At 37.1% G+C, this 72,089-nt stretch overlaps 2 protein-coding genes and 1 long non-coding RNA gene across 3 annotated transcripts; all 3 read right to left on the bottom strand.

Annotated features, from left to right (window-relative positions):
* Nucleotides 1-23,663: 23,663 nt before the first annotated feature.
* On the bottom strand, nucleotides 23,664-24,579 carry LOC110867513 (metallothionein-like protein type 2). Its single transcript, XM_022116492.2, has 3 exons — nucleotides 24,424-24,579; nucleotides 24,238-24,303; nucleotides 23,664-23,997 (listed from the first exon to the last, which is right to left on the bottom strand). The coding sequence occupies exons 1-3, from the start codon at nucleotides 24,492-24,494 to the stop codon at nucleotides 23,913-23,915; spliced, it is 222 nt and encodes a 73-aa protein (XP_021972184.1). The 5' UTR covers nucleotides 24,495-24,579; the 3' UTR covers nucleotides 23,664-23,912.
* Nucleotides 24,580-44,517: 19,938 nt separating this feature from the next.
* LOC110896354 lies at nucleotides 44,518-47,154 on the bottom strand. Its single transcript, XM_035987858.1, has 5 exons — nucleotides 47,038-47,154; nucleotides 46,373-46,465; nucleotides 45,314-46,297; nucleotides 44,622-45,224; nucleotides 44,518-44,523 (listed from the first exon to the last, which is right to left on the bottom strand). The coding sequence occupies exons 1-5, from the start codon at nucleotides 47,152-47,154 to the stop codon at nucleotides 44,518-44,520; spliced, it is 1,803 nt and encodes a 600-aa protein (XP_035843751.1).
* A 307-nt stretch (nucleotides 47,155-47,461) lies between these two features.
* Nucleotides 47,462-48,856, bottom strand: LOC110936512. The gene is made up of 3 exons (XR_002590085.2): nucleotides 48,737-48,856; nucleotides 48,132-48,188; nucleotides 47,462-47,726 (listed from the first exon to the last, which is right to left on the bottom strand). It is a non-coding gene; the product is annotated as an uncharacterized LOC110936512 (long non-coding RNA).
* Between the last annotated feature and the right edge of the window lie 23,233 nt (nucleotides 48,857-72,089).

Raw genomic sequence — 72,089 nt, 5'->3', positions numbered from 1 at the left:
TCAAACCTAGTTCGTCTCCCTGGGGAGCACCTGTCCTGTTTGTTAAGAACAAGGACGGATCGATGCGTCTGTGCATCGATTATCACGAGCTTAATAAAGTCACGATAAAGAATAGATATCCCTTGCCGAGGATCGACGATTTGTTCGATCAGTTACAAGGGGCAAGTTATTTCTCAAAGATCGATTTGAGGTCAGGCTACCATCAACTGAAAGTCAGAGATGAAGACGTACATAAAACCGCATTTAGGACTCGTTACGGTCACTACGAGTTCCTGGTGATGCCTTTTGGGCTCACTAATGCACCGGCTGCGTTCATGGATCTCATTAATCGCGTCTGCAAGCCGTACTTGGACAAATTCGTCATCGTTTTCATCGACGACATTCTTATCTACTCGAAGAACCGAGCTGACCATGAGAAACACCTTCGTTGTATTCTCAAACTTCTACATCATGAGAAACTCTATGCCAAATTCTCTAAGTGCGAATTTTGGCTTCGAGAAGTCCAATTTCTAGGACACGTTGTCAGCGAGCGTGGTATCCAGGTGGATCCCGCTAAAGTAGAAGCCGTAATGAATTGGCAAGAGCCAAAGACGCCTACAGAGATTCATAGTTTCCTGGGCTTAGCAGGATATTACAGGCGATTCATTGAAAATTTTTCAAGGATTGCTGCGCCCTTAACTTCTTTGACCAAGAAGAAAGAAAAGTTCGTTTGTGGCCCTAAGCAGCAAGAGTCCTTTGATATTCTGAAGCAGAAGTTGAGCAACGCTCCTGTGCTCACATTACCTGAAGGTACCGAAGAGTTCGTAGTTTACTGCGACGCATCCCACACTGGCATAGGATGTGTGCTCATGCAGAAAGGCAAGGTTATTGCCTATGCTTCGAGACAGTTAAAGGTGCACGAGAAGAATTATACCACCCATGACTTGGAGCTGGGTGCCGTTGTGTTCGCACTAAAACTGTGGAGACATCACCTGTATGGTATCAAGTTTGTGATCTATTCGGATCATAAGAGCCTCCAACACCTATTTAATCAGAAGGAGCTAAACATGAGGCAACGCCGTTGGATGGAAACTTTAAATGATTATGATTGTGAAATCAGATATCATCCCGGCAAGGCGAATGTAGTCGCTGATGCTTTAAGTAGAAAGGAAAGGGTGAAACCCATCCGAATCAATGCCAAGAGCATTGAAGTGAAGAATAATTTAATTGAAAGATTGTTAGCTGCATAGAGAGAAGCAGTGTTGGAAGCTAACTATCCTAAAGAGAAACTAGGGGTAACTGAGGAGCAGTTAACTCTTAGCAAGGACGGAATTTTACGGTTGAATGGACGAATATGGGTTCCAATTTATGGAGGACTACGAGATGTTATCCTCTAGGAAGCCCATAGTTCCAAATATTCTGTCCATCCTAGAGCTGATAAGATGTATCAGGATCTAAAGGCAAATTATTGGTGGATAGGCTTGAAAAAGTCTGTAGCCGCTTATGTAGCAAAATGCTTAACTTGTGCGCAGGTCAAGGCTGAGCATCAAAAGCCATCTGGCTTGCTACAACAGTCTGAACTTCCCGAATGGAAGTGGGAATGTGTAACTATGGATTTTATTACCAAGTTACCCAAAACGAGGAAAGGAAATGACACAATATGGGTTATAGTCGATAGACTGACGAAGTCAGCTCATTTCTTACCCATCAAGGAGACTTATAGCTCCGACATGTTGGCCCAGTTATACGTTGATAAGATTGTAGCCTTGCATGGCATACCTGTGTCTATTATCTCTGACCGGGATACTAGATACACGTCGCATTTCTGGAAAAGTTTCCAGCAATCTTTGGGCACACGTTTGAATCTTAGTACGGCTTACCATCCTCAGACAGACGGTCAGAGTGAGCGTACTATTCAGACGTTGGAAGACATGCTACGTGCATGTGCTATCGATTTGGGTGGTAGTTGGGATAAGAACTTACCACTAATCGAATTCTCCTACAACAATAGCTACCATACCAGCATTAAGGCTGCGCCCTTCGAGGCATTATACGGTAGAAAGTGTAGATCGCCTGTTTGTTGGGCGGAAGTTGGAGATGTCCAATTATCAGGACCAGAGATAGTCTTCGAGACGACGGACAAGATTTTCCAGATTCGAGACCGTCTCAAAGCTGCCCGAGATAGGCAGAAGAGTTACGCAGATCCAAAGCGTAAAGATTTTCACTTCGAAGTAGGTGAAAAAGTGTTACTTAAAGTATCACCCTGGAAGAGGGTGATGTGTTTTGGCAAGAAAGGCAAACTAAGCCCGAGATACATAGGACCTTTCGAGGTTATCGAACGTGTCGGGTCCGTTGCCTATAAGCTAAATTTGCCAGAAGAGCTCAATGGAATTCACAATGTGTTCCACATCTGCAACCTAAAGAAGTGCTTCGCTGATGAATCACTGATAATACCACATACAGATGTGCATATAGATGAGAGCTTGAAATTTGTGGAAAAACCTTTGTCGATTGAAGATCGACAGGTAAAGAAGCTTCGAAGGAAGCATGTACCTATTGTTAAGGTCAAGTGGGATGCCCGGAGAGGTCCCGAATTCACGTGGGAGGTTGAATCTACGATGAAAGAAAAATACCCTTATTTGTTCCAGTAAATCTCGGGTCGAGATTTATTTTAAGGGGGTGAGGATGTAATACCTCGGAATTTTGTGTCCAATAAATAAATGACACGTGTCGCATACGACAAAATAATGTAAACCCGGATTTAACTAAGATATGCGGTAGGATTTTTCGAATATGTCGACATGTTAATTTTATACCTCTGAGCGCTTCGTCATTTTAAATCCCAAGACCCTAAGCAAAAATTTAATAAGCATCTAATATATCTTAATCCGGTAATTACTAATAATGATGGATGCCCAAGTTTACTAATATTGGATCCTAAGAAAATAATACAATTTAAATCTAGGTTCATGTATCCTACCCTTGATCAATCTCTTTACACTGCATAATGGGGTAGACATCTGATCAAGTATGGGTTAAAGGCAAGCCTCAGAATTTATATAATGCAAGTTGACCATTCAATCCTTGAAAGGTTATTTTTTGTTGCCACTGTTAAGCGCTTACGGACTGTAAGGGTCCTGCCTTACGGACCGTATAGGGGTGAAGGGGTAAAAATGTTTCCGCCATAGGCTTACGGACCGCAAGGGCCATGCCATACGGTCCGTAAGCGACGCCCAGCGACAGAAAGTTGGCTGTTGGCTGTTGTAAACGGTAAAACATTAATATGAGGATCTTTGAAAGATATGGGCGACCCCTAATCATCGCCTAGCACTATGGGACAGTTGTTGATCATCAAGGAGCCCTTGTAGACCTTTGTGTGATGATCTTAATGATCCTCATTGCCTATAAAAGGCCACATTGTGCAACAAGTATTCCTCACACCTTCATCTGCATTTGAGGACCACTTCTGGAGCTCAACTTCCTCTCAAGTGTTCCCTAATCAAGCTTAGGACTTCAGTAAGTGTTCTAATCCTTTCTAAATTGAGTTTATCTTAGTTATTTAGCTAAAAATCAAACCGTCGTAATTACGGTTTGACTTCGAGATTAGTCAACAATGGCTCAGTCATATCTCGAATTAAAAGTAGTTATAAGTTGGTATTTATGTGGGTAATAAACCCTTAAAAGGGTTCCCCCTGATCACCACTCTAACCAGGTCAAAAGTCGAGTCAAACGTGTACTTAAAAAGTCAGCAGAAAGCTTAAAATGCGATTTATGCAAGATTAACAATGTAGAACACTTATCACCTGTTTTATCATTAATATAACTTGGTAATTAGTGTAAGGACATGTCTAAACATGTTCAGCTCGACAATTTATTATAAGGACCCGGTTCGGAACCGAAAGTCACATAGTTTGACTTTCACTTAGACTTTCAGTTCTGACCCGCTATGGTATGTTTCAAAATACCGTAGAGCCTTATTTGGACCAGATTACATGCTAGTACAACCCTCTGTGGTTATACACCTCGGATCATGAGTTATCCAATTAATATGCATGATTCCGTTAAATGCCCATATGTTGACCATTATGCCCTTATTGCCTTAAAACATGATTTTTGGAAATGTAAAAGAGTAGAAACTTTAAAATTACTGATATATAAACGTGTATGCAAAGTTTTACATCAATTTAAATTGTAGATTAAGAGTTATGCTCATTATCGCAAAATGAATGCTTTATGTTAATAAAATGGCATAATTAGCGTATAGCCTAGTTAAGCCTACTTTTTGGTATCAAACTTAATACCCACTGATGTAATATATTATTTTGGGATTTTTAAATATTTTTAATTAATTTTAGACTGAGCATAACTAGTGGTCGTAGGCTTAATCCGGTAATTGTCGGTTTTGCCCTTACGGACCATAAAATGAGTTTTACATATCTAAACAACTTCAAACCTTTTGCTACTAATCACATATGATAAATAGATTATTTTAAGCTTTCTGGAAATATAAAAATATCAGATTTAAGTATCGAACCCGGAAATGGCCTTTAATCGCCTTACTAAGCGTTTTTAACGCAAAGTATGTCACAAAATTATATTGGACATACCCGGGTTGATACCTACTGATATAAGAGGCAAATTTCAATATTTTATCAGTAAGAAAAGGTTGATAAACTCAGACTCCAGTTTTGAGCTTTTCGGCTTATGTGAAATTACCAAAATACCCCTACGGGGCCTAGTTTGTGTTTAAACACGTTTCAGGCATAATGAAAGGCATCTTACTTATGTCCCAACATATTTGAGGCATAATTAACTTAGGAGACCTGTCTATAGCTCTCATGAATACCCGTCACGCTTATTACGCGTACGGTTCGGGTTATGTAACAAGTTTACATAAATTAGCCGAGACGGGTCAAACCTTAACGGTTTTATCTCAAAATCCAGAATGTGAATAATAAACCCATATTGAACAAGTCTTCAAACTTGTCGGGTCTAAATCACATTCTATCCGGTCTTCGCTTAATCGTGCGTACGAACCGTATCTTTGAAACTAGCCGGTCTAAGCTTAAGCTTAATTAAGGACCCGTTAGGATTCTAATAGGTTATTATAAAACCTTCGTTCCAGATTAGGAGGACCAGTAAAAGCTATCTGCAATTTATTCAATTAAGGAATTATACTTGCAAAGGTAAATACTTTTAACTTATTTTCCGTTATACGGGCTTGGGTTACGGTATTTAAAATACCGCTTGGTCGGGCAATTGACCCCAACTCATTAGCAGTTGGGTATTATCAATGTGACCCGTTTAAAAACTTGTTTTGTTGGCTTTACGCCTTTGGGGGCTTAATGACCATGTCCCGGATATCCTTGGCAGCATTTTACGAAATGGCCACGACCTTGACATCCGGGTGTAGGCGTACACCCGGCATTATGTCCATGACTATAAAAGTGTAGCCGTTGGTTACCCGCCACGGTTTTATGCTATGTGGTGTGTCTATTAAACTTTAACCCGGCACGACCCGGGCGACCGAACGCATAGTAACATGTAATTCTTTACAAGATTTGATTATAAATTATCCCAAGTTATAAAGAGTTTGTGCCTTGAGCATTTAAACCAATTTTATTAAACATTTTACAAAAGTGTCAGTTGAATGTATTTACCAGTGTAAACTGACGTATTTTCCCAAAAAGACTAAATGCAGGTACTATGCGTAATTGGCTAGGATTTCTCCTTAGCATCATTAGAAGACTCGCAAGCTTAAGATGCCTGAAGTCTGTTGAACAATACTTTTGTTATTATTATTGATCCCCTGTGGATTTTATTTCAACAATGGTGATACTTTGATACACACTAAATGTTGAAATATATTTATCTTTATGCTTCCCCTGTGCATTCATATAATTGTGTGGTTTGACTATATTGTTGCCAACTACGTCACGGTAATCCCCCACCGGGCCCACCGGTGAGACACGTGGAAATCGGGGTGTGACATTGGCGAATCTTCAAAAGTCCAAAAGACTTCAAAGATTTATCCAAAGACGAAAGTTTTTGAGAATCAATCTTGGGTGGTGAAACCAAAGTCGTCAGTTGAAGAGAAAAGGATGGAGAATGTTTTGAAATCTGAACCAAAAGTGTTTAAAGATGATGTTGATAAGTTGGAATTTTAACTTGATAAACTTCTTGAGGAGTTTCCACCGATTAAAAAGGATGATTTAAAATCAAAAGTCAAACCTGTGGTCCCAAATGTCATTTTTAGTATTCCGAAAGTTGAAGTGGATTGTGATCTTGTGTTTGGAAGTGTTCTGAATGTAAAGAAATCATGGGTGTCATTGTTTGAATAAATTGCTTTAATGGTTGCAGGGGCTGCCGAGATCGATAATCTCGAAGTGGATAATGGACAGCGGAGCTTCAAGGCACATGACCGGAATGCTAGCTTTGCTCTATGACGTCAAATCTATTAATGGAGGATATGTGGGATTTGCTGGGAATCAGGGTGGAAGGATAGTTGGTCAAGGAACTCTGACGAATGGAGTTATATCGTTTGATAAAGTGAACTACATAATAGAACTTGAAAACAATCTGCTGAGTATCTCACAGATTTGTGACAAGTCTTTTACCATACATTTCACTAAAAATGAATGTCTTGTCTTAAAACCTGGTTTTAAAATTCCTGAGGATATGGTGCTGTTGCGAGCTCCACGAGAAAATGACTTGTATAATCTTGATATGAGTGTCGCAACAACAACAGATCATCAGAAACAATGTTTTGTGTCAAAAACCAAAGCGACTGAAAAAGAGTCGAAAATGTGGCATCGAAAGATGGGCCACATTCATGTTAGGCAAGTGAACTTTCTTGTACACAACGATTTAGTTGAAGGTGTGAATCTTAAAAGTTTTTATTTAAATGATGATTGTGTAGAGTGCAAGAAAGAAAGCAGACAAAGAAGTCACACCCACAGAAGTTGCTGAATTCAATCAGAGTACCGCTCGAGAGACTCCACATGGATCTCTTTGGGCCGGTTAATGTGAAAAGTATCAGTGGAGACTTATACTGTCTAGTAGTCACTGATGACTTCACTAGATTTTCTTGGGTGATGTGCATGGAAAGGAAAGATCAAACTTTTGAGTCACTGATGATCCTATTCAAGAAGATGGAAATGCTGTATAAGCTGCCGATCAGGAGAATACGAAGTGACAATGGAATGGAGTTCAAGAATAATCGAATGCTCGAGTTCTGTAATGAAAAAGGGATTCTTCATGAATTCAGTGCACCATACACTCCACAACAGAACGGTGTAGCTGAAAGAAAGAATCGCACCTTGATTGAAACAGCTCGAACAATGCTTGCCGATTCCAAGTTGCCAATATTTTTCTGGAGTGAAGCGGTTGTATCAGCGTGTTACACACTAAACCGAGTCCTCACCGTGAAGAAATTCAATAAAACGTGTTTTGAACTTTTACATCGATATAAGCCGAATTTGAAGTTTTTAAAAGCGTTTGGATCTCCATGTACCTTTATAGATCCAGATGGCAAATTTGGTGCTAAATCTAATGAGGGTTTCTTTGTAGGTTATACGAGTCCGCTGAAAAGAGTGTTCGTACCATGCTTGGGGAAGGTAATTCAAGTTCAGCATGTAGATTGTCAGAAACATACAACATCACCACAACTTCCCGGACAAAGATTCTTGTTTGATTATGACAAACTCTGGGAGTCTTTCCAACTTTCGACTGAGCCAAGTATCGAGGAACTTATACTGTTATACCAACAACAACAATCTAGTTCACAAGATCAAGTGCCAAGACCGTTGGTAGTTTCTCAATCCGACGTGGGTACTAATGATCACGAGGCCGGTCCAAGTGGAACGACACAAGAAGACCCAGAAGAACCAGCTCCAACATTTGATAATTCTGATGACTCAGAATCGGAATCCGGTCCGACTTTTGACGAGGAACCATATGTTGCAACGACAGAAGCTGAGGATCACAACGGTGATCTAGACATCACGAACTTGCAATCGGAAGTTAATGTGCCTGACACTGCAATGCCAAGAACCTTGTCTTATCATCCTTCAGAGCAGATAATCGGTGATCTTCACAGTGGAGTAAAGACGAGGGATCAGATCAACATAGCACTTACATGCTTTTACTCATCTGTTGCTCCTTTACAGGAAGAATTCTCCCTTAAGTGTTTTATCTCGCAGATTGAACCCAGAACGTATAAGGAAGCTTTGACTGAAGACAGCTGGGTGAATGCTATGCAGGAAGAGCTGCAGCAGTTTGAGAAACTGGGTGTTTGGAGATTAGTAGACCTTCCTGAAAATCAAAAACTGATAAAGATAAAGTGGGTATTCAAGTGCAAAAGAGATGATAGAGGAGTCGTTTTTCGAAACAAAGCACGATTGGTAGTACAGGGATTCAGTCAGCAAGAAGGCATTGACTATGATGAGGTTTATGCGCCTGTTGCTAGACTTGAGGCTATTAGGATCTTCCTGGCGTTCGCATTGTGGAGAGAATTCAAAGTTTACCAACTTGATGTGAAATCTGCATTCCTGTATGGAAAAATCAAAGAAGAAGTGTATGTGGGACAACCGCCGGGTTTCACTGATCCACAACACAAGAACAAAGTCTATCTTCTGGATAAAGCGCTTTACGGACTTCACCAGGCCCCGAGAGCCTGGTACGAGACGCTTTCCCAACATCTGCTGGCCAACGAGTTCACCAGAGGGACAGTTGAGAGCACTCTGTTTACAAAGGAAGTTGCAGGCCATCTCTTAATCGTGCAAATCTACGTCGATGATATCATTTTTGGTTCGACAAATGACGACTTGTGTAAAGATTTTGAGAAGGTGATGAAAAGAAAGTTTGAGATGAGCTCGATGGGGGAGATGAAGTTCTTCTTAGGGCTGCAGGTAGAACAAATACTCGAAGGAATCTTCATTCATCAAACCAAATACGTGAACGATGTTCTGGAGAAGTTCAACATGGCTCAATCTAGTCCAGCATCAACCCCCTAGCTCAGAACCACGGTATTTGCCCAGATGAGAGTGGAGAAAAGGTGGAAGAGAACTTGTATCGGTCAATAATTGGATCCTTGATGTATCTTACTGCTTCCCGCCCGGACATCATGTATCCGATGTGTTTATGCGCTCGATATCAGTCAAGCCCACACCAGTCACACTTGACGATTGTGAAACGTATCTTACGGTATTTGAAAGACTGCCCAAGCATCGGCTTGTGGTATGCTAAGTCTGGCGATTTCTCTCTCACAGGTTTTGCTGATTCGGACTTTGGTAGCTGCAAGCAAAACGCTAAGTCCACCACTGCAGGCTGTCAGTTCTTCGGAACTCGACTAGTCACTTGGCAGTGCAAGAAACAAACCTCAGTAGCGCTCTCTACTTGCGAGGCTGAATACGTTTTGGCCTCGAGCTGTTGTCCTCAGATCCTTTGGATCCAACAGCAGATGCAAGACTTTGGTTTGCAGTTCTTGGACACGCCTATATTCGTGGACAATGAAGCAACGATTAACATAACGAAAAACCCAGTTCACCATTCCAAAAGAAAACATATAGAAATTCGACATCATTTCATCCGTGATTGTCACGAGAAGAAATTGATTCGAATCGAACATATTCACACCGATGAACAGAAGGCTGATTTTTACACCAAACCGTTTGATAAAAAGAGAATTAATTATCTTTTGAAATTAAATGGGATGAAAAATTTGTTTTCTGGGAGGGTGGTGGAATGTGAAGCCGAGGAAGACGGCGATCTGATGTGATCCACGTTGAGTTGTCAAAGTTTTTGTACAGTTTATTTTCTGCATTTGATAAAAACAAAAACACAAAAATATGTTTTTATTTTTAGGGGGAGAAAGTTTGCAAAAAATACAAAAACATGATAAAATTTCAAAATCCAAAAACATTAGAAAATCTGAAAAAATACAAAAACATTGAAAAACTGAAAAAGAGTTTGTGTAAAAAGGGGAAATGATAGTACATCAGCTAGACATATACAGTACGCTAAAGAATTGTATTGTAAAAATGTGTTAAACAGTCTTGCAAATGATGTGTCGATAGGTTTTTACACATTTAGTAGATTTGTTTGGGATATAAACAAAAAATAATAACTTACTTTTACATGGGGAATATCTCCAGGATATATAGGTAACCCCTGAAATCTCGTTTGAAAGGTCCTATTTCTGAAATACTAGGTCTTTGTACGTGATGATATCTGGGGTATTATACCTGGACTTCTGATTTTGCGGAAGCAATAGCCTAGTCCTCGTATAATACTCTGCACATGCTTTATTCGTAAAGCCTCCCCTTAGCATAAAAAATGATGAAACATTGCAAAATGCTAATCATGTGCTGGGGATCAGATGATCAAAGTCTATTTGCAGAACATGTCTGGATCATGAGGGTTGGGTAAGCAGAAGTTTGAAAAAGTGATGGGTAAATTGCTTAAAAGTTCAAAAGTTCATTAACTTGAACTTAAAATTGTTTCGGAAAATCAGCATCTTCATAATCTGGTCAGCCAAGGTCATTAACTTGGACTTGGCAGGCTAAATAGTTGAACAGGGTCATTAACTTGGACTTGGTTAACTGGGTGTGTCGGTAAATTTTGAAAAAGTTAAAAAATTAAAAAATTGAAAATTAATTTCGTTTGAAATATTAATTCCGTTTGAAATGGAATTCAGTTTGAAAGGTAATCCCGTTTGAATCATGTTAATTCCGCTTGAACAGAGTTTCCGTTAGAGAAGTTCAAGTCACTATGAAGAAAGAGATGAAGACCAGACTAAAGACTCCGGCAATATCCAAGGGGGAGTTTGTTGGTGCACGATGTCTATAGCCTATGTCTTAAGTCTAGGTCATAATGTATAGGGGTCTAAAGTGTCAAATATGTAAAAATTAGGGTTGTTTATGTAATTCCGCTTGAAATGGTAGTATGTAATTCCGCGCGGAATTACAATATGTAATTCCGTTTGAACTGTGTTATCATGTTTCAAGCGGAATTAGCTGGTCTATATATATGTGATGTTGTCTTCTCATTTGGCACGGAATTAGGTGTGCTGTCACGAAGTGCTGCTGAAATTCCACCGTTTAATCAAGTCTATTATTGAATGAGAAACTTGTTTTAAAGAGAAATACTCTGTTTTCTACTCAATTCTTACTGATTCTAAGCTGTTTGTTTGTTTCCGCCACTCAAACAGTTGTGTATTGCCTCTGATTGACTCATTTGGTCGGTAAAACAATCCTACACATATATACAATCACATTCTAATTAAATCATAGACCAATCAATCCTTAAAACAATTATCGGACCAAGAATGAAACCTACCATCCAGATATTCAAAAGAAAATATATAAAATTTGACAAATGAAATTCGGTCACCACAAAATGGCATATCTAGTTGGTTGACACGTATGCAAAATTACATCAGCTCTACTTCTCATTGTATGAAATTCGGTCACCACAAAATGAGTTGAAATGCTCGAGTCTAAAATTCTATGACAGCAAATAAATTCAACTGTAATTGCCTACTCTCAGTGTATAACAAAAATTCTGTACTTGAGTATTTGCTGAAACCTGAGATAAAAAGAATAATTATATAAATAACTCCTAATTTCATTACTAATCAACACAAGATATGAAAAAATAATTAAAATAACAGTACCTCGGTAACAACATCGCGTGCAGTGTCTGAAGACCATCATCATACTTCCTCTCAAATGTCATATATCTCACATTAACCCTAATCTCTCACACACACAACATCACGTGCAGTGTGTCTAATTGACCAACACCATTGTCAGAATGCCAGGCTCAGATTGTGCATAAACATGACAACACCATGGCTGCAAGTGAGGTTGCATGAACAACCACCATCCTATAACCTTGCCATGCCATGATGCTATCTTCATTCAATTTTTACTCAGATCTACTAAATCATCATAGCCTCATCTTTACCGTTGCTTGAAAAATGCACTTTGCATTCATTTTTATTCACAATCACAGTCAACACTAAATGATCCAGGTTGTAATCAATACATAAACAGAAACCAATGTAAATGCGGCTGCAAGTGTTTTATTATAAACTTTATCTACTTTTATATAAAAGGAGAAGTAAAGCAGATGTAAAAGGAGAAGTAAAGTTGATGTAATTTTACATACATGTCAATCAACCAGATATGCCATGTAGGTTTTGCTGATGTCATAAATAACAATTAAAATCTTAATATATTGTATTAACTTTTTTTCAAATCAAATAATATATAAAATGTATATTAGTGTGTTTTAGAGATATTGGAGGGAAATTTGAACTGCTTGGGGGAGTGATATGCAGCTGCAAGTGTTTTAGAGATATGCAGCTGCAAATGAAATTCGGTCACTACAAAATGGCATATCTAGTTGGTTGACACGTATGCAAACTTACATCAGCCTTACTTCTCCTTTTATGAAATTCGGTCACCACAAAATGAGTTGAAATACTCCAGTCTAAAATTCTATACTTGAGTAGTTTGCTGAAACCTGAGATAAAAAGAATAATTACATAAATAACTCCTAATAGCATTACTAATCAATACAAGACATGAAAAATAAATAAAATAACAGTACCTCGGTAGCAACATCACGTGGAGTTGGTCTAATTGACCAACACCATTGTCAGAATTTTGGCTCAGATTGTGCATAAAGATGACAACACCATGGCTGCAAGAGAGGTTGCATGAACAACTGCCATCCTACAACCTTGCCATGCCATGATGCTATCTTCATTCAATTTTTACTCAGATATACAAAATCATCATAGCCTCATCTTGAAAGGAAAAGAAAATTGCACTTTGCATTCATTTTTATTCACCATCACAGTCAACCCTAAATGATTCAGGGTGTAATGAATACATAAATAGAAACCTTGCTAAATGCAGCTGCAAGTTTTTTTTCTGGCCAAAAGCCCCTTCCTACCATAATCACCACCTAACGAAGGAAGATATAAATAAGCAAACTATTCATACAACTTGACATACAACTGGAAAATTATCATTCAGTTACAGTTAAAATAACTTAAGGAAACTGCAGAAATGTAATAATAAAACGAAAATAACTCTTCAAAACAGGTAATAAATTTAGCAAAGATACATGTAAATTACTAACAAAACAACTATCAATTACTGTCATTACCTCATGGTATCAAAATTTATTATTTATAATTTCCAAATTATAAATAATCTACAAATTGCAAACTTATATAAGTATTCTACAACAGTAAATGATTCATCCACATAATTCCTCATGTAATCAAATTGCAAATTCAAACATTAAACAACCATAAATTATGGTTTACTAAACTAATACTTATCATCAATTTGCAGTTCTCAGATACACATATATACAATCACATTCCAATTATCGGATCAAGAATGAGACATACCATCCAGATATCCAAAAGAAAATAGATAAAATTTGACAAATGATTGCAAAATGTCAGACCTGGCGTATATTCGGAGCGACGTTTGCTTCATCAGAAACACATCTAAGTTAAAGGAAAGTGTCCGGAACCCTAGCTTCCTACCAAAACACTCTGGGAGCACCGTCAACCCTAGATTTGTCAGAAATCACCATAATTTTAGTCTCAGGTGAGAAGCATCTCATCAACATCATTGAATGAACATGGATTACAGCCAACGGTACCTAGGACAGCCGCGAACGGCCGCCGGCAACGATGGTTTATATGTTGCAACAACAGGCCAGATCTCGCCATCGTAACCTCAGATGATAAAATCATCTTCATCGGTATGATCATCCAGCAAGATCAGATCCGTCCGAAACATATCTGATTTTCACATCTCCGGGTAGATTGAATTTGAAGATTTGAAGAGAAAAAAAAAAGAGATTAAAGAAGAAGAAGTTGAAGAGACGCAGGTTGTGTGTGTGAGAGATTAGGGTTAATGTGATATATATGACATTTGAGAGGAAGTATGATGATGGTCTTAAGAGACAATAAATGCAAATAACACTTCCCCAAGCAGTTCAAATTTCCCCCCAATATCTCTAAACACACTAATATATATGTTATATATTATTTGATTAGAAAAATAATTAATACAATATATTAACATTTTAATTGTTATTTATGACATCAGCAAAAGTTACATGCCATATCTGGTTGATTGACACATAAGCAAACTTACATCAGCCTTACTTCTCCTTTTATATATAAGTAGATATTAAGAGTAAAGTATAATTTCAGTCTCTGAGGTTTACACCCAATCACAGGTTCAGTCCCCATTTCAAAAAATTCAACACTTCTCTCTGACGTTGTCAAGTTAATTCAATTAAGCCCTTGTTCCAAACAACCGTTAGTATAATGTTACCATTTTTGTTAAAAAACTTTTATGTCCCTTAGGGACTGAAAGTTCAATTCGAAAAAGAGGCTCTTGTTTTATAAACCCTGCAACTTTAGAGCAACCACCATCATCTTCATCTTCAACATCCTCTTCAATGGTAGCCGCAAGTCCATGGAATAGTAATACTAGTGGTAGGTCCAATGCAGTATTATATTTGACCCGACTCATTTCCAGAAAAAAAAATTTACGTTAAAATGTAGACAATAATAAGTATAAAAACATATTATATTTGACCCAACTCGTATCCGGGAAAAATTTATGTTGTAATGTAAATCAATTTAAATTTATACCGACATGTACATATTTATAAAAACGTAAAATTTGATTACAAAGTTTTTAAAAAGTCAAGGGTTATAAGTGTTAATACTGAAAGTTGAGTGTTAAAAAATAAAAATAAAAGACAAAAAGTAAAAAAGAAAAACCAAAAATTGAAAACACTTTTCACAAAGTTTGGTAATTTTATTATAGTTAACTAGTATTAAGCTCCTCGCGTTGCGGAGGGGGTGCAAAACCAAGCCAAGTAACACCAATGTTATACCACTGTCAGCCAATACCAATACTGCAAAAGCTTGTAAAAACAAAATAATAAAAAAGGAAAAAATAAAATCGAACGAAAAGCAAGCGTAAAATCATTGAACCACATACACCCGTTGTGGCGTGTTAATGCAAAGAAATTAGTCAGAAACGTATAGCATAGGAAACATAACTAAACTGATCTAGACTTGCGACAAACATGTCAAACAAGAATAAATACACGCCTTGCGGCAGGCATGTCAAACGAAAAAAAATTGACAAAAAAACGTTGAATCCCACTCGCACATTGCGACGTGTTAACTCACAAAATTTAGAACGAAACGTAAAATAAAAAACTTGCGAAAGATGAAAATATGGGAAACCAACGTTGAAAGTAAAAAGTATTTGGGTTAAACTGCAAAAAATGAAAAGCTTTAGATTAAAAGTAAAAAAAAAAAATTAAAGAGCTTAAATTGTAAAAGATGAGAAGTTTTGGGTTAAAAGTAAAAAATCAATTTTTAAACCATTTAAGCATAGGGTACAACGCTACGAAGCACAAAAAAAATATAAATTAATAGTATGGAAATTAAAATTTCGGTTACATTTTTATACTTAATAAATCTGTTTTTTACTTTTTTCATAACGATAATATCACTAAATAATCAAAAATATAAAATAATACCTAATTACTTGTTCTTATAAATTTAATGTTCAAGCAACATATATCCGAATTTTTATTAGATAATAGATATATTTATATTAATTCAAAAGATATTAATAATTTATTAGATATTAGATATATTAATAATATTATTAATTAATATTTAATAAGTTGAAGTAGAAAATGCCATTGGAGTCTTTTATTAATATTTAGATTAAATTAGATTTAGATAGATAAATATATTATTATTAATTACTTATTTGTAGTTATATTTGATGATATAATATCAAGTTAAAAAAATATTTTTATTACGTTGCCTAAGACTGCGGACGCGGGAGGGGGGGGGGTGGGTTGACATGTGACACTTGTGGGCTTCATCAGTCCACACCCAAAATAGTGGAGTGTGGAGGGGGCATGGCTAGGTTCCGTGGGGTGCCATTTGGCACCTATTTTTCTTTTTCTTTTATTCATAGTATTTAATATATTAATTTTAAAAACACCAATTTAATTAATATTAAATAAATACAAAAAAATACATTACATCACAAAAAAAAATCAATCGTCTTCAATGTTGTCAAATCTAGGAAGTGTTCAAACATGTTGTACCAAACCAGCTCCAAGATTTGCATTTATTTGCCGTGACTCGATTAGATTTTGATTGTGCGTTCTCTTCGTTAGTAAAATTTAGTAAGAATTGGTTGATTTATATACAATAAAAGTTAAATATTTTTTTTTTATAAAATAGACATTGGCCAACGGCTAGCTCAACGGTCACATGAACTCAGCCAATCCCAGCCATTCACATCATCTCCCCAACCCGCCCCATGCCAGGCTTCATATCCACGTCAGTGGGGCAACGCCACTACCCACGCTGGCTCGGTGTGGCTAAAGCGACGTTACTTGGCTACCCACGCCCCCAACCCAAATTCATACCCCGCGGTCTTAGATCACATTACATTATAATATTATTATATTATGTCATCATATTATAATAAACAATATAATTACTTATATTCGTGAGTCTAAGCTTGATATCTCAAAATCAAAATGCTTATTAAGTTACTTTTATTCTTTTATATATACCATGAATATTGTTTAAAGTTTTTTAAGTATTTGTTTTGACTTTTTTATAAATATATATTTTTTATTAATTTAAACCCCCCCCCCCATATTATATTTGCATTTTATATACTTGAATTTAGGTGGCCCGAACACATAGTTTTAACTTCATTTTTATTGGTTAAGTTAAACATTTTTTATTTTACTCTTAAATCTACACATTTATTAACTAACTACGACTACTGGATTATTTTTTATTCTTACTCTTAAATCTACACATTTAGGCAAGATTTGCTAGATTTGTACCTTTTTGAGAACATGGTCGAAGACAGAACTTCGTGGAAACATAGGATTAAGGTTAAAGATTTTTAGGAGTTTGGCCTGATTTTTAGCTTAGGTTCCTGTCTTATGAGTTCATTTTTTTAGTTTCTATGAGGTGTGATAAAGTTTTTGTATATGTATATATATAGGTTTTCACCTATTCTCGGTGTCGTAGTTTTACTAACAAGCACTTACTTATTTATGTGTTTATTATTATTTTTATCTCTATCTTTTGTAGTAGTGGAGTGATTATATATGTTTTTTTAGAAGCTTATGTCTTGGTTATAGTTTTTGGAGCCGAGGGTCTCACTGGAAGCAGCCTCTGATAGAGGTAAGGCGTGCCTACATCCTACCCTCCCAGACCATATCAATAGCTTCGCTATAGTTGTGATGGTTGTTATTTTTTGGATGGCTAGATCACCGAGTTAGGCTTTTGGCCTTTGATCACCCAGGTCACGTGTATGAATCCCGCAGTTGGTATATTATTGCTAATTTGAACCAAAGACACAGTCCCCCCCCCCCCCTCCGCAAGATTCGATACTGAGACCTCCCAGGCAGGAACCCCACACAAGTAGGTAAACCTTCCCACCTCCTCCCAAACCAGTTGGTCTCGGAATCATTGGAAATGAATACTTCATAGCGAACTCAATTACTTGAACCCTATTTATCAACGTTTTTTGTTATAATTTCATTGTGAAACTAACTTGATAAATATTATTAACTGCTTTTTAAATCTTGAAGCATAAAAGTATTCACAATCGAACCTTCATATTTATTTAAGAGCATCCTTTATATTTTTTAAATTTTTTAAAGTGATTGTTAGTGGAGGAGAGAAAAAATGTTACTGTTAAGCATGAAGGGTCATTATTCACCCTCTATAACCTTTTAATATTTTTTGAAAGTGGTTATAAGCAGTGTTGTAAAAGTCGGATTACTCGGCCGAGTACTCGGCGAGTACTCGGTCCTCGGACCCCCTCCGAGGCGACTTCCTCCTAGGCGGTCTCAATTAGTCGGCCTCGGGATTACTCGGCCTAGTCGGCGCCTAGTCGGACGTAGTCGGCCTAGTCGGTCTAGGCGGTCAACGTGGTTTGTTGACTTTTAATCGGTCAAACTCGGTCAAAATCGGCATACTCGGCCTTGTACTCGGACTACTCGGCCTTGTACTCAGACTAGTCGGACTTGTATTCAGAATATTTGAACTTCAAACATGTTTCATTTTAAATTATACTCAGTTGACATGAATTATGCTTATTTTAACACATAAATAATATATAAAAATTAATTTTCTTTATATTTACCATGCCCGTGTACTCCCCAAGTACTCTCCGAGTACTCCGATTACTCCCAACTCCCCAGTCGGCCGACTAGGGACCGCCTAGCGACTTTTACAACACTGGTTATAAGTATACCAGAGAAAAAAAGGTAATAAAATAAAAGTATATAAAGGTATTATTTAATTGAAAAGGAAAAAAATAGTGTCTTTTAGTGTGATTATAAAGATGGAATAGAAAATCGATTGTAAGAGCATTCACATCCATTCCATCAAATCTACCCTATAATTACAGTAGAAACAACTATATTTTCTCTCCCATTTCAATTAAATAATATTTTTTATAATATTATTATTATATTTTCTCTTTCTTACACTCATAACCACTTTCAAAATATATTAAAAAATTATAGAAGGTAAACAATGTCCCTTCAAATATACAGATAAATAGTAATATTTTCTGTTTTTTCACTCATAACCACTTTTTTTATAATATAAAGATCACTCTCACATAAATTTAATGGAAGCCATGTGAATGCTAAAAATGCTTTAACGAACATAAAATTCATCGAGGCAACGAGTATGTCTCCAATTTGAAATTCCCTCGAAATTTATTTTTCAATGTTATCTTAATTCTCTTGAACCGTAAGGAACATAAAATTCATCGAGGCAGGGGCATGTTTCCAATTTGAAATTCCCTCGAAATCTATTTTTCAATGTTATCTTAATTCTTAGCAAGTCTGTGGGGACCAATTTGATGTAAGACGATCGTTTAAAACAACAAAAAAGAATATGTTATAAATATTTAAGAAGAGAGCCAAAATCTTATTTTAATTATATATTCGACGACCAATTATTATATTGAACTTCCAAGTTTTTTGATCTTTTGCTATAGCTTAAAAATTCCGACGACCTATTATTATTTTTAAGTTCCAAGTTTTTTGATTTTTTGCCAAAGCTTAAAAAATGAAGTTTAAACAACATATAACTTTTGATTAGGGCCGTAAAAGAACTGAACGAACATAAACAAGGACATGTGTTCAGAACTGTTCATAAACACTTATTGAACGAGATTTTTTGTTCGTGTACGTTCATTCAGGAAGTGAACAAGTTCGTTATTTAACTTCAAGTAATGAACACCAACGAACCTGCATGAACACAAACAAACGTTTTGAAAACAATCGAACACAAACGAATGTTCATGAACACCAACAAGCGTTTTGTGACCAAAAATGAACACAAACGAACATATAATAAATATACAAGATTAGGATCAAATACAAAGGGTAAAATAAGTAAGAAGGGTAAGAAGCATTATGGTCCATTGATCTTGGATTTGGAGGGTTGGGATTAGTTTTAGGAAAAAGAATATAATAGAAGGACATAAAAATGATCCTACATTTATGAACTTTCTCTCTCCACATGAAAGACACATGACAATTCCCCATCAATCCAAAACGTCCTTAAATTTTTATACGACATTCTTTTTAAAAGAAAATTTCATCATAATAACAAGCGTTTTTTATCTTTAATATGAGTATGATATTGTCATATAAAAATAAAATAAAAAGAATTCATTTTAACTGGGTTTTTTTATTGTGTTAAATGTTCTGCTCATTGTGTCTTTCACCTGTGTTTTGGTCATTAAGTTTTTACGAGGGTTTCTATACATTGTATTATTATCAAAACTTATTACACAATGTTAATTTGGATTCTATCCATTGCGTTTTTTATAAGAACCTATAACACATTGTATGACATAATGAAGATGGTATTATATCTAAGTTTTCTATACATTGTGTTATTTACATCGTGTTATAAGTTCAGGTCATTGTGTTTAATCTGCTATCTATTTTGTTTTAATCTGTTGTTCATTGTGTTTTTAATCTATTGTCCATTGTTCAGGTCATTGTGTTTAATCTGCTATCCATTGTGTTTTAATCTGTTGTTCATTGTGTTTTTAATCTATTGTCCATTGTGTTTTAGTCTGTTGCCCATTGTGTCTTTTATCTGTCTTTAGCAATTGTGTCTTTTATCTGCTATCATCAATTGTGTTTTTAGTTTACTTTCCATTGCAATTTTTAGTTTGATACTCATTGTGTTATATGTTATGTCAATTGTGTTATACGTTATGTCCATTGTGTTTTAGTCTGTTGTCTAATGTGTCTTTTACCTGTTGTCATCGATTGTGTTTTTAGTCTACTTTACATTGTGTTTTACGTCATATCCGTTGTTTAATACGCAATTGGGTTTTCGATTTTTTTTTGAAAAGTATAAGAATATGGTACTTGTATTAAAGATAAAAAGACGCTCGATTTTTTTTAGACAAATGATGTATAAAAAAGTTACGGATTTTTAAAGAATGGGGGGGGGAGTAGCATGTGCATATTTTTTTCTCTTGTGGACAAAATTACTCTTCCCACTTGATTCTTCCATGGACACTTGTCAGTGACTTCTTACACTTCTTATTTTTAAACCACTTTGTATTATACATCAACTCGTAATATACCATACCCTAATATTTATTAGTAGGAATTTCGAAGTATATAACAATTAAAAACCTTTGTGAATTATCAAGCATAAACGGACATAAACGAACACGTTTACAAATATAAATGAATGAATAGGATCTTTGTTCATGTTTGTTTGTTTAACTAAATAAACAAAATTTTTTGTTCTGTTTTTTTATTAAATGAATGAACACAAACAAACTTTTTACCAAACACTTCACGAAATATTTACAGAACGTGAAGTTATTTGCAGCACTACTTTTGAATTTTGATGCTTATTGAATGAACAAGTCATGCATCCATATAAATTACAACTGTAGATACGATATACAAGTAGTCGAAGCATGTGTGTAGTGGGTGTGTGCTTTAGAGCACCAATGATAGAAAAGTAATCGAATGAATAGTTTCAAACCAATCATTTACTGAATACACTTGTTTTTAGGTTAATGTAACACATAATATTTAGGGTATATTACAGTTTTCATCCTTTATTTTTGTATCAGATTGCAATGGATGACCTTTAACTTCAATAATTACAGTCACAATCCTTTATTTGTAAAACACATTACACCCTACGTCCTTTAGCACTAACCTAGTTAAAATTTTCAGTCAAGTATGTTATGTGCCTTGCACATGTGGGTAAGGTGGTAATTTTACTCAATTTATTTAATAAATAAAACAAAAAAATTCTAAAATTAAATTAAAAAATATATATACCAGTGAACTCTCTCTCTCATGATCCCCCTCTCTCTCTCTCGACTCTCTTCTCTTTCTCTCTCTCTATTCCCTATCTCTCTTTAGGTTTTCTCCACCACCACCATCCTCATCCGACCTCCACTACTGCTGCTGGGAATCACCATAATCTTCTTAACCACCACCTCCCCAACCTCTGGTGACCACGAGAACCACCACCATCTTCACAACCACTACCATCGAAAACCACATCATCTTCGCAACCACCGCCGCTAGAAAGCCCAAAACCTAACCACTAGAAACCTAATCATATAACCCCCTAATCTTTCCTGTCTCCACTCTCCTTCCACAAATTCGTACCTAGATCTGTAAAATCGCAACCATGGTAACTGTTAGTGTGTTTCAAATCAAGTAGATCGTAGATGTTGTGACAAGATTCAAAGGAAGACGAAGATAGAAGAAGATGTTCATTCTGATTCAATTTAGGGTTCCGGTAAGTGATGGGAATAGTTCTGAGATCTTGGGATTTGTCAAGTGGTGTTAAGCTGTGCTTTCAGATCGGGTGGGGATTGTTGTGGCTTGCTTATTGTGGGTTCAGATCGGGTGGGGATTGTTATGGTTTGTTGGTGATGGTAAAGTTCTTGCAAGTACAAAACAACAGTGTATGTTGCAGTTTAAAGTTAGCCGATTCGGCTTGTGTCAACACTACCTGTTCACGGGTCGTCATTGAACAACAAGCAGGATTTGCGAGGGATGGTGCTTCGCTGGAGATGGTTGGATTTGGTGCTGGTGAGTGTCACAATGGTGGTGGCGGATTTGGTGGTGGTTAAATACACTTTAGATATATTAGCAAAATTACCACCTTACCCTCATGTGCAAGGCATATGACATACTTAACTGAAAATTTTAACTAGGTTAGTACTAAAGGACGTAAGGTGTAATGGGTTTCACAAATAAAGAATTGTGACTGTAATTTATTGAAGTTAAAGTCCATCCATTGCAATCCGATACGAACATGAAGGACGAAAACTGTAATTCACCCTAATATTTATATATAAATGTTGAATGAAATATTTTTTAGTTCACAAGTGAAAATATAAAGATAATAGAGAAGGTTAAAGTAAGAGCATTCACATTGAAATCTTCATGTTCATCTATAAATTTAATCTAAAAGACATATTTTGCTATAAATTTTGTATACTTTTCAAAAACATCACACATCCAATTCTTTATTTCTAAGAGCATTCACATTGGAGATTCCATCTATATCTATATATTTAAATCAAAAAGTAGTTTTTTCTCTAAATTTTTATTAATTTCTAAAAATCTCTCACATCTAACCGTCTACCTCTATCTTACTCACATTAACATATTTTATTATTATTTTATCTTTCCTACACACTCATAAAAAAATATAGAGAGTTAAATATAATTCTCTAAATATAGATGTGTATTTTAGTCTCTTTAAATTGTTCTCTATTATAGAGGTTCCAATGTATTAGCATTTTTATTGTTTCTTCTACTTTTTCCTCTATATTATATAGAATGCCCATATATAAAGGCTTCAATGTGAATGCTTTAACTCTATATCACTCACAACACTTGTTTTATTATTATTTTCTCTTTCCTACACACTCACAAAAAAAATATAAAAAGTTGCATATAAACCTCTAAATATAAAGGTGTACTTTACTATTCTATAAAATTTTCTTTACAACAGAGAATCCAATGTAGTGTTGTTTTAGTTGTTCTCTCTATATTTCTCTTTACATTATATAGAAAGTATGAATATAGAGGTTCCAATGTGAATGCTGTAGCTTAAATAATTGGAGTTATCTTTTTTTTTTTTTTTTAAACGGTAAGGAATAACGTGCCAACCACTGTGACACCAAGGTTTATTGATTTATGTTAGGTTAGGATTGGGTCATTGCGGTCGATATTATTGATTTATGTTAGGTTAGGATTGGGTCATTGCGATCGATATAAATATGTCTAGTGTTGGTTCGTTGGTGACTTGGTGTATCGAGACAAGTTTTATTGTGAGTTTATAATAAAGAAAAGAGTCGTGGTGGAGAGTTTATCACAAACTCGGTTGTTCTTGTTCTCGTTTATTTGTGTGTGTTTAATCTATTTGGGCCAACAAAATTAAATGCGTAGTTTCTTCAACTAGTATGGCTTTAAGATTTCTAGAATAAAATTTTTAACAAAAATAAAATACATTGAGAATTTTTTTTAACAAAAACAAAAATACATTAAGAAAAATAATATAGTTTTTTAGGCATATCATACAACTTCTTCAGTCATTCTTTCACACATACATAACATCCAATTCCAAACTTTTAATAAATACCCAAACAAGTTGATTTAAATAACGTTTGACTGTTACACAATACAAGGAAACCGCAATAGAAATCCAAATAACACACGCAAAGGTTTCTTTATTTATTACATGAAAACAAAACATCCGTTCTTGTTTGGGTCATGCAGGCTTGATTTCATCTTCAGCAGTTGCAAGGATCGCACTTGCAGCTACTTCCGCACTTGCACGCGTTTCCGCTCTCGGCAGCCTCGGTTTCCTCAGCAAAACTGCAGTTTTTATAAACTTAAAATCATTTTATGACCCCATAATAGGGTTTATTAATTTATATATCAGAGATAAAGACGGAACCAAAATTTTTTAGTCAAAGGGTCGTTAGAAAGTTCAATGAACTTGTTTATTTAGATTTTACAAGAAAAAAAATAGAGACGCTATTGAGTCCTGACCCTCCCTTAGTTCCGTCCCATGACACATGATATATATGTATTTAAAACAATAGAAGTACGTACGTCATCCTGGGTGCAACACCGTCAACAATGATAGTGGTGGTGGTGGTCGACATCTCGACGTTGCAGCTGTCGTGACAAATCACAAAAATGGTTAGGAGGTTAAAAATTACTAAAAATATAAAAATAAGTAACGAATTAAATATTTATATATAAAGAACCAAGAATAAAAAAAAGAATTGAAATTACGAGTTGCAGTTGCAGCTGCTGCCGCATGAGCAGCTTGAGCCGCAGTTGCACTTTCCACTTGAGCAAGACATGTTGATTCGAAGGTTTTGAGATTGGTTTGGGTACTAGAAAGATTGTTGTTAAAAGCTTGGTGATTTTCTTGTATGATAATTGGGTGTTATTTATAGAGCAATAAATATATCATCACCATACACGTGTATGGTTTTGATATCACATGCGTATGTTCATAACTAATTGTTATATTCCACACGGTTCCCCAATCACCATCACTTCTTGAGTTATTGGTTGAAGAGTTAATAGCCAAAATGGTCTCTGAAATTTGCTCACTTTTGCCACTTTAATCCAAAATCTAAAATTTTTAAATCTGGGTCCCTGAGGTTTGTATTTTGTTGCCATTTTAGTCCAAATTTCAAAAACCCCCTTTTTTGACTGTTACAACCAGCTTATTTTGTCCTTTTTGCAGGAGTATTTTGGTCCTTTTTATGAGTTATCATAACTTACCCAGATCAAGAACCCAGATATCTCTCTCAAAGAATACAGATTTCACAATCACCAATTTTTGCCATCGCCATTGTTCACCACCACCACCGTTCCATCAACCATCACCATTTCTGTCATTTTCACCACCACCACCGTTCCATCAACCACCACCATTTCTGTCATTTTCACCACCACCACCGTTCACTATTCACTGTTCACCATCACCACCATCCTCCACCGTTCACCATTCACCACCATCACCACCGTTCACGGTTCACCATCACCACCATCCTCCACCGTTCACCATCACCACCCAAATCTGAAAACCCATATCCAAAAACCCTTAACCTCAAACAAAAAACACAAAACAATATACAAATTGCAGATCATACCACAATCTTCAATAGGCGAAGATGAGCGGGGGTCGGAGCTTTCTTGGGGTGGAGAAAGGGTGGGCGGTCGGAGTTATTCTTGAGCGGGGAAGGGGCGGCAGCCGTAAGGGTTCCTGGGCGGAGAAGGGGGCAAAAGGCTGAGTTGTTCTTGAGCGGAGAAGGGGGTGGTGGCGGAGGGTCTCATATACGTCTTTGATTGATTAGGGTTTTAGGAGGTTTCAAGTGGTGCAGATTCCGTGGCTAGAAACGAAGTCGCCGAAGGTGGTGGTGGTGGTGGTCCACCGGAGGAGATGGTGTGTAGAAAACCCTAGCCGCGATTTTCGGCGACGACGACTAGGGTTTCGGTGGGAACCGGTGGTGGTTTTAGAGAGAAGACAGATGTGTGGTTTTAGAGAGAAGACAGATGTATGAATAATTGTGAAGATGATGATGATTCAGTTGTTTATGATTTGTGTGGGGTTCTTGATCTGGGTTGCAACAGTAAAAAAAATGACAAAAGGACCAAAATACCCCTGCACAAAAGGACAAAATAGGCTGGTTGTAACAGTCAAAAAAGGGGGTTTTTGAAATTTGGACTAAAATGGCAACAAAATGCAAACCTTAGGGACCCAGATTTAAAAAATTTGGATTTTGGACTAAAGTGGCAAAAGTGAGCAAACCTCAGGGACCATTTTGGCTATTAACTCTTGGTTGAATTTCATGTATGTTATCAACTTTCTCAAAATAAACGAACCACTCTATCATACCCTTTTTTTATCGCAACATTTTATTACACCAATATTTTCCCTTATTTAAACCTAAAACCTCACTTCTAAAAGGCATGTGCATTTCCTAAGTGAGCTAGGTCCACACTCTATCATACTTGATCACGAAACTAGAAACTTTTTAACGATGCAAAGGAGTTAAGTAGAGATTTTACTAGCTAACTTGGTCGAGTTTCTCTTATTTCAAGGTCTATATCCTATATTCTACCTCGCTCATAAGAATAGTTTCATAAACAACTATAAACTCGAAACTTAAACTCATTTTACTATCTATTTGGTATTATTATTATTATTATTATTATTATTATTATTATTATTATTATTATTATTTTAACAGTAGTGGAGTAATTATATCAACCAAAATTAACAAAAAGCTAGAACAAAACGTATAAGAAAGACTACTATCTATTACTTACCAAAGACTATTTAGCCCAACGGTATATTGGTGTGTTAAATGTTGTCCGCTTCCTTAGGGGTCACGAGTTTAAGTCGTGTTGTGGATTGGAGTAGAATTACGAGTAATGTAGATGAGTGCGTGAGCTGTCGTTTAAGAAAAGTAATTAGTTATTTTTCATTTGTTTAGTTATTTTTTTTATGTCTTTATTTCATTATTTTGATATATAGTTATAAGTATACATAACATAATATTTATTTTTTTTCTTCATGTTTCTAAACTAGTAAGATTACCCGTGCTACGCTGCGGAATTTCGGTCGATATCTAATGTGGTGTAGTATAGCAATCCAAGGAAATATGCTCAAAAGCATATCTACACATGTTTTACATCCACAAAAAAACATAAAAATAAATTTATATTTGATAGCGGTACGGGCTGATTTTAAATTACTTGTAAAAGGAACCATAAACGCTATCTTAAATACAACTTTAATGAAAATTTACGTCTAAATGTAAACCAACTTGAAATTATACCGACATGTGCATAAAAATAAGCACATAAGAATAGATTATTATTTAAGTTAATTAAAGAATGGTACGGCGCATTGCGGCGGTGTCGAAACGTAAAGTGACTCGAATTTAGACCGTCTAATCAAAACGTATTTTATTTGAACCGAGTCGTTTCCGAACAAAATTTACTTAAAAACGTAGATCAATTGAAAACATACATAAAAATAAGTACAAAAACGTATTATATTTGACCGGACTCATTTCTAGAAGAAAAAAAATTACGTTAAAACGTAGATAAAATAAGTATAATAACATATTATATATGACCCAACTCGTTTCCGGGAAAAATTTATGTCGAAACGTAAATCAATTTAGATTATTACCAACATGTACATAAACATAAACACGTAAAACTCGATTACAAGTTTTTAAAAAGTTAAGGGTTATAAGTGTCAATACTAAAAGTTGAGGGTTAAAAATATAAAAAAGTCAAAAAGTTAAAAAGGAAAACCAAAAACTGAAAAACACTTCTCACAAAGTTTGATAATTTTATTATAGTTAACTAGTATTAACACCCCCGCGTTGCGGCGGGGGTGTAAAACCATGCTAAGTAGCATCAATATCATACCATTGTTAGCGACTACCAACACTGAAAGAGCTCGTAAAAACAAAATAATAAAAAAGGAAAAAATAAAACCGAACGAAAAACAAACGTAAAATCGTTAAACCACACACACCCGTTATGGTGTGTAAATTCAAAGAAATTAGTCAGAAACATAAAACATAGAAAACATAACTAAGCCGATCTAGAGTTGCGACGAACATGTCAAACGAGAATAAATACACACCTTGCGGCGGACATGTCAAATGAGAAAAAAATAGACGAAAAACCGTTGAACCCCACTCGCACATTGCGACTTGTTAACTCACAAAATTTAGAACGAAACGTAAAACAAAAAACTTGCGAAAGATGAAAATATGGGAGACCAACGTTGAAAGTAAAAAAGTATTTGGGTTAAATTGCAAAAAAAAATGAGAAGGTTTAGATTAAAAGTAAAAAAAAAAAAAAAATCAAAGAGGTTAAATTGTAAAAGATGAGAAGTTTTGGGTTAGAAGTGAAAAAATAATTATTTTAAAACCTTAAGCATAGGGTACAACACTACGAAGCACAAAAAATTTATAAATTAATAGTATGAAAATTAAATTTCGGTTACATTTTTATACTTAATAAATCTGTTTTTTTATTTTTTTTTGTATTTTACGATAATATCATTAAATAATAAAAATATAAGATAATACCTAATTACTTGTTCTTATAACTTTAATGTTCAAGTAACACATATCCGAATTTTTATTAGATATTAGATATATTTATATTAATTCAAAAGATATTAATAATTTATTAGATATTGAATATATTAATAATATTATTAATTAATATTTAATAAATTAAAGGAGAAAATATCATTAGAGTATTTTATTATTATTTAGATTTAGATAGATAAATATATTATTATTAATTGCTTATTTGTAGTTATCCGAGATGATATAATATAGTGTTAAAAAGATATTTATATTACGCTCCTTTAGATCACATTACATTATAATATTATTATATTATGTCATCATCTTCCTATACTAATAAAATGAAAATCTTTTTGTATACGTGTCACTCCCTGGTGTCTTCTCCCTTTTAATAATAGTATTACATATTAATTTTATACACAAAATATAATATAATATTAATTAATATAGTTAGAGATAAACATCTAAATTCAAATTTAATTAATAATTATTTATAACAAATATAAATGTATCAAATAATATAATAAATATAATATTATTTAATATAGTTAGAGATCAAATGTATAATTTCAAATTTAGTTAATAGTAAATTACTTTTTGAGTCCCTATGTTTTAGTGGTTTTAACCACTTGAATCCAAAATCACAATGTTTAACACCTTGAGTCTCTAACCGCTCATTTACACCCTCTGTAAAAAATTCAAAAAACCTTTTGTGAGGTTGAGTTCTCTAAGTTCTCACAACTTGTAGAAGTTTTCAATTTACCCTAACCATATATATTTGTTAAGATAAAATATATTATTTGGATATAAACAATAATTACTAATAAAGTATCAAATCACATGTACAAGTAACGAAAATATAACTGTTATTTTGTTTTACTAATTTATCTAAATAAGTCATTTAATTAATAAGGGTTATATACAAGTTTATAATTTATACTTTCGTCATTCAACCCGTGTAATACACGGGGTTGTAAGCTAGTATTATAATAAACAATATAATTCCTTATATTCGTGAGTCTAATCAGCTTGATATCTCAAAATCAAAATGCTTATTAAATTACTTTTATTATTATTTTATATATATTAATTTAAAGCCCATGAATGAATATTGATTAAAGTTTTTTAAGTATTTGTTTTGATTTTTTTATAAATATATAATTTTTATTAATCTAAACCCCCATTATTATATTTGCATTTTATATACATGAAATTTATGTGGCCCGAACACATAGTTTTAACTTCATTTTTATTGGTTAAGTCACACATTTTTTAGTCTAACTCTTTAATCTACACAATTATTAATTATGAGACCTGGGTTACTTAACTCATGGAAATGAACACTTCATAGTGAACTCAATTACTCGAACCCTATTTATCAGCGTTTTTTTTTATATAATTTCTTTGTGAAACTAACTTGATAAATATTATTAACTGCTTTTTAAATTTTTTTTTTAAAGGTGAACTTCTAATGGTGACCATTTTCATATCCGCACGTTGCGGACCCTCGCCAAGTTTGTGCCCAGATAGCAGGGCCAACACTGAGGTTATCAGACTTGGGTCGAAGGCTTTCGTCCGAAAACCGTTCTGCCTCCACACGAGTTGCCTCGTTGGAGTAACAGCCGGATGAAAACCGGGTGACGCTCAGGATCAAACCCTACTTGGTGGGTTTTTCACCATCATTGCGCACAAATGTCCCACCCTCACCACCACCGGCGATCGAACCTTCATATTTATGTAAGTGCATCCTTTATATTTTTAAAGTGGTTGTTAGTGGAGGAGAGAAAAAATGTTACTGTTCATCAGTAAATTTAAAGGGTCATTATTTTTTAATATTTTTGAAAGTGATTATGAGTGTACGAAAGAAAAAAAGGTAATAAAAATAAAAGTATAAAAATGTATTATTTAATTGAAAAGAAGAAAAAAATAGTGTCTTCTAGTGTGATTATAAAGATGGAGTAGAAAATAGATTGTAAGACCACCCGTAGTGGTTGCAAATTTGGGCGTTTTTGGGGCTTAATGATGCCCAATATCGCCCCATTGCCACTACCCATGGACGTGATTGGCTTTTTTTTTGTTTGGGCGTTTTATAAATCACGCCAGGTGGGGAAATCTTGTCCAATCACATGTAAGCTTACATTATTTGGCCAATAGGATTTTTTAAATGTTTTTTTTTATTTTATTTTATTACAAACATAATGCCCCACAATCCCCACATCCCCACTACACCCATTTTAAAAAACGCTCAATAATGTCCCATTGCTGACTGGGCTGCTACATGACGCAAAACGCCCAAGGGTGAATATTGCCTACTATGCATGGTCTAAGAGCATTCACATCCATTCAATCAAATCTACCCTAAAATTACAGTAGAAACAACTATATTTTCCCTCTTATTTCAATTAAAAAATATTTTTTTTATAACTTTGTTATCACATTTTCTCTTTCGTACACTCACAACCACTTTCAAAATATATTAAAAAATTATAGAAGATAAACAATGTTCTCTCAAATATAAAGATGAGTAGTAACATTTTCTTTTTTTCACTCACGACCACTTTTTATAATATAACGAATACCCTCAAGCCTCATATAAATTTAATAGAAGCCATGTGAATGCTTTAACGAACATAAAATTCATCGAGGCAAGGAGCATGTCTCCAATTTGAAATTCCCTCGAAATTTATTTTCAGTGTTATCTTAATTCTCTTGAACCGTAAGGAACATAAAATTCATCGAGGCAAGGGACAAGTTTCCAATTTGAAATTCCCTCGAAATTTATTTTTCAATGTTATCTTAATTCTTAGGATGTTTGTGGGACCATATTGATGTAAGACGATCGTTTAAAACAACAAAAAGAAATATGTTATAAATATTTAAGAAAGCAGCCAAAATCTTATTTTAATTATATATCCGACGACCAATTATTATATTAAACTTCCAAGTTTTTTGATCTTTTGCTATAGCTTAAAAAATCCGACGACCTATTATTATTTTGAACTTCCAAGTTTTTTGATTTTTGATATAGCTTAAAAAATGAAGTTTAAACAACATATAACTTTAGATTAGGGCTGCAAAAGAACTTAACAAACATAAAGAAGGACATGTGTTCAGAACTGTTAATAAACACTTATTGAACGAGATTTTTTGTTCGTGTACGTTCATTCAGGAAGTGAACGAGTTCGTTTTTAACTTTAAGTAAATAACACAAACGAACCTGCATGAACACAAATAAACATTTATGAAAACAATCGAACACAAATGAATGTTCACGAACACCAACAAGCGTTTTGTGACAAAAAATGAACACAAACGAACATATAATAAATTCTGAATAAATCAACATCTCTCATAAAAAAACATTGCGTAGATAAGTATTATGTAATATACAGGATTAGGATCAAATACAAAGGGTAAAATAAGTAAGAAGTATTATAGTCCATTGATCATGGATTTGGAGGGTTGAGATTAGTTTTAGGGAAAAGAATATAATGGAATGGCATAAAAATGATCCTATATTTATGAACTTTCTTTGTCCACATGCAAGACACATGACAATTCCCCATCAATTTAAAACGTCCTTAAATTTTTATACGACATTCTTTTTAAAATAAAATTTCATCATAATAACAAGCGTTTTTTTATCTTTAATATGAGTATGATATTGTCATATAAAAAAAAATCATTTTAACTGGATATTTTTTATTGTGTTAAATGTTCTGCTCATTGTGTCTTTCAGCTGGGTTTTGGTCATTAAGTTTTTACCAGGGTTTCTATACACTGTATTATTATCAAAACTTATAACACAATGTTAATTTGGATTCTATCCATTGCGTTTCTTATAAGAACCTATAACTCATTGTATGACATAATGAAGATGTTATTATATCTGAGTTTTCTATACATTGTGTTATAAGTTCAGGTCACTGTGTTTAATCTGCTATCCATTGTGTTTTAATCTGTTGTTCATTGTATTTTTAATCTATTGTCCATTGTGTCTTTTATCTGCCGTCAGCAATTGTTTCTTTCATCTGCTATCATCAATTGTGTTTTTAGTTTACTTTCCATTGCAATTTTTAGTTTGATACTCATTGTGTTATATGTTATGTCTAATGTGTTATACGTTATGTCCATTGTGTTTTAGTCTGTTGTCTAATGTGTCTTTTACCTATTGTCATCGATTGTGTTTTTTGTCCACTTTACATTGTGTTTTACGTCATATCCATTGTTTAATACACAACTGGGTTTTTCGATTTTTTTTAAAAGTATAAGAATATGGTACTTGTATTAAAGATAAAAAGAGGCTCGATTTTTTTAAAAACAAACGACGTATAAAAAAGTTACGGATGTTTTAAAAAATTAGGGGGGGGGGGATAGCATGTGACTTGCATGTGCATATTCTTTTTCCTCTTGTGGACAAAATTACTCTTCCCACTTGATTCTTCCTGTCACACCCCTTTCTGCGGCGGAAGCACGAGGTGTGATCATGAAAGGTTCTCATTGCATACGAAAGGTAAACATACTACATGCTCGTAAAAATAACTTCAAAAACCAAACATTTCATAATTTGAAAACATAAGTTAGCGTTTACATCGCAAGATAATTTAAAACATTGTCTTATAAAGTTTACAACTTTATTTAAAGATAAACATAAGCGACATCCACAAGCATGAGTAAAGCCACGCGCACATCCACTTTTAGTTACCTGAAATACATGTGAGTTTTGGAAAAACGTCAACATAATGTTGGTGTGAATTCATGCAGTTCTTGTATTAAACGTTTGTATACTTTGTATGAAAAACATGGTATGTATTTCATAAAAATCAAGTAATTCTGGATCTCATGTAAGTCATGTATATCTGTATCTTGTACAACACAAGTAATCTTGTGTGTATTAGGGTTGTTAATGGGTTGCAAGGCCATTAACATGTAACACGACATAGGAAGCAACCAAACCTTAGGCATTTTCTAGTTGGCATATTCTGAGACACAAAAGCACTGCTTGGTACTCGTTCTCACCAAGAGTGAAGCTGCCCGACACACGTTAGATCTAACCTTTTGTTCTACGGTCTAGGTATATTGTTGATTAATGGTGCTTATAGTACCCTATTCGTGACACGATTTCTCGTATCATGTATCATTTCTCGCATCATTTCTTGGTACTAGTTTTCACCAAGATTGCTTCTTGTTTTTTAACACATCATACCATTTTGTAAACATTGAAATATTTGTAACATGTATTTCACCACCGAAGTTATAAAACTGAAAACAGTTAAAAGAAAAGGGGGAGCATGAACTCACAACTTTGCGTTCCTTGCGTCGTAAACTTCACCGGATTTGCTTATAAGGTGTCGATACTTAAACGTGTTTTATTATCGTCAGTCACTAGACTTGTATCGTACAAGCACAAGTCACTATCTTTTGTATTTGTATTGTTGTGTTAAAAATATTTTATATTTTTAACTATGTATCTTACTTATATTATTTTCTCAAAAATTAATATAAGTATCTTGTATTTTGCACTTCGCACTCGAATTATGTATCTTGTATACTGTATGTGTATTTTTGTATTTTCACTTCTTACGAGTATTTAGTGTATTTTCAAGTCCTAATACACTATTACATATAACACATACTACATACACTTAGCACAAATGTTGTGATCAATAAATATATATATCTTTCTAAAAAAATATACATACTTATTATCAATTTTATTCTTGAAGAAATCATCATTTCCTTACTTGAAGTTTACAAAAATTAGGGAAACCTTGGTAAATGTTTTCAGGCACATTTTTAGACAACAAGTTTCTCAAAAACTTATATTTTTCTAAGTGTCAAAATTCTATAGAAATTTTGACAGGGTTTCCCCTAAAAATGGAGGTTTCCCATGTTTTCAAAACATGTGTTTATTTTCTTTTAAAATCATCATCAACACCAACAATTAGTTTTACACAATTTTTACATCACCAAGAGCAAAGATATATACGTTACACACTAATTATGAACTTGATGTATCCCGAAAACGCGTAGTAACTTGGTAAAGCCCTTAGTGGACTTAGTTACCTTCCGAAGCGTATTTAGTTCTTTAAAAATCATTCTCATAAAATACTTTAGTGTTTACAACTTGTAAATAATTTTCACAAAAATTATCCCCTTTGAACTCTTCTTGTAAATAAAACATTCTCATACTTGTTTCATTTCTAAAAATAGCGTAAGTGTTTGTAATAGTCAGGATTTTCCAAAAACTGCTTTTCTAACTTAGTTGCTTACAAAAATCCCTTGTAACTCTCGGATTTACAAACTCAGCAACTTACTAGTAAAATTTTATTTTGTGAAAAATTATTTTCATCAAGTTCATGTCTAACTAGAAAGTGGTTATTTTGTGTATCACATAACCATTTTCTTTTTCTTGTTAAATCATGTCTCCTAATATTATTTAACAAGATTGTATGGTGATTAACATCACATAACCAAAAATTAATAATAAACCAACAATATACCCATTACAACATCAAACTAGTAGCATTTTTCATCTTCAAGTAAACTTTTAATGTAAGATTTCATGTAAAGTTTCATGTTCATCTTTTAGTGTTCTTGTTTCTTTAGTGATTTTGAACATACTAACATACTACAACTTTTGATCACAAAAACAAGATGAACAAGGGTGTACAAGTAACTTACTACTAGCACAAGGCTAGGGTAGGATCTAATGATGAAGATGATGAGAAAAAGATGAAGAACAAGCAAGAACAAAGCTCCTTTGAAGCTCCACAAGATGCAAGCTCCTATAACCCTTCTTCTACACTTGAATGAGACTTGAAAATGGAAGTTTGTGGTGGTGGAATGGTGGTGATGGTGGCGGTTTGGGGTGAGCCGAAAGAGAGAGAGAGAGTGAGTGAAGTGAGGGTGTAAGATTGTGAATGATGGTTGTGATCTTGGCCATGCTTCTTATAGATATGATCATATATTATGGCAACTCCAACAAGTAAACAATCTACTAAAATAATAAGATGTAATCTTGCACAAGATATGGAACATGGTGGATGATTTTGTGGGTCCATATGGACCGAATTCGGTTTGGGGGGGGGGGGTTAAGGTAAAGATTTTGCAACTAGATTGTAATGGATAGTTAGATTTCAAGGTATAAGCTTGCACATGATATTTATTTGACATTTAGTGGGTGTTAGGGTGTTCGGGGATCACGACTAGCCAAGAAATAAATAAACAATGTGTTTGGCAAAAATTTAGTGTCCCGGGTAATGTCCGGTTGTTCGGTTTGATACCGTTTCGTTAAAGTGTTTGACTAGTCCGTAAAGTGTCTTTTATATATATTTTTGCAACACAATTAATTCTCGGCAGCTAGGAAAGCATACAGGATTATTCTGCCATATTTTTGCATCCTACTAGTATGTTGCAATGCTGAATTTATTAATAAATGCAGAATTTTGCACTTAAAGTGCATTTCGGGTGCTTTTTAGTGCGTATTTTAGCTTCCGTAAAGTCTATATGTTAACCCTTGTATATACTTCTTGGGTTTTAATGTATTCTTGACGTTGGACCTACACCTAGGCCTCAGTTCTAATGTCTGACTGCTTTCATGTAGGATCGTGCGACTGACCCGAATGAGTCGTTCAGAGGAGTTTTACTCTGTTTCAGGTGCGGAAAACAAGAAACAGAGGTAGAAACAGCTAAATCTTCACTTAAATCACTGATATATTGATCTGACGTTGATTAGATTCAAACCTCACACCGGCATCACTTCGGTATGGAATACAAGGCTCTGTTACTGATTTCGCTCTAAAGTGCACTATTTATAGTGCTTCTGATTTCGCTCATAAGCATCACATGACAGTAGGAGCGAAATCAGATCTTTGTGATTTCGCTCGAAACTGTTTCGGGCGAAATCAGACATATAACACCTAGGAGCGAAATTAGCATTCTATCACCCTAAACATTCCTATTTTCTCGTAAAACGTGCCCTGCTCTATTCAATGTAATCTAAGACTCGATACAAGACGAAGTTGACAGATGCATGCACTAACAGACTCCCCCTCAGATGTTGACGAGTCGCACGTGTCGAGTCTTGACAGACTTCAGCCTTGATCAGTCTCTGGGCTTCACTCTCTCTTCTCTTTCACATTGTCTTCAGACTCCCCCTTGCGATATGCTGGCAGTCCTCTAGTTCTTCAGTATTATCTGCTTCAGGATCGTTGTCTGTCTTTCACAAGTATATGATCGTTATCCTGGCTCAAACTTTGTTCATAGAATCGAAACTTGGCACATGCTCTATCCACAGAGTCCTCGGGTATCTGAAACTGGCTCTCAAAAGCTTCTCAGACTCGAATGACCTGGCTCTTTAGAAGATTGTTCCAAGATCGAAACTCGGCTCTAGTTCTGCTCAGGATTGATAACCCAGCTCATATTAACTTGCATAAACTCTACCTCACAGTAAGTTTCTCATGATTCAACTATAGAGATATGCACCAATACTGACTCTCCCTCAGATCAAACAAAAATTTTTGATGAACCAATTGAAAGATTAGATTTTGAATTTTTAGTTTCAAAGTACACACTCCCCCTCAAATTTTGATCATCATGTTTAGCACTCGGAATTTTGAAAATCAGCTTTTCAATATCAGTTGTCGAAAATCTTTTTAAATTTTTAAAAATTAATGCTAAAACACACCGAAAATCTTTTTGGATTTTGAAAAGGAGAAATAAAATGCTGTAAAGAAATATTTACAGACAATATTTTTGTGAGTTTGTGTAAGAGGATCATATCAGTTTATGAGACGAGTCATCAGCACCGTTAAGCTTGATTACATTTTAAGTTCTAAACAATTCACCTATATTGTTAGTATATTGATCCACTTAAATTTTCACACAAAGTTCAAATGCTTCGAGATACGATATTAATGTCTTAATGACTTAAACCTATTTGTGTGTCCCACTACTTGAATATACTCCCGTATCCAGATCCCAATATTCAGTCTTACAGGTGAGTATACCACAGATGATATTTGTAAAGGGGTTAAATTGCGAGGGCCGTGAGAGCTCAGGTCGATACTTCCGTATACGCAAAGAGATGACGGCTTCGACTTTTAGTGTGTCCCCTTTAGAGGATCTTTTGTTACAACAGCAATGACTATCAATTTTATTGTTTCATCAATTTGCTGAGGGCGAGCTTATATTTCAAAGCATTTGCGGAAAGCATTATCCGAGGACTAGGTCAGTATTTCAATACAACAGAAGTCCCGGGATAATACCCCAGATATCACTGAGCATAAAGGCCTAGTATCTCATAATAAGGGACCTTTCAAACAAGATTTCAGGGGTTACCTATATATCCAAGAAGTTGTTACCCACAGAATAAGCAAGTTTGAATTTTTAGGTTTATATCTCGTCACAATTTACTAAATGTGCAAAAACCTACTGACACATCCGCAGTGAGATTGTTTATCACATTTTTACATTCCAATTCTTTAGCATGTTGTGACAGTCTACTGATGTACTATCATTTCCTCTTTTTCACAACGAAACTCGATTTTTTATTTTATAATGTTTTTGGCTTTTTCAAATTTTCTAATGTTTTTGGATTTTCTGAAATTTTCTACTCCCCCTAAAATGCAAACACGTTAAAGAAAAAACTGAAAACACAACTAGACACTTGACCCAATTGTAAAATAAAACTACACAGAAAGTTGACAACTGATATCGAATCGCATCGAATCGTCATCCACTAGGCATAAACAATCAGAACTCCCCCTTTCAACAAACTATTTTCTCATTTAGATTTCAAAACACTTAAGTTTGTTTTAATCAAAATGATTTTTCCGGAAAATAAGTTTGTTTTTACCAATTGTAGGACAGCTTGAAAATTAGGGGTATGGTTCATCATATTGTTCATCAAATTAATGTCCCTGAATTACCATATGCCAGTATGCACCCTCTGTACCAATTGTACAAATACCATCACCAATTTCCAGTGTAGGAATAGAACATCTACACTAGATCATTTACCAATTGTAAGAACAAAATGCCGATTCCTGCTTCTCACTAACCAACCTGGAAGCTCCGGCGTAGTCCTTGAATCTGTAAAATTTCAACAATTTGTCAAACTAGGTTAAAGGATATTTTACAAGAATGATGCCGATTCCTGATCCACGATTACAAACTTGGGATCTCCGGCAAAGTCAGATGTTCAAGGGAAAAGAATTTCCACCCAAGTCTGACCAACCTTGGGTGTTGTTAGCTCTTTCAGTTCTTGTTTTGTTGGGTTAAATGTTGCCTTTTTAGTCGCGTAAAAATCTTTAACCCCTTTTACTTTCCCTTTAAGCATTTTCCCAAAAATTTTCTTAACATTCCCATTGAATGTTTTCTCGACATCAAACTCATTTTCTCAGAATAAAACTGACTCGAGATTTCAACTTTACCAATTTTCTGTTTTACCTCTTCAAACTTCAGTGATGGAAATTCATCATCACTTACTAAAAACACAGAATTTACCTCTTTTAACTCACTTTGTGGCTCCTCTGGCTTTGTGGAACCAGAATCATCGCCGACTTTCTCATCAACCCTTTTAACAACCCATATTTGGTTGTCTTTGGCTTTCTTTTTGTAAACATTCTTTTAGAACACTCACCAACCTCATAAATTGAGTTTTCAAAAATTTAAAATTTTTCGGTTAGTGATTCAACATCAACAATTTTTTCTTTTAGTTTCTCAGAAACTCCCTGTTTTGTCTTGGCATTTTTCGGACAGTTATATGCAATGTGACCAACTTCATTGCATTTGTAACAGGTTCGAGTCTCTCTTGGATGAAACACTCCAGTTCCATTCCTTTTCTTCTCAGCAAGAAACTCCTGGTTAGATTGTTTCCAGAACGGTTTCTTCTGTTCATCTTCTGAACTACCACCTGAAACAAATTCTGTTTTCGTTTTAGAATTTTTCTCATTTTTAGAATATTCTGGTGGAATAAAACCAAGACCTTTCTTTTTGAGATTACCGTTTTGGTTTGGTTTCTTTTGAAAACCAGAACCAAAAATGTAACCCTTTTTCTTGTTTAATCTTTGTTACACTCTTGAAGTGTAAGGTTTAGGTTTTACATTAAGATTTTCATCTTTTATTTTAGAAATATTAATTTCTGTTAGTTTGAAAACCTTTTTTATCAATTCAGTTTTGACACCTCTTATTGGAAACTCTTTGTTGTAATATAATTTGTCAGAATCATTCAAAGTATAAACTACTTCGAATGTTTCATCATTCAAATTTGATTTGGATATCAAAAACTCTTTACTATAAGCTCTTTTGACCGACGACTTTGGACCATTGACTGACGAACTTGACCCTCCAGATTCAGACTTTGACTCAGACTCCTCATCAGTATCTAACACCTGATCGACCACCTTTTTTATTAACTCAGACTCATGATCAGTGTCAGACGAGGTGAACGTGATGTCAATGTTTTCTGGTAATTCATCAGTAGTATCGGTTTTTAGCTTTATATTGACTGCCTTTTCAAGTTGCTCCTTGTTTGGTTTTCTTGGAGAATACCCTTCCCAGATCGGAGGCGGACACTTGTTATAGCTAACAGTCGGTTTCTTACCACTATCTTTCTTCTTTGACTTCTCGTCTTGAAAAGCTTCCATACCTGCAACAGTTGGATAAATTCGATCAATGAGATAATCAGAACTAGAATAGCTTTGTAATAAACGTCTAATTCTCTCATTCTCAATCTTCTCCGTCTCCAACTCTTGCTTCCATTTTGCACTTTCTTCGATGTAGAAGTTGATAGCTTTCTGCTTCGACATCATAACAGCATTCATCATTGTTAGTGCTTGTTCTCTTTCAAAGTTTGTCTTTAGAAGACCAGTTACAGTTTTGTTCAAGACATCATGAAACACCCACTTTTTACTTTTGACAATAACATAAGGCTCATACAAAGGTTTGGAAAAATTTTGACATGACCCATTCGAAAAGTGAACATTTTCCTGCTTTTTAACGAAACCATTCAAGATACATTCTATGACACTATTCAAAAGATGCTAAATACAAAAAACATACACAATTTACCTAGAATATTAAATCCAAACTATTCAAAATAAAGTTTAACTTCAAACTACTACCATCATCCTAATAACTAGTTTAACATTTACTACACAAAAGGACGTTTCGACCCATTCAAAAGAAACAACTTGAACCGGAAGCGTATAAAGGTCAACGTTGTGTGTGTATGTTTGGTCCGAGCGCGCCGCAATTAATCATGTGATTTACCTATCATTCATAACAACAACACATGTTAGTTCATAATACATAACACTTTACTTTAATAACATTATCACTTCCATTCGGAAACATTCATCATACCACTTCCCGATTCATTTGTAATGCACCGCTACATTCCATATCTCTCGATATACTTGCATCAATTGACCCATATAAACAAGTCAATTATACACATTCCAATCAACCATTCTACTTGTCCCTTTTTAACCCATTTAGACGGGTCACTCCATATTCACTATCACATCATAGTATCCTTAAAAAAATTTCCCAATATAAAGTTCATTACTTTTAGTCAATCATGAATCATAATGTAAACTTACACCTAATTCATAGCACTAACCAATCTCATACATAATTCTACAAATAGAGTACATAAAGTTTACATGAACTTACCGCGATCTTGAGATGCTTGTGCCTTCGAGTGACTTGCGCCTTCTTCCTTCTTTGTGCCTATATTTCATAATCTCATACTTTAGCATTCTTAAACATTACTTTCACAATCCTTATTGTAACAATCCTTATTGTACGTTATGGCGTTTACTAATCACATACATCATTATCATAAGAAAATTGCATCATTTTAATAAGTATACATGCAAAAGCCATAACTAAACTCACTTGGGCATTTTGTCAAAGACCTTGTGTGCGTATCACTAGTTTAGCATAATGTACAAGCCTTTTAAGCACAACTTCCATAGTTCACTCTTTGAGTAACCAAAAACATCCCTAACTTAGAAATTATCATCCTAATTATGATCACATAATTCTAAATCAATTACATCTAACCTTTTCACTAACATTCATCAAATTAACATATAGAGCTTCACAATTTCTTGATCATCTTTTATCACATGAATGGGTTTTACCCTAATATATCATCATAGAGAAATTAAAGCATGATTTCAACTCTTACAAGTTCATATCACCTTGCATTCATGTTTGATTTCATAAAGCATCACAAATTTCACATATCAAATTAATTTAACATCACCAAATCATGAAATTCGACTTACTTGATGTTAATTTCACTTAGGGATGAACATTTCTAACTCATGCATTGATAAACCTTCAATTTTCCCCTTTCAATTTGAGAGATTTGTGATGTTAGGGTTTTGACTCCCTTGGCTCCCTCCTCTCTCTCGATCGCACACACTGCCAGACCAAACTGGCTTCCTTTTTTTTATCTAATTTTATTCTATATTTACATATTTAGCCCCTAACTTTTATGGTATGTTCACATTAGTGATTTTCACACTAACTTTGTTACTTTTCTTTAGTTAACTTTATTCCCATACAAAGGGTTTTTAACTTACCATTATTTATAAGACTTTCATAATGGTAAAAATTTATATTTACCATTCTTTGTCATTAAATCCTCACTATTAGTTTATTATATTAAGACATACGAAAACTGGGGTGTTACAAGTCCACCCCCTTATAAAAGGTTTCGTCCCCGAAACCTGACTACGTACCAAATAATTCCGGGTAGTGCTTTTGCATGTCATCCTCCGCTTCCCAGGTGAGATCCGATCCCTTCCGATGTTGCCATTGAACCAACACTTGTCGAACAGATTTGTTTCGGAGGTGCTTCACTTTAAAATCCTTGATTGCGACGGGCCTTTCAACATAATTTAACTTCTTATCCACTTCAATGTCATCCATAGGCACGTATGCCGTCTCATCCGCAAGGCACTTTCGCAACTAAGACACATGAAAGGTGTTATGAATCCCATCCAGCACGGGTGGTAATTCTAACTGATATGCCACCGCCCCGACCCGGGCGAGTATTTTGAATGGCCCGATGAATCGAGGGCCTAACTTCCCGTGTTTACGGAAACGGATTATTCCTTTCCATGGGGAGACCTTTAGTAATACATGATCTCCCACTTGAAATTCAATTGGCCGCATTCGTCGATCCGCATAAGACTTTTGTCTATCTTGCGCTGCTTTTATTCTTGATTTAACCATATCTATCTTTTCGTTCGTCTTGGCCACTACTTCTTTTGACGCGATTTCTCGTTGACCCACTTCCCCCAACAAACCGGGGTCCTACACTTCCTTCCATAAAGCATTTCGTAGGGGGCCATTTTTATGCTGTTATGATAGCTATTATTATACGAGAATTCTACCAAAGGTAGATGATCATCCCAGCTTCCTCCGAAATCCATAACATACGCCCTTAACATATCAACTAATGTTTGAATAGTTCGTTCTGACTGACCATCGGTTTGTGGATGGTAGGCGGTGCTGATGTGTAATTGGGTCCCCAATTCATCATGAAACTTCCTCCAATAACGAGATGTGAACCGGGTGTCCCGATCGGATACTATAGACACCGGAACCCCATGTCGGGATATGATCTCCTTCATGTAGACTTCCGCCATCTTTTCTGAATTATAATTTTCCCGAATAGGTAGGAAATGTGCACTTTTGGTCAGTCGGTCAACGACCACCCATATTGCATCGTGCCCTTTTCTTGTCTTTGGAAGCTTAGTCACCAAGTCCATCGTTAAATGTTCCCATTTCCACACCGGGATCTCCAAGGGTTGTAACTTTCCATACGGCTTTTGGTGTTCGGCCTTTACTTGGGAACACGTCAAACACTTAGCAACATACTTGACAATGTCCCTTTTCATCCCCGGCCACCAATAATTCATCCTTAAGTCTCGATACATCTTTGTAGCCCCCGGATGAACGGAGTATCGAGACTTGTGAGCCTCATTCAACAGCAATTCCTTCACACCACAATGCCGAGGTATCCAGATTCGGTTATACCTCGTTTTCATTCCATTTGCATTCTCTCCCAATTCATGAATAAACCCTTTCGTTCTTTCTTTCTTTGGGTCAACAACATTTAAAGATTTCGTTTGAGCCTCTCGAATTTCATCAAGGAGTTTAGGAATGACTACCATCTTCATGGATTTTACCCGAATCGGGGGTGGGTACTCCTTTCGACTAAGTGCGTCCGCCACTACATTAGCCTTCCCCGGATGGTAATGAATGTCACAATCGTAATCCTTAATGAGTTCCAACCATCTTCGTTGCCTCATATTAAGATCTTTCTGCTCGAAAAAAATATTTGAGGCTTTTATGATCCGAGAAGATTGTACATTTCACCCCATAAAGGTAGTGCCTCCATATTTTCAAGGCGAATACGACCGCCGCCAGTTCAAGATCATGAGTCGGATAATTGCCTTCATGTTGCTTGAGTTGTCTCGAAGCATAAGCAACGACTTTACCCCTTTGCATTAACACACAACCTAAACCTTGGCGAGAGGCGTCTGTATACACCACCAAATCATCCGTTCCATCCGGTAATGCCAATACTGGGGACTTTGAGAGCTTCTCCTTCAAGGTCTGGAACGCTCTTTCTTGTTCTTCGCCCCATATAAACTTTTCGCTCTTCTTTGTTAACTTCGTCATGGGCGAGGCTATCTTGGAGAAATCTTGGATGAACCTCCTGTAGTACCCAGCCAGGCCCAGAAAACTTTTTATTTCACTTGGATTCTTCGGGGGTACCCAGTTCATTACCGCTTCCACTTTGGATGGGTCCACATGGACACCCTCCGCATCAATTATATGACCCAAAAACTGTACCTCTCTAAGCCAAAAGGCACACTTTGAGAACTTTGCATATAACTTTTCCTTGCGAAGTGTGTCCAATACATTACGCAGGTGGGAAGCATGTTCTACTTCACTTCGGGAGTATATTAGTATGTCGTCAATGAAAACGATTACATACTTATCAAGCATAGGTCGGCACACCCGATTCATCAAATCCATAAACGCAGCTGGCGCGTTTGTTAACCCAAAAGACATTACTAAGAACTCGTAATGTCCGTATCGTGTTCGAAACGCAGTCTTCGGCACATCTTCTTCCCGCACACGCAATTGATGATATCCCGACCGCAAATCGATTTTCGAAAACCAACTTGCCCCTTGAAGCTAGTCAAATAGGTCATCAATTCTGGGCAAGGGATAACGATTCTTCACCGTTAACTTGTTCAACTCTCGATAGTCGATGCACATTTACATCGAACCATCTTTCTTCTTTACGAATAATACAGGCGCTCCCCATGGTGAAACACTTGGTTTAATGAAACCCTTGTCGAGCAACTCTTGAAGTTGCGTCATCAATTCTTTCATTTCGGTCGGGGCCAGCCGATAAGGGGCTTTAGCTACCGGCTTTGCACCCGGGTTAAGCTCTATTTTGAATTCTACTTCTCGTTCAGGCGGAAGCCCTGGTAGGTCTTCCGGAAACACATCCGGATAATCATTCACCACGTTCACATCTTCAAGCTTTGGGACACCTCGATTAGTGTCAATCACATAAGATAGATAAGCTCTACCCCCGTTCCTCACATGTTTGACAGCTTTGATTATAGAACACAATTTCGACTTGATGACTCTATCTCCTTGAACGCTTACCCGTTTCCCCCCCGGGGTTACTACATGAATGACTTTCCTTTCACATTGAATTTCAGCGTAGTTTTGGGCAAGCCAATCCATTCCTACAACTACTTTAAATTCCCCCATGTACATCGGGACAAGATCTATACTAAATTCCTCATCTTCGATTAAGATCTTACAGTTTCTACAAATATCATGTAACAAATAGCTTTTACTATCAGCAACTTCCACTTCTAAGGGTACTATCATTTTTTCAAGCTTAAAAGATGGATGAACTAACAATTCATTAGAAATAAACGATCTACTAGCCCCGGAATCAAATAATACATTCATAGGCATAGAATTACCAAGAATATACCTGAGACCACATCCGGGCTAGTCTTAGCTTCATCTGAGGTTAACTGGAACATCCTCCCACGAGCCTTGGAAGACTCATCCTTCTTTCCATCTTTCTTTGCCCCTTGTTGGAGTTTCGGACATTCCGCTTTAATGTGCCCCGTTTCATTGCAATTATAACACGCCTTTGGGTTTTCGGGGCACCTATAAAACGGATGTCCCTCTCGTCCACATTTGTAACACCCCTTCTTTCCCGACAAACATTCACCCGAATGATGCTTCCCACACGTCTTGCAAGTCGGAATTTCACTACTTGTTTTCCCCTTTTTGCTTTGGTCTTGATATCTTGCCTTTTTCGATGGACTAGCGTTGGTAGGCTTCTCCGCTACCCTTTTCTCTCCCCGTTCAACCTGTATTTTTATCTCAATTTCTCTATCTCTTGCCCATTCAATTAATTCATTTAACGTCGCACACTTGGAGGGATTTACAAATTCCCGATATTCAGCCTTTAACATAGCATGGTAACGTATAATCCTTTGCCTCTCAGTCCCCGCTATCTCCTCACAGAACTTCACCCTCTCAAGGAACTTGTTCGTTATCTCGTCAATCGTTTCATTCTTTTGTCTGAGACGTAAGAAGTCTTCCTGAATCTTATCAATTGCGGATTGTGGGCTGTAATATTTCCGAAATGACTCCTTGAATTCTTGCCATATTAACGACTGTACTTTATCATCCCCCAACTCCTTCGAGTATGCGTCCCACCAATCTTTTGCTTGAAGTTGTAGAAGGCCCGTGGCAAACATTACTTGATCTTCCACTTCACATCTACTTCGTGTAAACACGACTTCGGTACTTGAAATCCACCTTTGGCAAGCTATCGGATCAACTTCCCCTTTGTATGGTAAGGGATTACATGCCATGAACTCTTTGTACGTGCATCTCCGATTGCTTTTCTTCACTTGCAATTCACTAATCATTTCTTTCAATTCTTCCACCTTAGATGTTACCAAAGTATTAACTATCTCCAATACTTATCCTTCGACTTCTTGAGCTAGTCGGGGTACACTAGCCTCTATCGCTTTCTTTACTTCTTCCACAATCATAGTTCTTATTTCATTTCGGCGTGCTTCATCGTCATCATTCACATTCACCATATCAGCCATCTATATAAAACATGCATTACATTCATTAGATTTTATTTCATAATTCCCATTATCATGATTTAACATCATTGTATCATGACACATTTCTTTCATTGTTCATATTTCACATCTTATCGTCTATGACGACCGTCTCATATCATATCGACCGATATCTTTAAATCCTAACAAATTTTTCTTCTCAACATTCGCATGTACTTTCCCTCGAGTCTAAATCACCTAACACATTTAATTTCATGCATTCTTATTGTATATCAAGCTATCCTTGTGACTTGATAAGAATTACTAGGGTTTGAGGGCTTAAATTAAAGTTTTCGTTACTATCTGAGGTCACCGTAAGCTTTGGTTACCCTTTCGTAGCTTACGGTACAAAGAAAAGAAAAATTTATATCTGGGCGCCACCGTAAGCTACGGTGGCCACCGTAGCTTACGGTGGAAGAAAAAAGGTTACGGTAGTAACCTGCTGATTTACGGCAGAAATTTGCAGTCGCACGGTCGTGCGTCCAGTTGCACGACCGTTCATAACCTAAAACGTTGGGAGCTCTGGCAGTGCACAAGCCAGTGCACTGTCTTACTTGGAAGCGCACGTCCGTGCGACCAGTGCACGACCGTGCACCGTGCCCAGTGTTGTTGGCTGAATTATTCCCTCTTTGATACGTTCTAACCCCAAACTGAAACGATTCATTCCACATTTTTCCACAACATACCATAACATTCTATAACATTCCGTAACTAATTATTCATACTACAAAAAGAAAATTTTCAACTTTTAAAATACTTACTTGCTTTGCGCCGTGAAACGAACACACACTTCCTCACGAGCTTTCAGTTTGATTTCAAGCACTTGATGCTTAAATCCCTCAAACCTAGGCTCTAATACCAACTTGAAACGCCGACTTTTTACTTTTGACAATAACATAAGGCTCATACAAAGGTTTGGAAAAATTTTGACATGACCCATTCGAAAAGTGAACATTTTCCTGCTTTTTAACGAAACCATTCAAGATACATTCTATGACACTATTCAAAAGATGCTAAATAAAAAAAAACATACACAATTTACCTAGAATATTAAATCCAAACTATTCAAAATAAAGTTTAACTTCAAACTACTACCATCATCCTAATAACTAGTTTAACATTTACTACACAAAAGGACGTTTCGACCCATTCAAAAGAAACAACTTGAACCGGAAGCGTATAAAGGTCAACGTTGTGTGTGTATGTTCGGTCCGAGCGCGCCGCAATTAATCATGTGATTTACCTATCATTCATAACAACAACACATGTTAGTTCATAATACATAACACTTTACTTTAATAACATTATCACTTCCATTCGGAAACATTCATCATACCACTTCCCGATTCATTTGTAATGAACCGCTACATTCCATATCTCTCGATATACTTGCATCAATTGACCCATATAAACAAGTCAATTATACACATTCCAATCAACCATTCTACTTGTCCCTTTTTAACCCATTTAGACGGGTCACTCCATATTCACTATCACATCATAGTATCCTTAAAAAAATTTCCCAATATAAAGTTCATTACTTTTAGTCAATCATGAATCATAATGTAAACTTACACCTAATTCATAGCACTAACCAATCTCATACATAATTCTACAAATAGAGTACATAAAGTTTACATGAACTTACCGCGATCTTGAGATGCTTGTGCCTTCGAGTGACTTGCGCCTTCTTCCTTCTTTGTGCCTATATTTCATAATCTCATACTTTAGCATTCTTAAACATTACTTTCACAATCCTTATTGTACGTTATGGCGTTTACTAATCACATACATCATTATCATAAGAAAATTGCATCATTTTAATAAGTATACATGCAAAAGCCATAACTAAACTCACTTGGGCATTTTGTCAAACACCTTGTGTGCGTATCACTAGTTTAGCATAATGTACAAGCATTTTAAGCACAACTTCCATAGTTCACTCTTTGAGTAACCAAAAACATCCCTAACTCAGAAATTATCATCCTAATTATGATCACATAATTCTAAATCAATTACATCTAACCTTTTCACTAACATTCATCAAATTAACATATAGAGCTTCACAATTTCTTGATCATCTTTTATCACATGAATGGGTTTTACCCTAATCTATCATCATAGAGAAATTAAAGCATGATTTCAACTCTTACAAGTTCATATCACCTTGCATTCATGTTTGATTTCATAAAGCATCACAAATTTCACATATCAAATTAATTTAACATCACCAAATCATGAAATTCGACTTACTTGATGTTAATTTCACTTAGGGATGAACATTTCTAACTCATGCATTGATAAACCTTCAATTTTCCCCTTTCAATTTGAGAGATTTGTGATGTTAGGGTTTTGACTCCCTTGGCTCCCTCCTCTCTCTCGATCGCACACACTGCCAGACCAAACTGGCTTCCTTTTTTTTATCTAATTTTATTCTATATTTACACATTTAGCCCCTAACTTTTATGGTATGTTCACATTAATGATTTTCACACTAACTTTGTTACTTTTCTTTAGTTAACTTTATTCCCATACAAAGGGTTTTTAACTTACCATTATTTATAAGACTTTCATAATGGTAAAAATTTATATTTACCATTCTTTGTCATTAAATCCTCACTATTAGTTTATTATATTAAGACATACGAAAACTGGGGTGTTACAAGTCCACCCCCCTTATAAAAGGTTTCGTCCCCGAAACCTGACTACGTACCAAATAATTCCGGGTAGTGCTTTTGCATGTCATCCTCCGCTTCCCAGGTGAGATCCGATCCCTTCCGATGTTGCCATTGAACCAACACTTGTCGAACAGATTTGTTTCGGAGGTGGTTCACTTTAAAATCCTTGATTGCGACGGGCCTTTCAACATAATTTAACTTCTTATCCACTTCAATGTCATCCATAGGCACGTATGCCGTCTCATCCGCAAGGCACTTTCGCAACTGAGACACATGAAAGGTGTTATGAATCCCATCCAGCGCGGGTGGTAATTCTAACTGATATGCCACCGCCCCGACCCGGGCGAGTATTTTGAATGGCCCGATGAATCGAGGGCCTAACTTCCCGCGTTTACGGAAACGGATTATTCCTTTCCATGGGGAGACCTTTAGTAATACATGATCTCCCACTTGAAATTCAATTGGCCGCATTCGTCGATCCGCATAAGACTTTTGTCTATCTTGCGCTGCTTTTATTCTTGATTTAACCATATCTATCTTTTCGTTCGTCTTGGCCACTACTTCTTTTGACGCGATTTCTCGTTGACCCACTTCCCCCCAACAAACCGGGGTCCTACACTTCCTTCCATAAAGCATTTCGTAGGGGGCCATTTTTATGCTGTTATGATAGCTATTATTATACGAGAATTCTACCAAAGGTAGATGATCATCCCAGCTTCCTCCGAAATCCATAACATACGCCCTTAACATATCAACTAATGTTTGAATAGTTCGTTCTGACTGACCATCGGTTTGTGGATGGTAGGCGGTGCTGATGTGTAATTGGGTCCCCAATTCATCATGAAACTTCCTCCAATAACGAGATGTGAACTGGGTGTCCCGATCGGATACTATAGACACCGGAACCCCATGTCGGGATATGATCTCGTTCATGTAGACTTCCGCCATCTTTTCTGAATTATAATTTTCCCGAATAGGTAGGAAATGTGCACTTTTGGTCAGTCGGTCAACGACCACCCATATTGCATCGTGCCCTTTTCTTGTCTTTGGAAGCTTAGTCACCAAGTCCATCGTTACATGTTCCCATTTCCACACCGGGATCTCCAAGGGTTGTAACTTTCCATACGGCTTTTGGTGTTCGGCCTTTACTTGGGAACACGTCAAACACTTAGCAACATACTTGACAATGTCCCTTTTCATCCCCGGCCACCAATAATTCATCCTTAAGTCTCGATACATCTTTGTAGCCCCCGGATGAACGGAGTATCGAGACTTGTGAGCCTCATTCAACAGCAATTCCTTCACACCACAATGCCGAGGTATCCAGATTCGGTTATACCTCGTTTTCATTCCATTTGCATTCTCTCCCAATTCATGAATAAACCCTTTCGTTCTTTCTTTCTTTGGGTCAACAACATTTAAAGATTTCGTTTGAGCCTCTCAAATTTCATCAAGGAGTTTAGGAGTGACTACCATCTTCATGGATTTTACCCGAATCGGGGGTGGGTACTCCTTTCGACTAAGTGCGTCCGCCACTACATTAGCCTTCCCCGGATGGTAATGAATGTCACAATCGTAATCCTTAATGAGTTCCAACCATCTTCGTTGCCTCATATTAAGATCTTTCTGCTCGAAAAAAATATTTGAGGCTTTTATGATCCGAGAAGATTGTACATTTCACCCCATAAAGGTAGTGCCTCCATATTTTCAAGGCGAATACGACCGCCGCCAGTTCAAGATCATGAGTCGGATAATTGCCTTCATGTTGCTTGAGTTGTCTCGAAGCATAAGCAACGACTTTACCCCTTTGCATTAACACACAACCTAAACCTTGGCGAGAGGCGTCTGTATACACCACCAAATCATCCGTTCCATCCGGTAATGCCAATACTGGGGACTTTGAGAGCTTCTCCTTCAAGGTCTGGAACGCTCTTTCTTGTTCTTCGCCCCATATAAACTTTTCGCTCTTCTTTGTTAACTTCGTCATGGGCGAGGCTATCTTGGAGAAATCTTGGATGAACCTCCTGTAGTACCCAGCCAGGCCCAGAAAACTTTTTATTTCACTTGGATTCTTCGGGGGTACCCAGTTCATTACCGCTTCCACTTTGGATGGGTCCACATGGACACCCTCCGCATCAATTATATGACCCAAAAACTGTACCTCTCTAAGCCAAAAGGCACACTTTGAGAACTTTGCATATAACTTTTCCTTGCGAAGTGTGTCCAATACATTACGCAGGTGGGAAGCATGTTCTACTTCACTTCGGGAGTATATTAGTATGTCGTCAATGAAAACGATTACATACTTATCAAGCATAGGTCGGCACACCCGATTCATCAAATCCATAAACGCAGCTGGCGCGTTTGTTAACCCAAAAGACATTACTAAGAACTCGTAATGTCCGTATCGTGTTCGAAACGCAGTCTTCGGCACATCTTCTTCCCGCACACGCAATTGATGATATCCCGACCGCAAATCGATTTTCGAAAACCAACTTGCCCCTTGAAGCTGGTCAAATAGGTCATCAATTCTGGGCAAGGGATAACGATTCTTCACCGTTAACTTGTTCAACTCTCGATAGTCGATGCACATTTACATCGAACCATCTTTCTTCTTTACGAATAATACAGGCGCTCCCCATGGTGAAACACTTGGTTTAATGAAACCCTTGTCGAGCAACTCTTGAAGTTGCGTCATCAATTCTTTCATTTCGGTCGGGGCCAGCCGATAAGGGGCTTTAGCTACCGGCTTTGCACCCGGGTTAAGCTCTATTTTGAATTCTACTTCTCGTTCAGGCGGAAGCCCTGGTAGGTCTTCCGGAAACACATCCGGATAATCATTCACCACGTTCACATCTTCAAGCTTTGGGACACCTCGATTAGTGTCAATCACATAAGATAGATAAGCTCTACCCCCGTTCCTCACATGTTTGACAGCTTTGATTATAGAACACAATTTCGACTTGATGACTCTATCTCCTTGAACGCTTACCCGTTTCCCCCCGGGGTTACTACATGAATGACTTTCCTTTCACATTGAATTTCAGCGTAGTTTTGGGCAAGCCAATCCATTCCTACAACTACTTTAAATTCCCCCATGTACATCGGGACAAGATCTATACTAAATTCCTCATCTTCGATTAAGATCTTACAGTTTCTACAAATATCATGTAACAAATAGCTTTTACTATCAGCAACTTCCACTTCTAAGGGTACTATCATCTTTTCAAGCTTAAAGATGGATGAACTAACAATTCATTAGAAATAAACGATCTACTAGCCCCAGAATCAAATAATACATTCATAGGCATAGAATTACCAAGAATATACCTGAGACCACATCCGGGCTAGTCTTAGCTTCATCTGAGGTTAACTGGAACATCCTCCCACGAGCCTTGGAAGACTCATCCTTCTTTCCATCTTTCTTTGCCCCTTGTTGGAGTTTCGGACATTCCGCTTTAATGTGCCCCGTTTCATTGCAATTATAACACGCCTTTGGGTTTTCGGGGCACCTATAAAACGGATGTCCCTCTCGTCCACATTTGTAACACCCCTTCTTTCCCGACAAACATTCACCCGAATGATGCTTCCCACACGTCTTGCAAGTCGGAATTTCACTACTTGTTTTCCCCTTTTTGCTTTGGTCTTGATATCTTGCCTTTTTCGATGGACTAGCGTTGGTAGGCTTCTCCGCTACCCTTTTCTCTCCCCGTTCAACCTGTATTTTTATCTCAATTTCTCTATCTCTTGCCCATTCAATTAATTCATTTAACGTCGCACACTTGGAGGGATTTACAAATTCCCGATATTCAGCCTTTAACATAGCATGGTAACGTATAATCCTTTGCCTCTCAGTCCCCGCTATCTCCTCACAGAACTTCACCCTCTCAAGGAACTTGTTCGTTATCTCGTCAATCGTTTCATTCTTTTGTCTGAGACGTAAGAAGTCTTCCTGAATCTTATCAATTGCGGATTGTGGGCTGTAATATTTCAGAAATGATTCCTTGAATTCTTGCCATGTTAACGACTGTACTTTATCATCCCCCAACTCCTTCGAGTATGCGTCCCACTAATCTTTTGCTTGAAGTTGTAGAAGGCCCGTGGCAAACATTACTTGATCTTCCACTTCACATCTACTTCGTGTAAACACGACTTCGGTACTTGAAATCCACCTTTGGCAAGCTATCGGATCAACTTCCCCTTTGTATGGTAAGGGATTACATGCCATGAACTCTTTGTACGTGCATCTCCGATTGCTTTTCTTCACTTGCAATTCACTAATCATTTCTTTCAATTCTTCCACCTTAGATGTTACCAAAGTATTAACTATCTCCAATACTTGTCCTTCGACTTCTTGAGCTAGTCGGGGTACACTAGCCTCTATCGCTTTCTTTACTTCTTCCACAATCATAGTTCTTATTTCATTTCGGCGTGCTTCATCGTCATCATTCACATTCACCATATCAGCCATCTATATAAAACATGCATTACATTCATTAGATTTTATTTCATAATTCCCATTATCATGATTTAACATCATTGTATCATGACACATTTCATTCATCGTTCATATTTCACATCTTATCGTCTATGACGACCGTCTCATATCATATCGACCGATATCTTTAATCCTAACAAATTTTTCTTCTCAACATTCGCATGTACTTTCCCTCGAGTCTAAATCACCTAGCACATTTAATTGCATGCATTCTTATTGTATATCAAGCTATCCTTGTGACTTGATAAGAATTACTAGGGTTTGAGGGCTTAAATTAAAGTTTTCGTTACTATCTGAGGTCACCGTAAGCTTTGGTTACCCTTTCGTAGCTTACGGTACAAAGAAAAGAAAAATTTATATCTGGGCGCCACCGTAAGCTACGGTGGCCACCGTAGCTTACGGTGGAAGAAAAAAGGTTACGGTGGTAACCTGCTGATTTACGGCAGAAATTTGCAGTCGCACGGTCGTGCGTCCAGTTGCACGACCCTTCATAACCTAAAACGTTGGGAGCTCTGGCAGTGCACAAGCCAGTGCACTGTCTTACTTGGAAGCGCACGTCCGTGCGACCAGTGCACGACCGTGCACCGTGCCCAGTGTTGTTGGCTGAATTATTCCCTCTTTGATACGTTCTAACCCCAAACTGAAACGATTCATTCCACATTTTTCCACAACATTCCATAACATTCTATAACATTCCGTAACTAATTATTCATATACTACAAAAAGAAAATTTTCAACTTTTAAAATACTTACTTGCCTTTGCGCCGTGAAACGAACACACACTTCCTCACGAGCTTTCAGTTTGATTTCAAGCACTTGATGCTTAAATCCCTCAAACCTAGGCTCTGATACCAACTTGAAACGCCGACTTTTTACTTTTGACAATAACATAAGGCTCATACAAAGGTTTGGAAAAATTTTGACATGACCCATTCGAAAAGTGAACATTTTCCTGCTTTTTAACGAAACCATTCAAGATACATTCTATGACACTATTCAAAAGATGCTAAATAAAAAAAACATACACAATTTACCTAGAATATTAAATCCAAACTATTCAAAATAAAGTTTAACTTCAAACTACTACCATCATCCTAATAACTAGTTTAACATTTACTACACAAAAGGACGTTTCGACCCATTCAAAAGAAACAACTTGAACCGGAAGCGTATAAAGGTCAACGTTGTGTGTGTATGTTCGGTCCGAGCGCGCCGCAATTAATCATGTGATTTACCTATCATTCATAACAACAACACATGTTAGTTCATAATACATAACACTTTACTTTAATAACATTATCACTTCCATTCGGAAACATTCATCATACCACTTCCCGATTCATTTGTAATGAACCGCTACATTCCATATCTCTCAATATACTTGCATCAATTGACCCATATAAACAAGTCAATTATACACATTCCAATCAACCATTCTACTTGTCCCTTTTTAACCCATTTAGACGGGTCACTCCATATTCACTATCACATCATAGTATCCTTAAAAAAATTTCCCAATATAAAGTTCATTACTTTTAGTCAATCATGAATCATAATGTAAACTTACACCTAATTCATAGCACTAACCAATCTCATACATAATTCTACAAATAGAGTACATAAAGTTTACATGAACTTACCGCGATCTTGAGATGCTTGTGCCTTCGAGTGACTTGCGCCTTCTTCCTTCTTTGTGCCTATATTTCATAATCTCATACTTTAGCATTCTTAAACATTACTTTCACAATCCTTATTGTACGTTATGGCGTTTACTAATCACATACATCATTATCATAAGAAAATTGCATCATTTTAATAAGTATACATGCAAAAGCCATAACTAAACTCACTTGGGCATTTTGTCAAACACCTTGTGTGCGTATCACTAGTTTAGCATAATGTACAAGCATTTTAAGCACAACTTCCATAGTTCACTCTTTGAGTAACCAAAAACATCCCTAACTCAGAAATTATCATCCTAATTATGATCACATAATTCTAAATCAATTACATCTAACCTTTTCACTAACATTCATCAAATTAACATATAGAGCTTCACAATTTCTTGATCATCTTTTATCACATGAATGGGTTTTACCCTAATCTATCATCATAGAGAAATTAAAGCATGATTTCAACTCTTACAAGTTCATATCACCTTGCATTCATGTTTGATTTCATAAAGCATCACAAATTTCACATATCAAATTAATTTAACATCACCAAATCATGAAATTCGACTTACTTGATGTTAATTTCACTTAGGGATGGACATTTCTAACTCATGCATTGATAAACCTTCAATTTCCCCTTTCAATTTGAGAGATTTGTGATGTTAGGGTTTTGACTCCCTTGGCTCCCTCCTCTCTCTCGATCGCACACACTGCCAGACCAAACTGGCTTCCTTTTTTTATCTAATTTTATTCTATATTTACACATTTAGCCCCTAACTTTTATGGTATGTTCACATTAGTGATTTTCACACTAACTTTGTTACTTTTCTTTAGTTAACTTTATTCCCATACAAAGGGTTTTAACTTACCATTATTTATAAGACTTTCATAATGGTAAAAATTTATATTACCATTCTTTGTCATTAAATCCTCACTATTAGTTTATTATATTAAGACATACGAAAACTGGGGTGTTACAAGTCCACCCCCCTTATAAAAGGTTTCGTCCCCGAAACCTGACTACGTACCAAATAATTCCGGGTAGTGCTTTTGCATGTCATCCTCCGCTTCCCAGGTGAGATCCGATCCCTTCCGATGTTGCCATTGAACCAACACTTGTCGAACAGATTTGTTTCGGAGGTGCTTCACTTTAAAATCCTTGATTGCGACGGGCCTTTCAACATAATTTAACTTCTTATCCACTTCAATGTCATCCATAGGCACGTATGCCGTCTCATCCGCAAGGCACTTTCGCAACTGAGACACATAATAGGTGTTATGAATCCCATCCAGCGCGGGTGGTAATTCTAACTGATATGCCACTGCCCCGACCCGGGCGAGTATTTTGAATGGCCCGATGAATCGAGGGCCTAACTTCCCGCGTTTACGGAAACGGATTATTCCTTTCCATGGGGAGACCTTTAGTAATACATGATCTCCCACTTGAAATTCAATTGGCCGCATTCGTCGATCCGCATAAGACTTTTGTCTATCTTGCGCTGCTTTTATTGTTGATCTAACCATATCTATCTTTTCGTTCGTCTTGGCCACTACTTCTTTTGACGCGATTTCTCGTTGACCCACTTCCCCCCAACAAACCGGGGTCCTACACTTCCTTCCATAAAGCATTTCGTAGGGGGCCATTTTTATGCTGTTATGATAGCTATTATTATACGAGAATTCTACCAAAGGTAGATGATCATCCCAGCTTCCTCCGAAATCCATAACATATGCCCTTAACATATCAACTAATGTTTGAATAGTTCGTTCTGACTGACCATCGGTTTGTGGATGGTAGGCGGTGCTGACGTGTAATTGGGTCCCCAATTCATCATGAAACTTCCTCCAATAACGAGATGTGAACCGGGTGTCCCGATCGGATACTATAGACACCGGAACCCCATGTCGGGATATGATCTCGTTCATGTAGACTTCCGCCATCTTTCTGAATTATAATTTTCCCGAATAGGTAGGAAATGTGCACTTTTGGTCAGTCGGTCAACGACCACCCATATTGCATTCGTGCCCTTTTCTTGTCTTTGGAAGCTTACGTCACCAAGTCCATCGTTACATTGTTCCCATTTCCACACCGGGATCTCCAAGGGTTGTAACTTTCCATACGGCTTTTGGTGTTCGGCCTTTACTTGGGAACACGTCAAACACTTAGCAACATACTTGACAATGTCCCTTTTCATCCCCGGCCACCAATAATTCATCCTTAAGTCTCGATACATCTTTGTAGCCCCCGGATGAACGGAGTATCGAGACTTGTGAGCCTCATTCAACAGCAATTCCTTCACACCACAATGCCGAGGTATCCAGATTCGGTTATACCTCGTTTTCATTCCATTTGCATTCTCTCCCAATTCATGAATAAACCCTTTCGTTCTTTCTTTCTTTGGGTCAACAACATTTAAAGATTTCGTTTGAGCCCTCTCGAATTTCATCAAGGAGTTTAGGAGTGACTACCATCTTCATGGATTTTACCCGAATCGGGGGTGGGTACTCCTTTCGACTAAGTGCGTCCGCCACTACATTAGCCTTCCCGGGATGGTAATGAATGTCACAATCGTAATCCTTAATGAGTTCCAACCATCTTCGTTGCCTCATATTAAGATCTTTCTGCTCGAAAAAAATATTTGAGGCTTTTATGATCCGAGAAGATTGTACATTTCACCCCATAAAGGTAGTGCCTCCATATTTTCAAGGCGAATACGACCGCCGCCAGTTCAAGATCATGAGTCGGATAATTGCCTTCATGTTGCTTGAGTTGTCTCGAAGCATAAGCAACGACTTTACCCCTTTGCATTAACACACAACCTAAACCTTGGCGAGAGGCGTCTGTATACACCACCAAATCATCCGTTCCATCCGGTAATGCCAATACTGGGGACTTTGAGAGCTTCTCCTTCAAGGTCTGGAACGCTCTTTCTTGTTCTTCGCCCCATATAAACTTTTCGCTCTTCTTTGTTAACTTCGTCATGGGCGAGGCTATCTTGGAGAAATCTTGGATGAACCTCCTGTAGTACCCAGCCAGGCCCAGAAAACTTTTTATTTCACTTGGATTCTTCGGGGGTACCCAGTTCATCACCGCTTCCACTTTGGATGGGTCCACATGGACACCCTCCGCATCAATTATATGACCCAAAAACTGTACCTCTCTAAGCCAAAAGGCACACTTTGAGAACTTTGCATATAACTTTTCCTTGCGAAGTGTGTCCAATACATTACGCAGGTGGGAAGCATGTTCTACTTCACTTCGGGAGTATATTAGTATGTCGTCAATGAAAACGATTACATACTTATCAAGCATAGGTCGGCACACCCGATTCATCAAATCCATAAACGCAGCTGGCGCGTTTGTTAACCCAAAAGACATTACTAAGAACTTGTAATGTCCGTATCGTGTTCGAAACGCAGTCTTTCGGCACATCTTCTTCCCGCACACGCAATTGATGATATCCCGACCGCAAATCGATTTTTCGAAAACCAACTTGCCCCTTGAAGCTGGTCCAAATTAGGTCATCAATTCTGGGCAAGGGATAACGATTCTTCACCGTTAACTTGTTCAACTCTCGATAGTCGATGCACATTCACATCGAACCATCTTTCTTCTTTACGAATAATTACAGGCGCTTCCCATGGTGAAACACTTGGTTTAATGAAACCCTTGTCGAGCAACTCTTGAAGTTGCGTCATCAATTCTTTCATTTCGGTCGGGGCCAGCCGATAAGGGGCTTTAGCCACCGGCTTTGCACCCGGGTTAAGCTCTATTTTGAATTCTACTTCTCGTTTCAGGCGGAAGCCCTGGTAGGTCTTCCGGAAACACATCCGGATAATCATTCACCACGTTCACATCTTCAAGCTTTGGGACACCTCGATTAGTGTCAATCACATAAGATAGATAAGCTCTACCCCCCGTTCCTCACATGTTTGACAGCTTTGATTATAGAACACAATTTCGACTTGAATGACTCTATCTCCTTGAACACTTACCCGTTTCCCCCCCCCCCCCCGGGGTTACTACATGAATGACTTTCCTTTCACATTGAATTTCAGCGTGGTTTTGGGCAAGCCAATCCATTCCTACAACTACTTTAAATTCCCCCATGTACATCGGGACAAGATCTATACTAAATTCCTCATCTTCGATTAAGATCTTACAGTTTTCTACAAAATATCATGTAACAAATAGCTTTTACTATCAGCAACTTCCACTTCTAAGGGTACTATCATCTTTGTCAAGCTTAAAAGATGGATGAACTAACCAATTCATTAGAAAATAAACGATCTACTAGCCCCGGATCAAATAATACATTCATAGGCATAGAATTAACCAAGAATATACCTGAGACCACATCCGGGCTAGTCTTAGCTTCATCTGAGGTTAACTGGAACATCCTCCACGAGCCTTGGAAGACTCATCCTTCTTTCCATCTTTCTTTGCCCCTTGTTGGAGTTTCGGACATTCCGCTTTAATGTGCCCCGTTTCAATTGGCAATTATAACACGCCTTTGGGTTTTCGGGCACCTATAAAACGGATGTCCCTCTCGTCCACATTTGTAACACCCCTTCTTTCCCGACAAACATTCACCCCGAATGATGCTTCCCACACGTCTGCCAAGTCGGAATTTCACTACTTGTTTTTCCCCTTTTTGCTTTGGTCTTGATATCTTGCCTTTTTCGATGACTTAGCGTTGGTAGGCTTCTCCGCTACCCTTTTCTCTCCCCGTTCAACCTGTATTTTTATCTCAATTTCTCTATCTCTTGCCCATTCATTAATTCATTTAACGTCGCACACTTGGAGGGATTTACAAATTCCCGATATTCAGCCTTTAACATAGCATGGTAACGTATAATCCTTTGCCTCTCAGTCCCCGCTATCTCCTCACAGAACTTCACCCTCTCAAGGAACTTGTTCGTTATCTCGTCAATCGTTTCATTCTTTTGTCTGAGACGTAAGAAGTCTTCCTGAATCTTATCAATTGCGGATTGTGGGCTGTAATATTTCAGAAATGACTCCTTGAATTCTTGCCATGTTAACGACTGTACTTTATCATCCCCCAACTCCTTCGAGTATGCGTCCCACCAATCTTTTGCTTGAAGTTGTAGAAGGCCCGTGGCAAACATTACTTGATCTTCCACTTCACATCTACTTCGTGTAAACACGACTTCGGTACTTGAAATCCACCTTTGGCAAGCTATCGGATCAACTTCCCCTTTGTATGGTAAGGGATTACATGCCATGAACTCTTTGTACGTGCATCTCCGATTGCTTTTCTTCACTTGCAATTCACTAATCATTTCTTTCAATTCTTCCACCTTAGATGTTACCGAAGTATTAACTATCTCCAATACTTGTCCTTCGACTTCTTGAGCTAGTCGGGGTACACTAGCCTCTATCGCTTTCTTTACTTCTTCCACAATCATAGTTCTTATTTCATTTCGGCGTGCTTCATCGTCATCATTCACATTCACCATATCAGCCATCTATATAAAACATGCATTACATTCATTAGATTTTATTTCATAATTCCCATTATCATGATTTAACATCATTGTATCATGACACATTTCATTCATCGTTCATATTTCACATCTTATCGTCTATGACGACCGTCTCATATCATATCGACCGATATCTTTAATCCTAACAAATTTTTCTTCTCAACATTCGCATGTACTTTCCCTCGAGTCTAAATCACCTAACACATTTAATTTCATGCATTCTTATTGTATATCAAGCTATCCTTGTGACTTGATAAGAATTACTAGCCAGTGCAGGGCTTAAATTGGAAGCGTTTTCGTTACCATCTGACCGTGCACCGTGCCCAAGCTTTGGGTTACCCTCTTTGTACGCTAACCCCACAAAGAAACGATTCATTTATATTTGGGCGCCATTCCATAAGCTACGGTGGCCATTCCGTAGCTTACGGTGGAAAAAGAAAATTTTCAACTTTTGGTAACTTGCTGCTTTACGCCGCGAGAAACACACACTTCGCACGAGTCGTGCGTCCAGTTTCAAGACTTGTTCATAATCCCTAAAACGTTGATAGCTCTGTGCAGTGTAACAAGCCAGTATTTGCCCTTCTTACACTTTTAGGAAGCGCACGTCCGTGCGACACAGTGCACGACCGTGCACCGTGCCCAGTGTTGTTGGCTGAATTATTCCCTCTTTGATACGTTCTAACCCCAAACACAAACGATTCATTCCACATTTTTCCACAACATTCCATAACATTCTATAAGGTTCCGTAACTAATTATTCATACTACAAAATAAAAATTTTCAACTTTTAAAATAAAAATAGTGCTTTGCGCCGTGAAACGAACACACACTTCCTCACGAGCTTTCAGTTTGATTTCAAGCACTTGATGCTTAAATCCCTCAAACCTAGGCTCTGATAGGCCCAACTTGAAAGCCGACTTTTTACTTTTGACAATAACATAAGGCTCATCCAAAGGGTCGGAAAAATTTTGACATGACCCATTCGAAAATGAACATTTTCCCGCTTTTTAACGTTACCATTCAAGAGTACATTCTATGACACTATTCAAAAGATGCTAAATAAAAAAAACATGAGGGGGTCACAATTTGGACCTAGAATATTAAATCCAAACTATTCAAAATAAAGTTTAACTTCAAACTACTACCATCATCCTAATAACAAGGGCAAGACATTTACCACAACCGTTCCGTTAACCCCCATTCAGGTAGAAACAACTCTGAACCGGAAGCGTATGAAAGGTGAAAACGTTGTGTGTGTATGTTCGGTCCGAGACGCGCCGCAATTAATAAGAGTGATTTACCTTCATTCATAACAACAACACATGTTAGTTCATAATACATAACACTTTACTTTAAAACATTATCACTTCCATTCGGAAACATTCATCATTGTCTTCCCGATTCATTTGTAAGAACCGCTACATTCCATATCTCTCGATATACTTGCATCAATTGACCCATATAAACAAGTCAATTATACACATTCCAATCAACCATTCTACTTGTCCCTTTTTAACCCATTTAGACGGGTCACTCCATATTCACTATCACATCATAGTATCCTTAAAAAAATTTCCCAATATAAAGTTCATTACTTTTAGTCAATCATGAATCATAATGTAAACTTACACCTAATTCATAGCACTAACCAATCTCATACATAATTCTACAAATAGAGGTACATAAAGTTTACCATTGAACTTAAAACCGTGCGATCTTGAGATGGGCTTGTGCCTTCGAGTGACTTGCGCCTTCTTCCTTCTTTGTTGCCTATATTCATAATCTCCATACTTTAAAGCAATTCTTAAACATTACTTTCAAATCCTTATTGTACTTTATGGGCGTTTACTATGATCACATACATCATTATCTATAAGAAGAACCTTTGCATCATTTTGAATAAGTTATACATGCAAAGCCATAACTAAACTCACCTTGGGCATTTTGTCAAACACCTTGGTTTGCGTATCACTAGTTTAGGGCATAATGTACAATGCATTTTTAAGCACTAACTTCCATAGTTCACTCATTTGACGGTAACCCAAAAAACATCCCCTAACTCAGAAATTATCATCCTAATTATGATCACATAATATCCTAAATCAATTACATCTACCTTTTCACATAACTTATTCTATCCAAATTAACATTATAGAGCTTCGACAACTTCTTGATCATCTTTTTCTTACATGAATGTGTTTTTACCTAATCTATCATCATAGAGAAATTAAAGCATGATTTCAACTCTTACAAGTTTCATATCACCTTGCATTCATGTTTGATTTCATAAAGCATCACAAATTTCACATATCAAATTATTTAACATCACCAAATCATTGAAATTCGACTTACTTTGATGTTAATTTCACTTTAGGGATGGACATTTCTAACTCATGCATTGATAAACCTTCAATTTTCCCCTTTCAATTTGAGAAGATTTGTGATGTTAGGGTTTTTGACTCCCTTGGCTCCCTCCTCTCTCTCGATCGCACACACTGCCAGACCAAACTGGCTTCCTTTTTTTTATCTAATTTTATTCTATATTTACACATTTAGCCCCTAACTTTTTATGGTATGTTCACATTTAGTGATTTTCACACTAACTTTGTTACTTTTCTTTAGTTAACTTTATTCCCATTACAAAGGGTTTTTAACTTACCATTATTTATAAGACTTTCATAATGGTAAAAATTTATATTTTACCATTCTTGTCATTAAATCCTCACTATTAGTTTATTATATTAAGACATACGAAAACTGGGGTGTTACAAGTCCACCCCCCTTATAAAAGGTTTCGTCCCCGAAACCTGACTACGTACCAAATAATTCCGGGTAGTGCTTTTGCATGTCATCCTCCGCTTCCCAGGTGAGATCCGATCCCTTCCGATGTTGCCATTGAACCAACACTTGTCGAACAGATTTGTTTCGGAGGTGCTTCACTTTAAAATCCTTGATTGCGACGGGCCTTTCAACATAATTTAACTTCTTATCCACTTCAATGTCATCCATAGGCACGTATGCCGTCTCATCCGCAAGGCACTTTCGCAACTGAGACACATAATAGGTGTTATGAATCCCATCCAGCGCGGGTGGTAATTCTAACTGATATGCCACTGCCCCGACCCGGGCGAGTATTTTGAATGGCCCGATGAATCGAGGGCCTAACTTCCCGCGTTTACGGAAACGGATTATTCCTTTCCATGGGGAGACCTTTAGTAATACATGATCTCCCACTTGAAATTCAATTGGCCGCATTCGTCGATTCCGCATAAGACTTTTGTCTATCTTGCGCTGCTTTTATTGTTGATCTAACCATATCTATCTTTTCGTTCGTCTTGGCCACTACTTCTTTTGACGCGATTTCTCGTTGACCCACTTCCCCCCAACAAACCGGGGTCCTACACTTCCTTCCATAAAGCATTTCGTAGGGGCCATTTTTATGCTGTTATGATAGCTATTATTATACGAGAATTCTACCAAAGGTAGATGATCATCCCAGCTTCCTCCGAAATCCATAACATATGCCCTTAACATATCAACTAATGTTTGAATAGTTCGTTCTGACTGACCATCGGTTTGTGGATGGTAGGCGGTGCTGACGTGTAATTGGGTCCCCAATTCATCATGAAACTTCCTCCAATAACGAGATGTGAACCGGGTGTCCCGATCGGATACTATAGACACCGGAACCCCATGTCGGGATATGATCTCGTTCATGTAGACTTCCGCCATCTTTTCTGAATTATAATTTTCCCGAATAGGTAGGAAATGTGCACTTTTGGTCAGTCGGTCAACGACCACCCATATTGCATCGTGCCCTTTTCTTGTCTTTGGAAGCTTAGTCACCAAGTCCATCGTTACATGTTCCCATTTCCACACCGGGATCTCCAAGGGTTGTAACTTTCCATACGGCTTTTGGTGTTCGGCCTTTACTTGGGAACACGTCAAACACTTAGCAACATACTTGACAATGTCCCTTTTCATCCCCGGCCACCAATAATTCATCCTTAAGTCTCGATACATCTTTGTAGCCCCCGGATGAACGGAGTATCGAGACTTGTGAGCCTCATTCAACAGCAATTCCTTCACACCACAATGCCGAGGTATCCAGATTCGGTTATACCTCGTTTTCATTCCATTTGCATTCTCTCCCAATTCATGAATAAACCCTTTCGTTCTTTCTTTCTTTGGGTCAACAACATTTAAAGATTTCGTTTGAGCCTCTCGAATTTCATCAAGGAGTTTAGGAGTGACTACCATCTTCATGGATTTTACCCGAATCGGGGGTGGGTACTCCTTTCGACTAAGTGCGTCCGCCACTACATTAGCCTTCCCGGGATGGTAATGAATGTCACAATCGTAATCCTTAATGAGTTCCAACCATCTTCGTTGCCTCATATTAAGATCTTTCTGCTCGAAAAAAATATTTGAGGCTTTTATGATCCGAGAAGATTGTACATTTCACCCCATAAAGGTAGTGCCTCCATATTTTCAAGGCGAATACGACCGCCGCCAGTTCAAGATCATGAGTCGGATAATTGCCTTCATGTTGCTTGAGTTGTCTCGAAGCATAAGCAACGACTTTACCCCTTTGCATTAACACACAACCTAAACCTTGGCGAGAGGCGTCTGTATACACCACCAAATCATCCGTTCCATCCGGTAATGCCAATACTGGGGACTTTGAGAGCTTCTCCTTCAAGGTCTGGAACGCTCTTTCTTGTTCTTCGCCCCATATAAACTTTTCGCTCTTCTTTGTTAACTTCGTCATGGGCGAGGCTATCTTGGAGAAATCTTGGATGAACCTCCTGTAGTACCCAGCCAGGCCCAGAAAACTTTTTATTTCACTTGGATTCTTCGGGGGTACCCAGTTCATCACCGCTTCCACTTTGGATGGGTCCACATGGACACCCTCCGCATCAATTATATGACCCAAAAACTGTACCTCTCTAAGCCAAAAGGCACACTTTGAGAACTTTGCATATAACTTTTCCTTGCGAAGTGTGTCCAATACATTACGCAGGTGGGAAGCATGTTCTACTTCACTTCGGGAGTATATTAGTATGTCGTCAATGAAAACGATTACATACTTATCAAGCATAGGTCGGCACACCCGATTCATCAAATCCATAAACGCAGCTGGCGCGTTTGTTAACCCAAAAGACATTACTAAGAACTTGTAATGTCCGTATCGTGTTCGAAACGCAGTCTTCGGCACATCTTCTTCCCGCACACGCAATTGATGATATCCCGACCGCAAATCGATTTTCGAAAACCAACTTGCCCCTTGAAGCTGGTCAAATAGGTCATCAATTCTGGGCAAGGGATAACGATTCTTCACCGTTAACTTGTTCAACTCTCGATAGTCGATGCACATTCACATCGAACCATCTTTCTTCTTTACGAATAATACAGGCGCTCCCCATGGTGAAACACTTGGTTTAATGAAACCCTTGTCGAGCAACTCTTGAAGTTGCGTCATCAATTCTTTCATTTCGGTCGGGGCCAGCCGATAAGGGGCTTTAGCCACCGGCTTTGCACCCGGGTTAAGCTCTATTTTGAATTCTACTTCTCGTTCAGGCGGAAGCCCTGGTAGGTCTTCCGGAAACACATCCGGATAATCATTCACCACGTTCACATCTTCAAGCTTTGGGACACCTCGATTAGTGTCAATCACATAAGATAGATAAGCTCTACCCCCGTTCCTCACATGTTTGACAGCTTTGATTATAGAACACAATTTCGACTTGATGACTCTATCTCCTTGAACACTTACCCGTTTCCCCCCCCCCCCCCGGGGTTACTACATGAATGACTTTCCTTTCACATTGAATTTCAGCGTGGTTTTGGGCAAGCCAATCCATTCCTACAACTACTTTAATTCCCCCATGTACATCGGGACAAGATCTATACTAAATTCCTCATCTTCGATTAAGATCTTACAGTTTCTACAAATATCATGTAACAAATAGCTTTTACTATCAGCAACTTCCACTTCTAAGGGTACTATCATCTTTTCAAGCTTAAAAGATGGATGAACTAACAATTCATTAGAAATAAACGATCTACTAGCCCCGGAATCAAATAATACATTCATAGGCATAGAATTAACCAAGAATATACCTGAGACCACATCCGGGCTAGTCTTAGCTTCATCTGAGGTTAACTGGAACATCCTCCCACGAGCCTTGGAAGACTCATCCTTCTTTCCATCTTTCTTTGCCCCTTGTTGGAGTTTCGGACATTCCGCTTTAATGTGCCCCGTTTCATTGCAATTATAACACGCCTTTGGGTTTTCGGGGCACCTATAAAACGGATGTCCCTCTCGTCCACATTTGTAACACCCCTTCTTTCCCGACAAACATTCACCCGAATGATGCTTCCCACACGTCTTGCAAGTCGGAATTTCACTACTTGTTTTCCCCTTTTTGCTTTGGTCTTGATATCTTGCCTTTTTCGATGGACTAGCGTTGGTAGGCTTCTCCGCTACCCTTTTCTCTCCCCGTTCAACCTGTATTTTTATCTCAATTTCTCTATCTCTTGCCCATTCAATTAATTCATTTAACGTCGCACACTTGGAGGGATTTACAAATTCCCGATATTCAGCCTTTAACATAGCATGGTAACGTATAATCCTTTGCCTCTCAGTCCCCGCTATCTCCTCACAGAACTTCACCCTCTCAAGGAACTTGTTCGTTATCTCGTCAATCGTTTCATTCTTTTGTCTGAGACGTAAGAAGTCTTCCTGAATCTTATCAATTGCGGATTATGGGCTGTAATATTTCAGAAATGACTCCTTGAATTCTTGCCATGTTAACGACTGTACTTTATCATCCCCCAACTCCTTCGAGTATGTGTCCCACCAATCTTTTGCTTGAAGTTGTAGAAGGCCCGTGGCAAACATTACTTGATCTTCCACTTCACATCTACTTCGTGTAAACACGACTTCGGTACTTGAAATCCACCTTTGGCAAGCTATCGGATCAACTTCCCCTTTGTATGGTAAGGGATTACATGCCATGAACTCTTTGTACGTGCATCTCCGATTGCTTTTCTTCACTTGCAATTCACTAATCATTTCTTTCAATTCTTCCACCTTAGATGTTACCGAAGTATTAACTATCTCCAATACTTGTCCTTCGACTTCTTGAGCTAGTCGGGGTACACTAGCCTCTATCGCTTTCTTTACTTCTTCCACAATCATAGTTCTTATTTCATTTCGGCGTGCTTCATCGTCATCATTCACATTCACCATATCAGCCATCTATATAAAACATGCATTACATTCATTAGATTTTATTTCATAATTCCCATTATCATGATTTAACATCATTGTATCATGACACATTTCATTCATCGTTCATATTTCATATCTTATCGTCTATGACGACCGTCTCATATCATATCGACCGATATCTTTAATCCTAACAAATTTTTCTTCTCAACATTCACATGTACTTTCCCTCGAGTCTAAATCACCTAACACATTTAATTTCATGCATTCTTATTGTATATCAAGCTATCCTTGTGACTTGATAAGAATTACAAGCCAGTGCACTGTCTTACTTGGAAGCGCACGTCCGTGCGACCAGTGCACGACCGTGCACCGTGCCCAGTGTTGTTGGCTGAATTACTCCCTCTTTGATACGTTCTAACCCCAAACTGAAACGATTCATTCCACATTTTTCCACAACATTCCATAACATTCTATAACATTCCGTAACTAATTATTCATACTACAAAAGAAAATTTTCAACTTTTAAAATACTTACTTGCTTTGCGCCGCGAAACGAACACACACTTCCTCACGAGCTTTCAGTTTGATTTCAAGCACTTGATGCTTAAATCCCTCAAACCTAGGCTCTGATACTGATGCGTGTGTAGTGTAATATTATTTTGATGAGTATTTAAGCCCTTTTTACACTTTTAGCCAAGTTTTAAATTTATAAAACACGATATTCACTAACACTAAACACACATATGGGCAAGTGCACCCATCGTGGGCGTAGTATAGTGTTGGTAAGATACCGAGGTCGTCCAAGGACACAAGAGCTTTTAATACCGGTTTATCCTCAACGTCTAATCAAATCAAAAAGGTTAGAAAAATGTTTTAAACTAAGAAAATAAAAACTAACTAAATGCTGAAAATAAAAATAAAATAAAAACAGATAGACAAGATGAATCACTTGGATCCGACACGTGTATTAGTATAACCTTTGATTATTTTCGCACTTTTGCACTTGTTTAAGAGATTATCTTAGTTATTGTAGTAGGCCCCTCTTTTGAAGGCGACGTTACCCTCAACCCAGTAGTTTGAGTCAGCAAGGATACAATCCTAAAGGGTCGGATTATTGAAAGATAATGAATTAAGTTATTAATGCAAATTGTGGTAGGCCCCGCTTTTGGCGGTGACGTTACCCTCGGCTAAGTAGTCTGAGTCAGCAGGGATACAGTCCTAAATAGCCGGGTTATAGTATTAATAGTAGTTAACTTATGAGGGGGTCAAAGAGTTTGGATCCCCGCCATCCAATACCTATGGGCATTGAAGGAGATCCTACTAAATTTGACCCAGGTCCCAAGCAGGACCTCTAAACGCTGAACAAGGGCAAGACCCTTACCAAACCGTTCCCTTAACCCCCGACCAGGTAGCCAACATACCTCCATATAGACCGTGGAGATATGAATGGTGAAAATCTTTTATTTTATATAGACAGTAAAATAATGCCAAGACACCACGGACAAACGATAAGGAAAGATCACCTTCAACATAAGTAACTAGTTATTAAAGTCATTAATACAAAACCAAATAAAAAGTGCAAAAGATTAAAAATAAAAAGTATTATACTAAACACTTGTCTTCACCAAGTGATGTAAGAGACTTAGGCAAACATGGCCTTGATTGTCAAGAACTCTTACGATCAATCTTGGATCCCGAGACGACTCACACACTCTACGATGGACAATGGATGATGGTGGTGGATGATGGTGTTATGGTGGTGGTGGGTGGTGGATGAAGTGTGAGAGAGGTGGTGTGCCAAGGGATGAGAGAGAATGAAGCCAAGCTCCTCTATTTATAGGCTGAACAGAAGGCTGGACACGGCCCCGTGTCCGCTGGACACGGCCCCGTGCCCGTCTGACATTCTCTCACTTCATTAATTGTAATTGCGAATTACAATTAATGCGCCTGCTGTACTTTCACCACGCCCCCGTGCTCGCTGGACACGGCCCCGTGGTGGGCAATGGAAGCTTCTACTGGTTTGTCTTTTCTGCTGCTTCCTGGGCACGCCCCCGTGTTCGCTGGACACGGGGCGTGTTCAGACTCTGTTTCTTCTCCTTTGCCTTGGGAGGTGCCGTTGAGGGTCCGGGCAATCCACTTTTGTTCCTTTTTCTTGTATTTATGGTAGAATTAGTTGTCTTTTTGCTTCTTTTGTGATTTTGAGCTCATTTCATCCTGAAAATACAAAAGGAAGACAAAAACACTCTTTTTCCAACATTAGTACTAAAAAAGGGTTAGTTTTATGCCTTAATTGATGTGATTTATATGTTGCATTTTACACACATCAAATACCCCCACACTTGAACTTTTGCTTGTCCTCAAGCAAAACTCTTTAAATGTGGCTTACACTCCCAAATGGAATAGGTAGAAGAGAAGTTTTTTAGCTTGTCCTAGAGTGTCGGGAATCCAAGGTTTTTATAGGTTTTATTTTTATTTATTTACAATCCTATTCGTTATGATTTATTTTGAACGTTTCATAAGATGAATTACTTATTTGGGCATAGCATGCCTTATTAAAATTCCATTTATATACAAGTTCACATACCTCACGGGAGATCACTCAACACTCGGCCGAAGGTGTATATTTTAGTGAATCACTCGAGAGCGGCACGGAACTTACGTCTTCCATAGGCTTGCCAAGCAATCAATCCTCCTCCTTTTTAACTTTTTACCTTTGTAAATATCAAGAGGACTTTTTGGGTGAAGGCTTGGGTTTAAAGGTGGGTGGTTGGTTAGTGGTTAGTAAAAAGGGCGAAAAATCATAACAAGCGTCGGTTTTCGTGAAGTACCTTGTTTTTAGTGACTTTTTATTTTGAAGTATTTCTCCAAACAAGCTTTTATAGCTTTTGTTTGTTTTTGACTTCATCATCATCATTATTATTATTATTATTTTTTTTCAATCGTCACATAAAAAGGTGAGTTTACGAAAAAGCGAACTTGTTACTAAAAAAAAAAAAAATAAAAAGGTTTTTGGTGGGTAAAAAAGGGTTTTGGGGTAATGAAATGAAAGGTTTAGGCTCAAAGGGGCTATCTAGGGGGATTTTGGGTAGGTAAAAAAAATGAAAAATAATGGTTTTGAAAGAAAAAATGGTTAGTCCTAATGCCTCCATCATTTACTTACTTGGGTTTAAGTTGGTAAGGACCGGGAATGTATCGTCGTGGCAAGTTCTAGATTTGTAAGGACCGAGCGGCTATTCACACAAGAAACGAAAAATGAGCATTTAATCTAAATATGTGTATTTTTATGCTCAATAAAGGCTCAAAACTCACTTTTGTGGGAATGGGTTTTTAATGTGACCAAGCATATATAATCGAATTTTTAACTAGACTTGTTATACCGTTTCATAATTTTCTTATGTTGGTTCTTTTTTTATCACGACGCTATCGGTTGTAAACTTGTAAAAATATAACCTTTTTAGAACTTGTTATTCCCAACTTAAACTAAGACAAGTAAATAAAAAAATGAAAAAGTTTTTGAAAAAAATTTGGGGTGTTTAGCGGTTCCAATAGAGTTTTGTGTAAGGCTTGTGTTTAGGATTTTGCAAAATTTCAAGGGTTTTAGCATCCCCCCCACACTTAAATTACACATTGTCCTCAATGTGTCCAAAAATAATGTTTTTGGTTGATTAGAATGTATAAAAGTGGGTTAAAAAGCAAAGATTTATGTTACTGGCAGTCTGGACACGGCCCCGTGCCCATTGGACACGACCCCGTGGTGAACTGCCAGTAACGATAACTTACAGAAGCTGAACACGGGGGCGTGTCGGCTGGACACGACCTCGTGTCTGGCAAAAAATTGCAGGTCAGTAGCCAAACAGCAGATCTGGGAGATGAACACGGGGGCGTGTCGGCTGGACACGTCCCCGTGTGGACAGTCTGTTAGCCTGAAAAATAGGTTTTGTCTCCCGGTTTCTCCATCATGGGGCTGCAAGTGCTAATGTTTAGCACTCTAACCCTCGCATTGCACCTGTTT

Source organism: Helianthus annuus, chromosome 1, assembly GCF_002127325.2.
Source record: "Helianthus annuus cultivar XRQ/B chromosome 1, HanXRQr2.0-SUNRISE, whole genome shotgun sequence".
NCBI lineage: Eukaryota > Viridiplantae > Streptophyta > Magnoliopsida > Asterales > Asteraceae > Helianthus > Helianthus annuus.
Note: the sequence above shows the minus strand (reverse complement) of the source record. Positions and strands in the feature narration are given on the sequence as shown.

Bases quoted from the DNA above. Each gene is read 5' to 3' on its own strand.
- LOC110867513 (XM_022116492.2), bottom strand. From the start codon at position 24,494: ATGTCTTGCTCAAGTGGAAAGTGCAACTGCGGCTCAAGCTGCTCATGC. The intron at 24,304-24,423 runs GTAATTTCAATT...TTGTCACGACAG, and splicing joins AGCAGCTGCAACTGCAACTC to CTGCAACGTCGAGATGTCGA. The intron at 23,998-24,237 runs GTACGTACTTCT...TAAAAACTGCAG, and splicing joins GGTGTTGCACCCAGGATGAC to TTTTGCTGAGGAAACCGAGG.
- LOC110896354 (XM_035987858.1), bottom strand. From the start codon at position 47,154: ATGTGGAATGAATCGTTTCAGTTTGGGGTTAGAACGTATCAAAGAGGG. The intron at 46,466-47,037 runs GTAAGACAGTGC...TGTTTTATATAG, and splicing joins GCACGGACGTGCGCTTCCAA to ATGGCTGATATGGTGAATGT. The intron at 46,298-46,372 runs GCTAGTGTACCC...GTAACATCTAAG, and splicing joins AAGTAAAGAAAGCGATAGAG to GTGGAAGAATTGAAAGAAAT.